The sequence below is a fragment of the Jatropha curcas genome, chromosome 9 (genome assembly GCF_041381405.1).
Source record: "Jatropha curcas cultivar XTBG-Jc1 chromosome 9, XTBG_Jcur_1.0, whole genome shotgun sequence".
NCBI classification, from domain to species: Eukaryota; Viridiplantae; Streptophyta; class Magnoliopsida; order Malpighiales; family Euphorbiaceae; genus Jatropha; species Jatropha curcas.
Genome location: NC_143159.1, coordinates 8,367,973 through 8,440,061, shown reverse-complemented (window position 1 = coordinate 8,440,061; position 72,089 = coordinate 8,367,973). Strand labels below are relative to the sequence as shown.

The following is a 72,089-nucleotide window of genomic DNA, read 5'->3' as shown; positions in this document are numbered from 1 at the left end:
CCCGCTTTCATCAATCACATGAGTTGTTGGTGGAAGGCCACTCAATTGACCAATTACCATTTTGATCCAGATCATGTGAATACAACCGGAATATTCCATCTGCATCAATTGTTTTGCGGTAGATTGTGTTACCAGATATGGTTCCCCTATCTTTCAAAATCTTAATATTATATCCTGAGTACTTGAACTCCAGTAAGCAAATTCTCGTTCAGTAGGATATTCTACTGGATATTGCACCAGGTTTCCATCTGTTTGCATAACTAGTCGAAATCTCCCGCTTGTATGATTTTGTTGGAGCTGCTAGACACGAGCTCCTTCCCTTTCAAAAGGCGTTGTCTGGTAAAATGGTGTTCATTGGAGAATCAAAAGTCTGCCATATAATTCTTGACTGAATCATAGAGTACGAAGTTACCCGAGTCGAGAATGGAGGCTGAGGAAGCAGCCCGAGGAAAATCTTGAAACGGTATCTGGCCTTGGTTTAGTTGGATGATAAGCTTACCATCACTACTCAAGGTCAAGGTGACAGCCCCTGGTAATGGTGGATCATCACCGTTTGCTGTCCATATCACAGTTTTCTGCCGGATTTTTGCAAACCAAATGCCTATAGCAAAGCCATCCTCTTTTGGGGAAAAACCAAAGGCGAAATGCCCGGAAACTGAGGACCAATATGAAGTGTTAGTAGGGGTGAGTGAAGAACCTAAACTAATGTTGCAAGTTCTTTGTTGTGCTGTTACTCTTGAAAATATGGAACTCAGAAAAAGAAGAAACAACAACATTGCTCCAATGTTTTTATGGTTGCATTTCTTAACCTTAATGTCTTATCCCTTTTAAAAAGAGTGTTCATTTATCGCACTTCAATTCCTCAAAAATATGAAATTGAACAAGCTATTAAATTTCAGAACTTCTGAAACAAAGTCAAATTTGGCTTTCTTTTTTTTTTCTTTTAATAAAGAGAAAGCAAGTTTTCTTTTAATTGAACAAACTATGTTTTTTTACAGGTGATTTAGATTACTCCCATTTTACACGCTGCAAGAATCATATGATATGATTTCCAAGATACAAGATCAAACATGTGTGCATATGCTTAGACTTGAATTGATTGGTTTTCATTTCGTATCTGGGCTGCACTTGGAACATGTCTCCAGTGTCTTATGTCAAAGTCAAATTCAAAAAAGAAAATAGAGACAAAAAACAAGAGACCAAAATGTTGTCTCAGATTATTTGTATTCTTATAGTTCGATCTCAAGTTTTTGGAATGCTTCAATTCCTAATCAAGTGGACGGCATCAGAAAATTAAAAATTGCAACTGTGAGTTATTTAAATGAATCAATGAAAGAAAAACCTAATTATGAGTTGCCTTACTTCACCAAAAAAAAAAAAAAAAAAAGTACATTTCTTAGTGTTTTCTTTCTAGAATTGGTTGCTTGTTTCCTCTTGTTTGATACATTTTGCTCTCTCATTTGATCAAATAAAAGGGGTCAATATCTTTTTAAACAACAAGAAGCACAAACAGAACACAACAACAAGAACAATAATCCAATGAATCTAATCAAATTAAACCATGGCCAGTCATATTCGTACATATTGTTTACTATACTGAAGAGGAAAACTTTTCCTATCATTCATCATACTAAGCTACCAGACAATATGCTGTTTACTGAAAACAAATAAAAGATGAAAGGAAAACTTTTCCCTGTAGTCAATAAACCACTTAAAACTTTCTGGTCGTTTCAAAATATCTCTAGATTAAATTAAAAGAACGAACTTTTTAACGGTATCCGAGCAACCAAACAGAAAATAATTGGACTCGAATCTAAATTGTAGTAAAAATTTTAGGGTTTCTTTGTTGAGTTCTGGCGCTTAAAAATGCAGAAAAGAAAAGAAATTGAATTACTTTTTGAGGGCAGTAGACTAATAAACAATCGCTAATCCATTTTCTATTTTTAACCATAAAAGGAGGAGACAACATCATAGAGATTGGCATTTGCTGGGTTACAAAGTTTAAAGTAATAATTTTGGTGGTAGAATCATTGCTTTTTTAAGTTGATTGTTAATATTAATGTACTTAAAAAGAAGAAGCTTTACTTTTATCCAATCCATCATTAAAATTGTTGATGATTAAGAGGGTGCAACCATAATAGCAATGTGAGATGTGTTAGCCTTAAAACTTCATGTTCCTTCAAAATGTGAAAGTCACATTCCAATCATAATGAACTCTATGTTTCTGTGAGAAATGATTGAGAGACAAAACAATTTCCTAAAAAAGAAAGGTGAATTGACATATTTTCTTTTAGGAATAGCTTAATTTTATTTGTAGTGGATTAATTTATCAATTATCAATAAAATGTCATTCAACCATTAATTTACTAGTTCAATGTTTTTCTTATATTGCATAATGTCAAGGGATCAAATCTTGATTGTCACACAATGAAAACATATAATTTTATTTTTATTTTTATTTTTTATACTCAGAAGCTCAATGGACTGAAATAATATTGTGAGCTACAACAGTAAGGGGACAGTCCTCCCCTTTGAATAATATTCGAGACCTCTCACTCCTATATCTTCCTTTTAAATAATATTCGAGACCTCTGACATTATCTTCTACGAGAAATAGGAAGATCAATCAGACCACACTTGATTGACAATTTAAATGTTTAGTTTTAATATCAAATTATTATAATTCTAGAGATTTAGCCAATTTGTTAATATGTCAATTGATGTTGCTTTTTTGTTTCTCAAAAATAATTTACTTTAGAAATTTTTTAATTTTTTTTATTTTTGGACCGCTCAAAAAAATCAATTAATGTGGTTAAAGAAAAGAACTACATCATTTTAAAAGAAAATAACTCTCTTTTTAAAACAAGAAAACATTTTTCTAACGTTAATAAATTTAAAATGACAAAAGAAAAAATTTTTAAATATACATCTAGTAATTCTTCAATTACTAGTAGTCACCTTTGATCACTGTTAACTTCTATAATTTATTCTTCTTATACAATTTTTACATATTTAGCTATAAATTTTATAACTATAATACTTCAAAATATTTTTATACTAGTACAAAGTAAAATTCGGATCAGTCAATTCAATTCAATTCTTTTCTTTAAATGATTAAAAAGAAAATAAAATTCGGATCAGTCAATTCAATTCAATTCTTTTCTTTAAATGATTAAAAAGAAAATAAAATTCGGATCAGTCAATTCAATTCAATTCTTTTCTTTAAATGATTAAAAAGAAATTTAAATCAATTTTAAAGTCGATTGTTTGGATTGACCCACCAGATTGAACCAGATTTAATAACTATGGAAGACAATATTAGGCTGCTAAGAGTTTAAATTCTCATGATGCTCTGTCTTTTTTCTTTTTTTTTTTTTTTTTTAAGAAATCTCTTATTCACCAAAAAAATAAAATAAAGAAAGAAATTAAACCTTCAAAAAATTTAAATAATATTTCCTCCAAAATGCTTATTAGACTAATTGAAGAGCAAATCACTCAAATCATCATCATCATCATAAGCAAAGCCCTTAATCGATAAAAACTTTTTACATAACATTTAACATTTTTATTAAGATTAAAAAATTTTTTATTAATTAATCATTCGGTAACATAATAAGTACAATAGTATTCATAGGTTGATGGAGCGTTTCACGAAAAGTTAATAAAATAGTTAATCGCTAATAGAATAGTTAATTTTAATAGTACCAAATATGGATTGAGTTGCATACCAAGCCATAATCTATTGGTAAGTGCAGTATGATCTGATTATAGATCTAGATTCGAATCTCCCCTCCCTAATACTCAAAAAAAAATATTGAGTTTTATATTATTTATTTCTCCTTTGACATGAAATGTAAAATCGTTTTGACTAATTTCGTATTTAGATAAAGTTAGGTGAACAGAATCATGGATTGGGCTGAATTTTATATATATATATATATATATATATATATATATATATATATATATATATATATATATATATATATATAACTATTATAAAGAAAATTTAATGAGGGTCACTGGGATTTTATTTTTAAATTCAATGGAAGGTTGAATTTTATTTTTAAAATTGATATCCACCTCATCTTTAAAATGGATTTTACCCACTCAATTCGGGTTAAATTTTATGGTTCCTCGGGCGGCTATAATGGCCATCACTATTCAGTACACTAGCCTGCTTAGCGATTCATTGAACGTGTCAAATGGCGGTTGGGTTTGGTGAATATATTATAAGATTTATTTATGGGTACAACGACAAGGTCAAATTCAAGCCCAAAAGGAAAAAGTCGAATACAAATCTGAAAAAATGGACTATTACTATAATAGAGTACTGAGGCCCATCTTCATGTCAGGCATTAGCCGCTTCACGGAATGTTTCATAGATGTTCTGTTACAACATTTATGATTTTCACATGAATGGAATTATCATTCACTTCAAAACAAGACCACCAAAAATAAAAAGAATAAAACATTAACCAGAAGTCGTTATTTTTTTTTTTTTTTTTGAGGAATACGTTAAAATTTATTTTTAATGTCCCTTCCTTCACAAAATATATTGTTTGAGGTTTTTACACTATCATTAAGAAAAAAAATTAAAATTTTAAAATTATAATTAAACGTTCACTTTTTTTTTTTTTTTGAATATTGAGACAGTGGTTCACTTTTTCTGCACTTATCTATAGGTTATATCTTAATATGCAAATGATTAAATTACATTTTATCTTACATCATTAATTAATTAGATTAAAGATGAATTTGAAAAATTGGAGAAATAGATTGTTTTTAATATAAATGAGGGTAAAATCTTTTTAAAAAAATGGTTAATTACTTCTTAAAATTATCAAAGCAACAAATATTTATGGATAAGAGAATTATTCTAAAACGACAGATATTTATGTATCGAGTCAAAACGTTGAATAACATTTTGAAGTTATTTTTTCTCAAACATCTAAAAATTGTATTTTTCTAGAAAGAAAAAACAATTTGAACCACAATATTAATCAAACAGATTTCTTAATAAGCTTCAAAATAATGCATTCTTAAATCTTCATTGATTATTATTGAGTTCCCTTTCAATTAACTAATTGCAACATTAGGATGGTTAGAGCATTTAAAAGAAAAGTGAGGAATTGCTTTTAATCATTTGTGGAAAACATAGAAATGATCATAAAATAATTGTACAAACTCATACACATATAATAGTGTACGTATCTTTTACCTTGATAGCAAGTCTTTCCTTTTGTCTTGTTTTACCTGTACAAACATCGGACATCTTTGCTTTATTGTCTCAAAAAGAAATTCAAATGCAGAAAACAACTTTTATAAATAATATTTCAAGTTTGAAGAAAAAAGAAATCTTTTAGGACCATCACCAATAATGTCGTATTATCAATAATTAAATACCGTTAATTACATTACTTGGAGAAAATATATATAAACATGACTTAGAAATTTAATTATTTCGATTTAGGTTATTTGGGAAATGTCATATAAATAAAGAAAGAAAGATATCGATTGTTTTTACGCATCATTATTTTTTTAATTTGCTTAAAAATGTGGATATATGTCTTTTTTTTTTTTTTCACAATTTGATAATTACCCTAATCAATAAAATGAAGAATAAACTTACTTTCTTTAAGTGTTTTAAACATTAAATCATATATTACATAAGTTAAAATCAATAAATTTTAAGATTTTGTTCGGTGTTTAGTTGTTTTAGTAGCGTTTAGCTGTTAATTATTATAGTATCTTTTCATACAATGCTAAACGTTATATGGGTTAATCTTTTATAACATTATCTTAACCGCTAAAAGCTAGTTCAAACGCTACGTGACTAAATACTATAAAAATAGTGATTTGACCGGTCAAAATACTAAAAAGTGCTTTGAAAAAACTATTGGTTAACACAATCTAAGTCAGTAATACTCGGTTTTCGAGTTTTAACTAGAAAAAAACTCAAAAAATTGAAAAAAAAAAAAAAGAAAAGAACTCCCTTCTTAATTTTGTTAAAATTAATGAATAGAAAACCCCAACTCAACATTTTCCACCTGTCTCTCCAAGTAAAGTGGAAAATCAAACAAAAGCTCTTGATCAAGCCCCACCCACCTCACTCTATATATATGTGAATATCATTGTCTTGCAATATATGTACTAGGCCAAAAGGGCCAAAAGACATGATTGGCTTATCTGCTAATTAGGTGAGGATTTTTTGTCTCTGAAATATATATATATATATATATATATATATATATATAGAGAGAGAGAGAGAGAGAGAGAGAGAGAGAGAGAGAGAGAGAGGTCACATTATAATGAATAAAGATGACAAATATATATAAATCCATAAATGTAAATGAATAGCACTTGCAGCTAACCCCCATCTTCCTCTTAAAATCCATGTCTATTATTATTCCTCACTAGTCACCCCCAAAAGCTATATCTCTATGTCTCATTTGATGCAGACATTACTAAATTTTGGGGCCTAATAAAGTGCATTAACGTGCATGGATTTATACACACACTACCTTTCTCTCTCTCAATTATTTTCAATTCACTTATTATTCTTTTTTTTACGTCCCAAAATATTTGCAATTTCTAAATTTATATAAATAATTATATTTTCCGTGATAGTCTTTGTAATTATACATTAAATGAAAACTTTTGTTAATATTTTAACGAGTTATGGATAAAAAAAGGTAAAATGATTTTTATTAACTGAATTTTTAATAAACGTGTTTTTTCAAATTGTATAAACAAAATAAATAGGAGAGAGCACGTAATAATTTCTTATCGATTGGCCTGATTGTGATATGTCCTTCACCTACTATGTTCTAATTTCAGAGAAAACCTAATTAAATTAATGGAAAAGATTAATGAATTAAGTTATCTTTAGTTAATTTTCTTTTCCAAAATTAGTGGTAAATTAATTAAGGTTTATATATATATATATATATATATATAACTTCCTGCAATGTGGCTTTAACGTACGTATGAAAAAGAAGAGAAAAGTGAAAGTAAAAGAAAAGAAAAGAAGAAAGCATGCGGGCAGGGTATTTTTGTCTGGGAGCTTTCAACACTAATGCATGTCCCAAATACTTTAATTTCTTTTTCTCTCTTTTTTTCATTGATAATTTTCTACTCTTTTGGGTTTTTTCTTTTAGAATTTTGAATCTCCGGATTTTATCTAAATATTACTTCTGATCTTAACATAAAAACACATGTTTGTAAAAGAAGAAGATAGAGAGAAGGTTAAAAGAACTATTAGTTAATTAATTCAATTATTTTAAAAGTCTCTCAAAATAAATTTGAAATTTGAGGTGAAACGAGCAATATAATTTTCTTTGTTTTAATGTACTTTTTCAGTTTATGCTTTTGAATAAATTATTTATATTTATGTTGTAAATGTGTTGGAGACATATAGGACCCCAATAAATAAAATTTGCTTCAATGAGGACAAGAGACCAAGATTTTGTTCTCTTGCCTCATCAAAGCTACACGAGCAAAATGCCAAAAATCAGAATACTAATATATTACGTGTAAGACAAGATGTTTTCTCTTCCAAGTTGCAGATTATTTAGATGGTTAAAAAATTGGAATCCAAACATATTTCAATTTCTGCAGTTCAACGAATTCAGAGATAATACTAATATATATATTCCATGCTATAATTAGAATTTAAAAAAAAAAAAAACATCACTTCTTTATGTCCTAAAGCTTTTTTATTTTAATGTCCAATAATTAAGAATATGTGATTTGTGTGTCAAATATTGCAGGTTTCTATTTGGAAAATTACTAAAATTCCAGTAAAAAAATCTTTTTAAATGAAAGGACGAGTGGAATAATAATAATGTCTCCATAAAACGGTTTAAACCGTGATCGGCAACAGCTTTTAAATAATTTTTAGTGTTTTGATAAGTTAAAATACTAAATACTACTTTTTATAGTGTTCCAAAATATAGTGTTTGAACTAACTTTTAAAGGTTAAAACAATCTTTCGTGAAAAGTTAACTAATGTGACGTTGAGCTTTTAGCGTTTCATGAAAAACTACCAAAACAGCTAACAGCTAACCGCTACTAAAATAATTAACAGTTACCAAAACAGCTAATTTTACTGGACAGACATTTACAGTTTTGAGAACTTCACATTTCGACTATAAAAGAGAACCATAAAATTTCACGAGTATAAATCGGGGAACAATGCAAAAATTTATCCTTTTATCATTTGATTATTTATTTTGTTTCCCTAAATTTGTCTGTGAATGAAAAATTCGAACATGAGTTATTTTGCTTGTAGAGACACTAAGGTATAAAAGTTACAAATAATTATTAAATACATAAACTTTAAAAGTGGACTTTATCACAAAAATAATATGATTTGCATAATTATTTTCCAAATTGATGCAAATTTGAAATATTTTCAAAATGTACGGTGAGTTTTTTCAGGAAAGCAAAATATTGCTCTGAACTGTCATTTAGTGCCCAAAAAAGAACTTTAAAGGTAAAAGTTGCCAACAATTCATGAAAAAATAATAATAAATAAGAATTTCCCTTAGAAAGACGGCCTAAATCGAATCTATGACCCACTTATGAACTAATCAAATGAAATTAAAGATTTTCTAAAAAATGTTTGGATTTTTTTTTCCAAATGTATGATAAAAAATACTCTCGTTTCAATTAAAATAATTTATTTCATTGATTTTGTCCATAAGTGGAGTTACGGATCCAGTCTAGGTAAATTTTTCTCTTTTCCTTTTACTCTGCAATAAAACTTTCCAAAGGTATAGTCAGAAATACCTTCATTTCAATATTCTATTTCATTGATTTGGTTCATAAGTAGAATTATGGATCTGGTCTAATTAATTTTTTCTCTTTTTCTTTTACTCTGCACTAAAACTATCAACTCACCAATTCAATTGACATTTTTTGTGTATATACTATAAAGTTACACCATTTGCAACTTAAAAAAATAAATAAATAAATCCCCAATCTTCCAAACGTTCAATTGAAGTGGTAGTTTTATTGCAAAGTTTAAAGAAAGTTTTTTTTTTTTCCCTCAATTATACACTGATAGCTTTTGTCTCTAAAATTTTTATGCATTAAGTTCAAAACTTAATTTCTCGAAACCACTCATGTCCTGTCTGAAAATTGTTTCAAATTTACATCACTTCCGGGAAACAGATATTCAAACCAAATTAGGATATTGGGATAAACCAGAAATTTTGAGTGATTCATTATCATTTTTGAAGGTTAAAGCAGAAATAAACAAGGAATAAGATAGCTAATAATTTTATTAATTGTGCACTTTCTTTGATTTGTTAAATATGTATGTTTAAGTCGCATTAATCTTTCATGATCGGCTAATATGTATTATTGCATAAATAGTCAAATAAATTTAGTGTTTATTCTGTGTAAGATTAATGATATAAAAATCAATAATCCTTTTTTAAGAGTTCAAAATCGAAAATTATTAATTTAAAAAGTTTTATCTAAATATTATTCTAATTTGAATGTAAAAATACACGCAGAAAAAGAAATTCATCAAGTATGTGTTAAATATTTTTTGGTCAAAAACCATCGGTATCCGAAACTTCACTGGATTTCGACTAAGTCCGGCTTAAGTACTGTAAAGCCTATACAGAAGGCGAATTTTTCAACATAACAATTTTTTTATTAAAAACTTGAACTCGAGACATTTCTAACCACTTCATTCCAACTAATGTCGATCAGATACGTGTATTAAATCTATAAACATGCTAAACCTACGTGGAATTTCCCACAATATATGAGTTCAAATTTTATCCCTAGCTGTTTCTTAGGAGCAGCACAGGACAACAAGAAATATAGAATATATGGACATTATTGCAATCAAATGGGCACAGAGGACTAAAAAAGAAGAAAAGAGACAAGCAAAAATACACCAACATCACAATAAATACACCAAACCCCACTATATACCTTTGATGTAGAAAATGGCCCCCATATGCAAAGCAAGAGGCAGACCAGAGCTTTATTTGTGCAATTTGTGTCAAATCAAAAGATAGGACCCTTACTCTCTCTCTCTCTCTCTCTCTCTCTCTCTCACAGACCCACTTTACAAAATTTGGCTTCCGCTGCACAAAGTTAGCCTTTGGAAGCAGCAGCAGCCTATATATTTCTCTTTCTCATCATCATTTTATGCTTTCATTTCTTCTTCACTTGCTTCAACACTTTCACTGTACTTACCTTTCCCTGTCAAAATCTTGTAATAATAGCTCTTAACTAACAAGGCGGCTTTCAAAGTGATTATTATGTTGTTCTTATAATAATTCTATCATTACTAGTTTACTGCTATTTGTATTTTATTTTATAAGTATGATGCAGGAGACATTTTACACTTTGGAGGGCTTTCGAGCTTGGAACGTGCATGGTGTCTTTTCCGCTGAATAAATATAATTTATTGAAGGATAAATCACTATTTAGTCTATTTATTTTTGAATTTTTATTAAATAATTGGATCGTTCTCAATTTTTAGATATATTAAATTATTTATTCCCGTTTAAAAATGTACTTTTAGTGTTAAATATTTTATAGTGAATTACTATTTGATCTTTCGATTTTATATAATGTTATTATTTAGCCTCTCACATTTAATATATTATTACTGTTTTATCACTCATTTAAGAATCAAAATTACACATTTTAAATGAAAGAATAACTAAATAGTTTAACATATTCAAGAATCATCCAATTATTTAATTAAAATACATAAACTAAATAGCAATTAAGATAAAATCTTGATTAAATAGTAATTTATCCTTTATTAGAAGTAAACATTAAGCTCTATAGATAATTCGGTTTAATTTGATTCGACTTTTTATATAAAAATTTGATTTATCTGCTTTGGATTAATTCTGTTTAAATTATCAAAACAATAATATAGTTTTGCTCGATCACAACATTAGTTAGTGTAGTAGGTCTATGAATTCCATCATTTTTGGCTGAATACATAAATTTATCCCTGAATTTTACAATTTTAACCTTGTAGCACCCTAAATTATGTGAATGACCTATTATTATATACTTGAACTTGCAAATTTTGATAACTTTACATACTTTTTCACATTAACATTAATAATTTTTAAGGATTTTTGCTTTTATATTTATTTAATATGTAGTTAGCATAGTTTTTGGAGCAATAATTTTCATGTTTTTCAACTTTTTGATAGTATTTAATGGATACAATGTTGCAAGTTGAAGTATTTAATAAAATAATTTTATAAATTGAAATATTTAATTGGTATAATTTTATAAGTTGAAGTGTTTGATAGATTAAAATAAAAATCGAGGGTGTCACAAGACTAAAATAACAAAATTCAGGGGTGAAATTACGTATTCAGCCCTTCATTTTTCTTCTTTTAATGAATTTATAAATATTCTCCTAATTAGTAATAACTATTGGTAGAAAAACACACGCAAAAAAAAAAAAAAAAAAAAAAAGTTAAAAAACGTTAAGAGAGGGAGGGAGAGAGAAGCGAGTTAAACTTAAATAAAAAGCTCGAAATGGGTTAAGAAGTTATTTCTCACAAGAGTGAAAGAGCAATATGCTACCTCCCATTTTTAAGTAGATAAGAATTGCCAATGTTGTTGCAATCAAATCGGATTGACCGGTCAGACCGGTTAAATTAGAAATCAGGTGGTTGTCTGGTTCGAATATAATATTGTTCCGGATTTTGAAAAAAAAAAAAGGGTTGGACTGTTGATGAAAATGGAAAAAAAAAAAACCTAGTTTTTTTTGATAAAACCGGAAAATCAGATTTTTTTTTTTTTGATAAAAACATGTTCATTTAAAAAAAAGTGTAGTTATTTTTATACATATATGGTATGGTTTGTGTGTTTGCGGGATTCAAATTTGAGTTTTCAATTTGATTAAACAATGTGATTTGAACATTTGAATGTTAAATTATTAATATTTGTTTAAGTTGGAAATTATTAGTTAAAATTTTTTTATTTATATATATTTTTTTATTATATTTTCTTTTGTTATGGGGTGATGTCCAACTCTTACGACTATTAGCGGACAAGGTAATTCTTGTTTTCCATTTCGAGTTCATGCAAATGCCGCCTCCACATGGATCAGCAAATTTTCAATACACATGGGGTTATGATCCATGAGCATTGGCAGGCTTAAGCCCAAACATAGATTAATTAACTGACTGGATGCCTCCAAAAATTGAATCAAAAATTGCCGAAAGTTTATCCAGCGTGAATATTATTTTGTTATATAGAATGAATATTTAATGAGAATGATATATATGTTAATTATTGTGAAAATAATTTTTGTTGTAAATATATACTTCTATAAAAAAAAATTGAAAATTAAAAAATTAAAAAAAGATCCGATTGGACGGTCCGATCTTGGCTCAATCATGTCGCGGGTATGGTTACCGGTCCGATTCTGACAATATTGAGAATTGTTAACATGCATACTTAAGTCGCATCGCCATATTGAGTGCAAGATGCGAGGAAAAGTAAAATTATAGGAGAATAAAGGTGTGTGGAAAGCAATATTGCAGATAAGTAAATTGCGAAAAATGTAAATTGCTGGGGATAAAAATATAGATACTTATATTGAAAGGTCCAATAAAGTAAATAATAGGAATTTAAACGACAAAATATTGAAATTTAACTTTGAGTGGATTTATGTACGTGTTAATTGATTGGAGATCTTCTTCTACAAATGTTTCTTAAATTTATAATCTTTCATGGAATGTTCTAGAGCACCAAGTTTCTTCATACTACGTCTTTTTTGAACATGAAGAACGGGACTTAATGCACCATTTTTTGTCGTAGCTGCACGCCTTTGAACATGGTGATCATGGTCATTAAGATGACTTGCTTCTTCCTCAATCCTCAATCTCTACCATTGTATCTTGTTGATTGTGGCAATCATGGTTATAGGCGCCTACTGTACATCTGATCATTAGTGATTGATCCATGTGTTACTTAAAATACTCTTAACAAATAACAATTATTTGTAATTATGTATTAAATTAGAGCCATGAATCCGGTCTAAATAAATATTTTTATTTATTTGATCTACAGATGGAGCCATAAATTCGGTTTAGACAAATATTTTAATTGATTTGATCCATAAGTAGAGTTATGTCCCGGTTTAGGTAAGTATTTTCCTTTTATTTTTGTTTCTATTACTTTTTTTTTTCTCTTTTATATATTTTGTTACTTTAACGAGATTCATTGATTTTTTATTTTATGGAAGTATTGTATTTTCTTAGATTCTTTAAAATCTCAGTTTAAAATCTCCTTCAAATTGTAAGTTTTAATATTCTATTAATAATATCGGAGAATATGGTGTTTTGAGATCCTAGGTTGCTTGTGGAGTGTGCCTCTATATAAGATATGGGATTCGTATCTCTACCTCAAGTGTACTGTTTTATTTTTTTTTTTAAAAAAAATAATAAGTTCAATAATCACATGGAGGTACGAGGTAGGACAATTATTTTGAAAAAATCAAATGAAATTTTTTCAAAGTTTGAAAGGTTAAATATAATTTTTTTATATTTTGAAAGATTAAAATGTAAATTTAAAAAAAAAAAAAAAAAAGAAATTTTGGGGGGCACGGCCCCCTGGCCCCGATGGAGCTTCTTCCAGATAGTGTAGTTCTTACTTTGATGCAGCGCATACAAACTAGTATTTCAAGATCTCACCTCATATATATATAAAATATATGAATTAGTATACTTCATCAAATTGTCATTTGCCAGGGACAAAAGATAGATTTTAATCATTTTATTTTCAAAAAGATACGGTTTAGAAACGGCTGATTTTTGCTTTCGTTAGATATTAATAGGTTTAATTATAAAATGAAAAATTTCTATTTTAATGTCTTAACGGAAAACGTTACAATCAAATTTTTGAACTGATAAATTTTTTTCAATTAGGTGTTTTCATCGTACATGGCTCGCCAAAAACTCGAATATGACTTGTGAAATCAATTTAATATTCAAAAATTTACTAAGTAATACGATTTGTGGCTTGACACATTGGATTTTACATATCAAACAGGTTTAGTATAAAAATATAAGGACAAAAAAGAAAAAAATGTCTTTTTACCATCTTCTTTTTCGCACTCATCGGATGTCTAATGACTAAAGAACAACAAGGTACTGCAACAACGGCACCTACGGTCCTCTATTTCTACTACATATTTACTTTACTCAATTCAAAACCTTCTAGTATGGTGTGTAGATGGACGAGGCTGCTCTTTTGCAATGTTACTGTCACGATCGCCGGAAGCTGTTAGAATTTCTCCGATCTTCTGATTTGATCAAAGAGCTCCAAATTCCATCTGGTTCCATCTCTCTCTCTTTAATATCGATTTTTTTATTCTGTTAACGCCAATTATATTTTCCATTGCCTAAAATCATGTGAGAAAAGGTTCCTTTTCCACTTCCATTTAGAAAAGTAGAAAACTAATAACTAGTCAAATCATTAGGTTTTTACCCTGAACCTGTTTATAGGTGGTTAAAACGGATTAGCGTGCTGAGTTCGACAAGTATTCGCTTAACACGCGGTACGATTAGGGTCAATATGAACACGATCCATTTAATAATCATATCAAATTTGTAGATACAAACACGATACGAAAATTAGGAAGGTGACGCAAACACGATAAATGTAACCCCCTAATATTATAAACAGGTTAAGTGGGTCGTGTTGACCTATATGCAATCCGTGTAACTCGTCTAAAATCATAAACAGATTAAATGGATCATGTTGACCTATATGACCCACTTAACATGCTTATACTATTTTTAAATTTAACATATTTAACTCAAATCATATTTAAAAATATTTTTTCATATATGAAATATATAGATTTTTCAAGATTCATGACTAAAATAAAAAATTAATACAAAAATAAATTTTAAATAGGTTTTAGTTGGAGTATTTATATTTGACACTAAAATTATTTTTTTACTCTTAAATAAACGGATCACTCGTCCAACCTGCCTGTCAACCAGTGACACGATATATTTATATTCATATCATTAACGGATAATCTATTTATGGCACGAACTCATTTAACCTCAACCTTTATATATTTATTTTGCGTGTTAGGCGAATCGTGTTCGCTGTATCAGACCCATTTTGACACCCCTATCTACTTGACATGTCAAGCCACAAATCGTCCCACTCAGCAAATTTTTTAATATTAAGTGGATCTCACAAGTCCTATTCATATTTTCTGCGAGCCACGTAGGATGGAAACACATAATTCAAAAATCTATCGGTACAGAAACTTGATTAAAAACGTTTTTCGTTGAGACACTAAAATAGAAATTTTTGAAGAATTCACTCACTCAATTTATAATTAGACGGACATTAATATGTCAGGCATCTTTTTTATAAGCTTCCACTGCTAATTCTTTTTTTTTTTTATAGCTGTTGTAATTATTATTTTCAATTAATTCTCATAAAATTATATGCCTTGAAAAAATAAATAATTATTTCTATCTCAATATTTTTTCGACATTGAAATAATATTGGTTGGTATCTATATAAATATATTTATCTATCTATTTATATTTATATAAATATATAATTTCTAAGATATAAATGCTTATATGGGAACATCAATAAATATATATATATATATATATATATATATATATATATATAAAAAGCAAACATTTTTTTCTCTAGAAAGTTGACATGTGGCATATATATTTGTCATTTTAATTTGACATTTGGTATATTTCTCCGATTAAACTTCCACATGACATAGTTTGATTTAATTATTTAATGTATTAATGTATTGATTTGGTTTGAATTTATTTATTTGGTTTGGTTTGATTTGATTTTTCAATGTATTGATGTATTGCTTTGGTTTAGATTTATTTTTGAGTTATTGTTTTTGATTTGGTTTGATTTAATTATTTATGGATTAATGTATTATTTTGATTTGGATTTATTTTGAATTAGTGCTTTTGGTTTGGTTTGATTTGATTATTTAATGTATTACCGACTTTAAGTAATTATTATTAATTATTAGTTTTTAAAAAATGATAAGTTTAATAACAATGAATTATTCAATTAATGTGTTGCTTTGTAACAAATGTTTACTCTCAAATACCAACCATTTCCTATCTTTAATGTATCTTTAACGTATGATTTGATTTGATTATTTCATGTATTAATGTATTGGTTTGATTTGGTTTTTTTTTAATTTATTTTGAATTAATATTTTTGATTTGGTTTGATTTGATTATCCAATGTATTAATGTTTTAATTTGGTTTGGATTTATTTTGAGTTAGCGTTTGTGATTTGATTTGATTTGATTATTTAATATATTAATGTATTAGTTTGATTTGAATTTATTTTGAATTAGTATTTTTGATTTGGTTTGGTTTGATTTGATTATTTAATGTATTAATGCTTTAAGTAATCAATATATATATAGTAGGCAGATTTTCTCCTAGTGTTGTCACGTAGGATTCCAATTTAATAACATGTGTAATGCCTTAATTATTTATTTTTATATTTATTTGAAAATAAATTAATTTATGATTGTTTATTGATTGAATTAAACCGTCTTAAATGTAATTGATTAATATAACGTTAGAAAATTAATAGCATATTAAATAACAATTTATATAAATTTTAATAACACATAACTTATGAATTTAATGATATGGACAGTTATTATTTTATATTAAAAATAAAAAATTATTTTTTATTAAATTAAATTATGTTAAATATAATTGATTAATTATAGTTTTAGAGAATTAATAACATGACGAATTGATGATTTATACAACTTTTACTTAAAAAATAAATTATTTTTTCATAGATTTTATAGCGAGTTAATTATTTTTTACATTAATTCTAAAATATATAAAATTAATGAATTTTACCACCTTTCATTTTACTTTTTTTTTTTATTATTTATCTCTATAAATTTTAACATTTTTAATCCATACTCCTAAACTTGTTTATCTACTAAGTTTTACTTTAATAATTAAAAATCATGACTATTATTTTTTACTATTGATATATCTGAATAATATTTTTTTAATAGTATAATAAAATAAATTTCATTCAATAATCTCTCCTCTCTCTCTCTATCTCTCTCTCTCTCTCTCTCTCTCTCTCTCTCTCTCTCTCTCTCTCTTCTCTCTCTCTCCTCTCCTCTCTCTCTCTCTCTCTCTCGCTCTCTCTCTCTTCTCCTTCTCTTCTCTCTCTCTTCTATATATATACTCTCTCTCTCTCTCTCTCTCTCTCTATATATATATTATAATATATATATCTATATATATTCTTTTAATTTTTTCCCTTTATTTTTTTCATCGTGCATAGCGGGGTATATTGATAATGTTAGAATATAGAAGTGATGATGTGATATGTTTTTCTTTATAATTAATTTTTTGATTTAATAAAATTTAATTTTTTTATTAAATAACGGAGTTACAAACTAATAAAGGATTTCATTACAGTTAATATATAATAAATATTAATTTTTTTATTAAATAGTTTTATTATAATAAAACTAGGAGTTATAATATAGTCATGGTTAATAAAAAGTAATTAAATAATATAGTTAGATTAACAAATAGAATTAAAATATTAATTTCAATTCACTAAATTTATTTTATTAAAATTAAATATTCTTATGTTTCATTTAATTTGAATATATAAGAAGTTCAAAGAGAAAAATAAACAGTTAACTAATATATCAAGTGAAATACAATAATTTGCTTATAATAATTAATTTTACTAACTAATATTTCAGTTCATTATTTGAGAATTTCAAAAAGAGCGTATAATTTTATCTTTCATCATTTAATAAAAAATGTATAAGAACATTATTTAAAGCAATACAAATATAAATTTTAATAATTTTATTTTTTAAAAAATTGCATTCAATTTAATTAAAAAAATATACAATCCGTACATTCCGCAGGTGCATGACTAGTTGGTTACTATAATTGTTGTTATCACTAAAATAAAAAAAATTTAATATCATAATTACATATTACAAAATATTTAAATATATTTATTAAATTAAATATGAATATTACAATATTTAAAATTATTTATCTACAAATCATTTTACAAACAAATTTTTAATTAAAAACTGATATATTAAAAAACTAAATTGAATATTAAAAAACTAATATTCATTAAATTTGAATGCAGTAGCTAGTACTACGTGTAGATTTGTTTGCGTATAGAAATAGTCGATCAATTTTTTTTGCAGAGAAGGAGAATGAAAAGTAAAATAATTAATAGTCAAAGTAAAAGGAGAGAAAGTCTAGAGAATTGACGGCTAAGATCGTTTTTGGTTGACCCATAGGCTTTTACTTTTCTTTTATAGATTTTTTCTGTTGTTTTCATTTCGCCTAGTTTTTTATAAAATCGGGTTAAAATCAGGTGATCTCCGATCCATATCTAAAGACGATCACACCCTGTAGAGTCAACTTCTCGACAATCAGAAACCCAAGTCAAATCACTAAGGCAAAGATTTTTAGTTGATGGGTAAAATATAATTGGTTCCACTTATATTCAAATTAACGTTTAAATCCCTTCATGTTTGAGAAATAGTTATGACATTAACTCGTATTTTCATCTCGCAATCTATTTTTCTATTCAAATGGTTAAACATTTTTTAGATACACTTTTAGATTGAAAGAGATTACTCTTTAAATAGAAAGACCCTATAGTGAGATAAAGCATAGGTTAAACATGTTATAATCATTTCTCAAATGTAAAAAGGTGTAAAGTGTTAATTTCAAAATATTATATTTGATCCTTAATTAATTAAAATTTCAAGGAAAAAAACTCAATTTGCCTCTGAAATTTGTGAATATACTCAACTTTTTGTACAATTTTCCTCTAAACTTAATAAATTGTCTTTTATTGGATTTAAAATTTAATTTGGATTATAATAGTAATTGCCAATTTGCAAAATTATACTCTTGTTATAGATAACTGTACCATACTATTTGCAAAAAAAATAAGAGAAAATTAACTTCTTAATTCAGTACATTTGACCAGTTAAAAGAAGCACAAACTTTTTGGTTCTAAAAAAAATTCAAATCTTTAATTGAGAAGAGATAGAATCCTCTTAAATGGTTCCCTCTCCTTTGCCAATTGATGTGTCTGTCCCGGTGGGGCAACCACCAGGTGTCACACCTCTTTCTTTTTGTGATTGTCTTCTTTCTCAATCTTCTCGGGCATTGAAGCAGCCTTCTATTCTAAAAAGTTCTAGTTTCAGTTACGAGATACCTATGTTGGTAGGATTTGTTTGGAATATGAAAAGGCAGACCCTTTGAAGCCAAAAGTTGTGGTTGATTGGGAGGTGATGCAAGAACTTAGTGAGCAATGGACTGATTCCTTGATTATGAAGGTCTATAGTAAATCGATTAGCTATACTTATTTAGTTAATCGCTTGAATTTATTATGGAAACCAGTTGCAGGTTTGGATGCGATTGACTTATGTTATGGTTTTTATTTAAATAAGTTTGAAGATAAAGAGGATATGTTACGTATTATTTCTGAAGGTCCTTATTTGGTTGGCGATCAGCCTCTTTTTATTCAAAAGTGGAAACCTGGATTTCAGCCTTCGACGACATCTATTTCTTTCATGGTTACATGGGTGAGGTTGAGTGAATTCCCTATAGAGTTTTATTGTTATAAAGTTCTTTTTACTGCCGCTAGTGCGATAGGGACCCCAGCTAAGATTGACAGGCAAACGGCTATGGCTACACGTGACAGATTTGCTAAAGTATCTTTGAATTAGATTTATCTCGTCTTTTGATTCCACGAGTTTTTGTTAGTGACGCTTAGAGGAGGGTTGAGTATGAAGGCATTGTTGGGTTGCTCCTGTGGTAGGGTCGATCATCGGCTGAAAGTTTGCTCGAGTCTGCTGGGTTGGAGGTTGAGGTTGTTAAGGAGTCTTCTTATCCTCCAAATATGGCTATGAGTGAATTTGTTTTGCATTCAAATGTGGATATTGAGAATTTCGAGCCTTGGATGGTGGCTAAGCGATAGAAATTTAAAATAAAGATTTAGGTGTGGATAAGCCTTCATCTCGTCGGTTGGGGTGAAAGCCAATCGCTTTGCTTCCTTAGCTAAAGAGAATCGCATGGTGAAATCTACTATGGGTCATTTGGGCTCTAATGGGCCTACAATAGTGAAGCATCGAACTAATGGGGGTATTAAAAAGGGGAAGGATGATGTTGTGGATTTGAGTGAAGGTTTGGGTAAGTTCCTGTGTGTTCTAGAAGATGAACCTTCAGTGCATCAGCGAAATATTGTTCCTTTAATAGGGTCTGTTCAGGGTGTGGCTCGATCTGTGACTTGTCTGCCTAGCTGGCCTTTAGGCATTTTGGTGGAGCTAGTTAATGGATCTCAGTTGCCAGTGGATAGGGGGGATCGGGCAAGTGATGTTATTGGACATGGGTCTGTTGTGGATGGGGCCTTCCATGCTTCACGTGATCTTACTTTGGGTTTTGACTTGGTAAAGTCCACTGCACCTCCTTCTGTGGGTGCAGGTTTGAATATGGTTAAGGATGGGTCTCATAGTCGGGTCCTATAGTGTTTTGACAAGTTGAAAGATCCTAACCCGCCTGACCCACTGGTTGCTGGGTTTTCTTTGATTTTACAAGCGTAGGTTGTTGGCATTAGTGGGGTTGGTGTTGACTATGTGGCATCAGGTTCTTCTTCTCGTGACGATAATGAAGAGCATTTTTCTAGTGGTGTTGCAGCTGGAGGTACTGTGTTGTCCCGCCGTCACTCTCATAGTCGCAGCCGTAGCCCTCGGCAGTCTCGTTGAAAGGTGTTGTTCTTGTGTTCTTTTTTTAATTCATTTAATATGGATTTAAAAGTTATTATGTGGAATTGTGGTGGTGTGGCTAAGAGGGGTTTTAGAATTTAGGTGAAGGACTTCCATAAATTGCATAGACATGATATTTTGATTGTTATGGAGCCTCATATCTCTAACGCTCATGTTGTTTCTGTAGCCCGTAAGCTTGATTTTTCGAATTTTATTCTTTCTCACCCTTTGGTTTTTGTTGGTGGTATGTGGATTTTGTGGCAAAATTATTTTTGTAGTATTCAGGAGCTATAAGTTATTTCTCAATTTGTGCACTGTTCTATATCTGTGCCTGGTTATGTTGTTTGGTTTTTAACTGCTGTCTAGACTAGTCTTGTCTATTCTCAGAAGGATTTATTTTGGTCTCGGATGTTCGATATTGTTGGTCAAATGGTTGCGCCTTGGTTGCTTTTTAGTGATTTTAATGATATTGCTAGCCTTGTAGAGAAGAGGGGTGTTGCTATTACTTCTGTTTTAAATTGTAGACACTTTATGGATACTGGGACCATTGTTCCTTGATGGATTTGGGTTGCTTAAGGTGTCAGTTTACATGGACTCATTCTATTGTTGGTGTTAAGGTCATTCAGGAGCGTCTAGATAGGGCTTTATGTAATTCAGATTGGTGGTTTGCTTTTCCTGAGGCGTCTGTTATGTCTTTGCCTCGTCTTGCTTCTGATCATTTTCCTTGTTGTTGGCTACTAAAGTTTTTCCTTATGTCCTTGTGTTTAAACCTTCTTGGTTTGAAGCTACTTGGGCTACTAGGGAAGATTTTCAAGCAGTGGTAGATTCGGCTTGGGCTTAACCACATTCTTCTATATTTGGTGCTCTTTCGAATGTTCAGGAGCAGACTTGTAGTAGGAATCGGGATGTGTTTGATAATATCCATTATAATAAGCGGGTCCTTCTTCATCGTATTAAGGGGGTTCAGGCAGCTTTGCAGCGTCGGGTCTCTACATTCTTTCTTAATCTAGAGAAGGATTGTTATCTTAGTATAATTTGATTTTGCAGCAGGAGGAGGTTTTTTGGTTTCACAAATCTCGCATTCTTGGCTTTGGGGTGGTGATCGGTGCATTAAATATTATCATGCTATTACCCGGGTTCGTCGGAAAAAAAATAAGATCGAATGTCTTAAAAATGATGCTGGTGATTGGATTTCGGATCCTACTACTCTGAAGGGTTTAGCCTGTGATTATTATGCTATTTTATTTTCTACTGATTCTTAATTTTCTCCGTCTGTGTTCTCTGGTATTGTTTTTTCTCATTTATCAGCAGATACTGTGGCGGATATGATGAGGCTGGTTTCTAGGGATGAGGTTTGGGCGGCAGTCTCTAGTATGGGTTCTTTTAAAGCTACGGGGCTTGATGGGTTCCAACCTTTATTTTTTAAGAAGTATTGGGATATTGTAGGTGATGAGGTGGTCTCTTTTGTTAATCACACGTTTTTTACTGGTGTGATGGATCCCCATTTGGCTAAAGGTTTTACTGTTCTCATTCCTAAGGTTGCTACTCTAAAATTTATCTTTCAGTTCAGGCCAAACACTCTTTGTAATGTCTCATATAAGGTGGTTATGAAGGTTTTGACTCTTCAGTTGCACCCTTTTTTATGGATAGGTTGATTAGTCATTTTTAGAGTAGCTTTATCCCGGAACGTACTACGGTTGATTTCCGGAGATCTAAGTCTAAAATGGGTTATTTTGTTTTGAAAGTTGATTTGGAAAAAGCTTCTGATAGAGTGAAGTGGGATTTTCTGGGGTTTGTTCTGGTTTCTTTTGGCTTTCCTGACTTGTGGGTTTCTTTGATTATGAGTGATCTTGTCCAGTCTTGTTTGGCAGTGCTTTGGAATGGGAATCATTTTGGTTATTTTGTGCCTTCTCGGGGTCTGCTTTAGAGTGACCATTTATCCCCTTATCTGTTTGTCCTTTTTATGGAGGGCTATCTTTATTGATTCAACGTCAGGTGGTTAGGAAAAAGTGGGTCCCGGCTCATGCTTCGAGGGGTTGTCCTCCTATTAGTCTTCTGCTATTTGCCGATGACTTAATTATTTTCGGGAAAGCTTTTGTGCAACAAGCTAAAGTAGTTCATAATGCTTTGGCGAACTTTTGCAAAGGAAGTGGGCAGAAGGCCAATCTGGCCAAATCTCGCATTTTCTTCTCCAAGACGGTCTCTCATCCTATACGACATAGGCTCCAGTAGTTACTGGGTGTGGCGATTACCTCAAATTTAGGCAAGTATCTGGGGGTTCTTTTACTTCATGGGCGGTCTCCTGTGGCACTTTATCAGGACATTATTCAGAAGGTGGAGGTTCGTTTGGCGAATTGGAGGTCCCGTTTGCTTAGTCCTGCTGGTAAGGAAGTTCTTATTAAATCTTTTGTACTTCTTTACCTGTTTATACTATACAAACTATGTGGTTACTTTCTTCTATTTGCAGGACTATTGATAAGTTATCTCGTAATTTTTATTGGGGGTCTACGGTGGAGCATCGTAAGATGCATTTGGTTGGGTGAAATTGGCTTAATAAGCCTATGAAGTTTAGGAGTTTGGGTTTCCGGAGTGCCTGTTGTTTAATGTTGCTGTGTTGGGTAAGTTGGATTGGAAGGCTTTTATGCATGACTCGGTTCTTTGGGCCTAGCTTTTGACTCATAAATATTGTCATGGTCGCTCTTTTCCTCCGGTCTTGCGGGGTTGTGATTCTTGTATTTGGAAGGGGTTTGTTTGTAGTTTCCAGCATCTTCAGTCTCATATTTCTGGGGGTGAGGAGCATCTTTAGGTGGTCGATCTTATTCATAACGATTATTGGGATCTTTCTGTGTTACGTATCTGTATTTCTGATGATATTAAGTGCTTAATTTATGCGGTTTCTCTTCCTTTGGTTGCTTCTGTTCAAGATTCCATTTTGTGGAATTTTTCTTCTAATGTTGAGTTTTCTATTAAAGCAGTCTATTTATCTTTATTATTGGAGGAGGTGCATGTAGGTATTGATTTTGTTTCTTTCTCATGGATCTGGTTTGTTGATGGTTTGCCTAAATTGAGATATTTTCTTTGGCTGATTCTGCATAGCTGTTTGCCTACTAATTCTTTTTTCAGTTTTAGAGAGGTATGACCCTTTCTAGTCTATGTAGTTTATGTTCTATGGAGGAGGAGTCTCTGTTGCATCTTTTTCGTGATTGTGTTGTGGTGCGAGCATGGTGGTAGCAATGGAGTTTGCCTCCTAATTTTTTTGGGCTGGATGATATTGTGTTGTGGTTGCGTTTAAATTTATCCTTGCACATGCCTGGTCCCTTTTGTATCTCCTAGCATCATTGGTTTTTAGCTGCTATTTGGTGGGTTTGGAAAGCGAGGAACTTGTATGTTTTTTGAAATGAACTTATTGTTATTTCTGCTTTTAAATCGTTGTGTCTTTAAAGTAGTCAGTTTTGTGTAGCTGGGTTTAAGCCTCAGGAGGGTTGGATGAAGTTAAATTGTGATGGCAGTAGTCTTACTAATTCAAGGTTGACTGGTGGTGATGTGTTCCGTGATTGTTGAGGGAGGTGGCTTGGAGGCTATTCTCTTAATATTGATCACTCTACTATTTTAGTTGGTGAATTATCCTTTATTAGGACAAGGATTATTCTTGCTTGGGACAATGATTTCTGTAAGGTTGTTGTCTGATTGGTTGGAAGCTGTTAGGTTGGTGAACTCAGGGTTATCTATTGCTCATCCTTTTGTTGTTTTATTTTGGATATTCAGAGCTTGAAGACTCGTGATTGGGACATGACATCCCTTCTTTTTTATTTATTTGGGAAGCTAGTCCTAATTTCTTGTCTTTGATTATTTAGGCCGATGCTTGTCTGGTTTTTTGAGATAGGTTTTTGCTTTTTGTTCTGCTCTTCTTTTGCCACCCAAAAAAAAAAAAAAAATTCAAATCTTTTGTATTTTAAACTTTAAATTTCAACAATAATTACAATCAATCACGAAAGGGTCATGTATATTCGGCTAGAACTTCAGGATTATTATATTCGGTTTGGTCAATTTATATATATATATATATGCTTATTTTAAATTTGCACTCATTAATTTGAGATATTTTAATGAACAAATAATAATATTTCAAAACTATTAATCAATGTAATGTTGAAAGTTATTAATATCTTTATAATTTTAATAATAATTGATGAATCAAATAACTTATAATTCAATACCCGAATTTATTATTACTACTGATTTTCTGATGTGTATGTTGTCAATTACTCATTATTTATATTTATTTATGATTTTTTATAATGTTGAATACTAGTTATGCTCTTTTTATTATATCATTAAATTTAGATGTTTTATAATATTAAAATATAATTTCATATTTATATTAATGTGGATATAATGGTTTATATATATATATATCCACACTTTAATTTAATTTATAATTACCATTTATCAAAATTTCATTATAGATATATATAACATATAATTCTATAATATTATCTAATAAACACGTTTCAATGTAGGTACATGTATATATAAAAGTTTCTGTTAAAAAATTTAAATTAACATTTAATAACAAATTTACTTCCTATCAGGTCAATAATTTTAAAAAGACGTGTATATATATAAAATGAATTTCAAACTTTGATGACAAAAAAAAAAAAGAGATATGAAAACATGATAAAAAAGAATATATATATATATATATATATATATTTTTTTTTTTTGAAATAAAAAATTTGAATTATTCCCCACTCCACTCCCCTTCCCCACCATGCACAGAGACAAATCCATATATATGTTCGTTTTATTTAAAAAAAAAAAAAAGAAAAAGCTTTAGAAAGCAAAAGGTTAATAATTTGGAAAGGCTTAATATGTATATTCTATTTGGAAAAATATAAATCATACACGTATAAAGGAAAAAAAAATCTTAAATTAAAAAAATATTTCTCACTTTTTTACGTCTCTCATAAATAAAATCTTTTTTAAGCATCATTATCATATATATTTGTTTAAAAAATAAATTTAAAAAGATAAAATTTAAAATTTTTGAGGTATTAATTATCTATATGTATTTATTCAAAAAAAATAATTTTAATAAATTATATCTAATAAATTAATAAAATATAATTTTTAATTGACCACATTTAAGGTATTTTAAAATATTTTAAATTTCACTACGAATATAACTGAAAACTCTATTATTTCCATCATTCACACATTTATTTAAATTCTAAATTATAAAGAAAATAATTCCACCTTTTCAATAACCAACATGAGTAAAAAAACAATCTATCATATTACAATAAAAAAATATCACAAGAAGTACTATAGTTCTTGATAGTGCATATAAAATTCATCAACCTTTAAAATAGTCTTCCAACCAATTGATGAAAAAAAATAAAAAAGAAAGAGAGAAGAAGAAGAGAGGAGAATGATAATTCTTTAATTCAATTCTATTAATCATTTTATATTGTAATAGCTTGTAATATTATAAGGCCAAATACATAAATTCAACTTGTAACTTTAATTTTTCAATATTATGATAAATTCTCGCATATTGTGTAAATTTGATTGCATATAAACTCTTATTTTTTATATTGAAAGAGCTAAATTGGACATAGGAAGTTTCCTCTATTAACAAATTTTGTGCTAGCTAATTCTGTTTCTTAGTTTATAAAAGTATTTCATTTGATTGGTAAAGAAAAAGATAAATAATACTACAACAAATTCATTAATTAGATATTCATATGAAATGTAATTAATCCAAATCTTGTTAAATTCATAATAAATTTTATTTTTGCATTTATCATCTCAAATTCATTTATAAATTAGAAAAAAAAAATAAATAGAGAAGTGGTTCAAACAACTAAAGGGGTAAATTCAATTGCTACATACAGAATAAACAATATCAGAAATTGAAAAAAAAAAAAAAAACAAAAAAATACACTCTTTTTTCTTTTAAGATCTATAAGATAATGGTGGACTTAAAATTGATTTGAAATTGATATGATCGAATTTAATCCTAATTTTGTTACAGTGAAAGAATTCAAATTTGATAATCTTATATTAAACGGTATTTATCAAGTTTATAAAAATGAAAAACTTTATTTTCTCGTGAATCTTCTTTAACATTGAAAATTAAGAAATGTATTAAGAATAATATTTCTGAATGTACTTTCAACGTTGCTCGAATAAGGATGAAAGACTTAAAGAAGAACAATATTTTGCTTGACTTATAAATAAAAAACAATTAATTAAAATAAGTCAAAAGTTATAAATGAGATAGATCATGTTTGCTTTAGCTATTTAATTTTTAATATCCACTTAAAAGGGTTTTTTTTTTTAATTTATAAGTCATTTTGAAAATATATTGTTTTGATCTACATAACAAATTACTCTACTTTTACGTATTTGTTAACTTAACATTAAACAATTCAAAAGTAAATTTTAAGTCATTTTATCAAACACTTAAATATTTATTTTTAAACAAAATATATTTTAAATTTAAAAGTAAAACTAAGAAACTCAATGTTCATGTGTATAAATAGACTCAAGGATATCTATTATTCGAAAATGAAAATCTAATTATTTTTTTACTAATGATATTATCTATAAACATGTCCAAATTCTTCTTTTAGCAATATAATATTCTAAAAAATAATTAAGAATACTACAAATTTATCAATTAGAAATTAACATGAAATGTGCTTAATCCAAATCTTACTTGAAATCATAACAACTACTCATTTATAAAGAACTAATACTAATATAGCAATCATGTGATCTAATAGAATTTAACCTCAAGGGCAAATAAGTCCTTCTGCTGCCACATACAGAATAAACAAAATGGGAAACTGAAAAAAAAAAAAAAATACACTTCTTTAATTTAATTTATTCTTATTATCTTTTTTTTTTTAAATTTAAATGAAAAAATAAGTATTAACTTTTTAATTGTGCTTTGGAAATGTCTTCTCATTTCTTTTCTGCACAATCTCTCAGTCAGGCGATTTCGTGCTCTCTCTCTCTCTCTTACTTTTATTATTTTCTTTTTGTTTTCCATCTTTGACTCTCTCTGTACTTTTTATTTTACAACGAAGACTCCTCTGTTTCTCCCTCTCTCTGCCGTTTCCTTGTTCTTTCTCCGTCCGTTTCCTCCGCCACCGTGACGTCCGTTAGCTCCTATTTCTTGTATTCCGTCGGTGCAAAGCGGTTTCCTTTCGCCGGGAAACCGCTATTATTCAGCTTGAAGAAACGGCTGTTTATTTCTTTTGCCTTGTTAGTGAACAGTGGCGATCACTAACTTTGACTTGGAAATTTTTTAGCTTCTGAGGAGAATTGTAGATCTGTTGAAGAGTTGATTTTTGGCTTAGACAGAGAAAGAGAGGAGAGGAAGAGGTGGAGGGTGATTTGATGTGACGACTTAGTAGATGGTATATGATGAACGGAGCTCCGGTGAGCGATCGGAGAGGGAGGTGGAGTTTTGGTAAATATCTTCACATGGAATGGCAGATCTTGTTAGCTACGGTAATGCCGAACGTGACATCGAGCAGGTTCTCCTCTTTCTGCCGCTTTTCCTTTTCCTTTCTCCCTTGATTTTCTCGCTGCTCTCTTGCCTTAAATTTTTGTCAAGTTGGGATTTTTTTTCTTAATTTCGGTCTAATTTTTGTCAAAATTTTACTCTTCTGTTTATTTATTTTTATGGTATTAAAATTAGTTCGAGGTGCGAAATGCCACCGAATTCCGCGGCCAAATTGTTGGTTTTTTTTTTTTTTAATTTATTTATTTGAAGCTTATTTAGAGACAAAAAAATGTCAAAACGTCTCTTTAATTTTTGGTTATGGTGTATCACATTAAATTTAAGTGAACAATTACAGTCTTATATTTTTCCGATGCAAAGGGAAAAAAATTTTACAACCTTATTGGGTCATGAATGCATAATTTTTTTTCATGACTTGTATTTTCTTTTTGCAACTTTTTAATCGCCTATTGTTAGCTATTTAAATGGGTGCTTGAAATTTTATTTAGAGGAAACATGACATTGTGATGGGAAGAAGTGAATATTTTGCCTGTCCAATTCTGAGACATTGGCTAATTGCACCAATTATATCAAAAATCAATGGTGACTATCTGTCTGGACTTGAAGAAATGAGTATTATGGGGGTATTATCAATAGGTCTCATAACATGTTATCTTGTTGCAAAAAACTTGGTTTATTCATAACTTTGCAAACTTGTATAGGTTGACATCCATTTGCAAGGGGTGGTGTAGAAAATTGTTCTATTTCAAGCAGGATTAGTAAGACGTTCAAAGTTAAAAAAAAAAAAAAAAATGATGCACCTTTATGACTTGTATCCTTGACAAGCCTGCAACCTGTTGATGCCATTCAGCTGGAAGTTTTAGAGTTTAATGGCTTTGATGAGCCAAAGTCCGTGCAACATATTTAACTGAATAACAAGACAACAAGACATCCGATTTTTTTATTTGCATGTGATAATGTGATGGCTGTGAACCAATGGAGTTTGTTATAAATTATGTTTCTATCTTTTGCAGGCATTAATTGCTTTGAAGAAGGGTGCTCAACTTCTGAAATATGGTCGCAAGGGAAAGCCTAAGTTTTGTCCATTCAGACTTTCTAATGTAAGTTTTTTTTCCCTTCACTTGTGAGCCTTTAATGGGGGGCACCCTCGAATATCAGTGCTAGTTTCTTGTTGAGGTGAAACTTCAAGATCACTGTTTGCTCCAATGTGATGGGATTCAAAATATACTTAGCTTTTGCGTTTCTCTTTTAAATAAAGCAACTTGTTGAACCCTCTCTACTTCAGTATCTTGGGGAGTTGAAAAGTATGTCCTTGATATTTTTTTATATTACTATCTTGTTTTTCAGATGATTGTTCCATTATGTTTGTATAACCATCCTGTGAGTTAGTGTTAATAATCACAGGCTTCTATGTGTTCCATATATATTTTTTTTGATACTTTTCTATTACTATGATTTGTTTATTCTTCTGATTGGTTCTGATATTCTCCACAATTTGACTTTTGATCCTGCAACTTCTGGCTTCTCTCGCCTGTTCTCTTCCATAATATCATATCGTTGTTGTTCTCTTTATAAAATTACAGGATGAAACAACTTTAATCTGGATTTCAAGTAGTGGCGAAAGAAGTTTGAAGCTAGCTTCTGTCTCTAAAATAATTCCTGGACAACGAACTGTACGTTTTTTATATCTCTTATGCATTAATTTGTTGCTTTCTATCATGGTATATAGAGTATTCCTGCTTATTAGTTTTGGTGGTTAAGTCCATGCATATTCAGAAAAATATTCTAAGGATCTCTCTTCAATGTGCTGCCAGGCTGTTTTCCAACGTTATCTCCGTCCTGAGAAGGACTATTTATCTTTCTCTCTTATATACAATAACGGAAAGCGATCCCTTGATCTGGTTAGTGATGATGTTGTGATATTGCTGTTAGTTCTTTTTAAATCTGCTTAAACTGTGAATCTTATATGTTGTTGCCTTTTAGATTTGCAAGGACAAAGTTGAGGCAGAGGTGTGGATTGCAGGCTTAAAAGCATTAATATCCTCTGGTCAAGGTGGACGGTCCAAAATTGATGGATGGAATGATGGAGGCCTTTACCTTGATGTAATTGCACCTATTTTGTACTTATGTACCATTTTATCATCATTGTTCCTTTATCCCTCCCCAAAATACTATCTTTAGTTCAGTCTTGTTTCATCTTTGAACGTCTAGTTCAGTTTGCAAACTTTTTTTCTTGGGACTCTGTTTCTTATTGTTATTGTTTTTTGTTTTTTAAAATTTTTTATAATAATAATAATAACAATAAGAAGAAGAAGAAGAAGAAACCCAAAAAGGAATATAATTGACATGAATATTTGGGTATGTTTTCGCCAATATATGTATATTGTTCAAGTAGATACTTTAAGCACCTTAATGTAATGCCAACGTTATAGAGGTGCAAAATATGGTGGTTATGATTTTTTTTTCCCCTTTCATACCATTGCTGATTGTTTCTGATGTGTAAAGTTTTGACAATTTGATTTCAGGACAGTAGAGACTTGACATCAAATAGTGCAAGTGACAGTTCCATTAGTGTTACTCGAGATATTAGCTCTCCAGACATTTCTGTTAGTTTTAATCCAAGTACTTCTCCAAGGAGTTTTCGGCCTGAGAATTCTCCAAATTCTGATCGATCACATGTAGCATCAGACAATACGAATATGCAAGTTAAAGGATCTGGTTCAGATGCTTTTCGGGTTAGTGTTTCTAGTGCCCCAAGCACTTCCAGTCATGGTTCTGCACCAGATGATTGTGATGCTTTAGGTGACGTATACATATGGGGTGAGGTAATATGTGATAATACTGTCAAGATTGGGGCCGATAAAAATGCTAATTATTTGAGCACAAGATCAGATGTACTTCTCCCTAGGCCATTAGAGTCTAATGTAGTTTTAGATGTGCATCATATAGCCTGTGGTGTAAGACATGCAGCATTGGTCACAAGGCAAGGTGAAGTTTTTACATGGGGTGAAGAATCTGGTGGACGGCTTGGCCATGGTGTTAGCAAGGATGTTGTTCTACCTCGTTTTGTTGAATCTTTGGCAGTTTCCACTGTTGACTTTGTAGCATGTGGAGAATTTCATACTTGTGCTGTCACAATGGCTGGAGAACTCTATACATGGGGGGACGGCACACATAATGCTGGGCTTCTTGGTCATGGTACTGATGTTAGTCACTGGATACCCAAGAGAATCTCAGGTCCACTTGAGGGACTTCAGGTTGCTTCAGTAACTTGTGGTCCATGGCATACAGCCTTGGTAACGTCAACAGGTCAACTTTTTACATTTGGTGATGGAACCTTTGGTGTCTTGGGCCATGGTGACAGAGAAAATGTTGCATATCCCAGAGAAGTAGAATCTCTCTCGGGTTTGAGGACAATTGCTGTTGCATGTGGGGTGTGGCATACTGCTGCCGTTGTTGAAGTTATTGTTACACAGTCTAGCGCTAGTATTTCGTCTGGAAAATTGTTTACTTGGGGTGACGGAGACAAAAATCGACTTGGACATGGAGACAAGGAACCTCGGCTTAAACCGACATGTGTTCCAGCATTAATTGATTACAATTTTCACAAAATTGCCTGTGGGCATAGTTTAACTGCTGGCTTGACCACATCAGGACATGTCTTTACAATGGGAAGTACTGTTTATGGTCAACTTGGGAATCCTTATGCTGATGGGAAGCTGCCTTGCTTGGTAGAGGATAAGCTTTCTGGAGAATCAGTTGAAGAAATTGCTTGTGGTGCTTATCACGTTGCAGTTTTAACATCAAGAAATGAAGTTTACACGTGGGGAAAAGGTGCCAATGGGAGATTGGGCCATGGAGATATTGAGGATCGTAAAACACCAACTCTCGTTGAAGCTTTGAAGGATAGACATGTAAAATATATTGCTTGTGGTGCTAACTACACAACAGCTATTTGTCTTCATAAATGGGTATCTGGTGCTGAGCAGTCACAGTGTTCATCCTGTAGACAGGCTTTTGGGTTTACTCGAAAGAGGCATAATTGCTATAATTGTGGGCTTGTGCACTGTCATTCGTGCAGCTCTAGAAAAGCAACAAGGGCAGCCTTAGCTCCTAATCCTGGCAAACCATATCGTGTTTGTGATTCTTGTTTTGCGAAACTAAACAAAGTATCGGAGGCTAGTAACCATAACCGGAGGAATTCTGTCCCTCGTCTTTCAGGTGAAAACAAAGACAGGTTGGACAAGTCTGAGATAAGGCTGTCAAAGTCTGCATTGTCTTCAAATATGGATTTGATTAAGCAGTTAGATAATAAAGCAGCCAAACAAGGGAAGAAATCTGATGCGTTCTCTCTTGTTCGCTCATCTCAAGCACCCTCTTTGTTACAGCTGAAAGATGTTGTATTGTCTGGTGCTGTTGATCTGCGAGCAAGGGTTCCAAAACCTGTCCTAACACCATCTGGGGTAAGTTCTAGGTCTGTGTCACCTTTCTCAAGGAGACCTAGCCCCCCACGTTCTGCAACACCTGTTCCAACAACATCAGGACTTTCCTTCTCAAAAAGTATAACTGATAGCTTGAAGAAGACAAATGAGCTTCTGAATCAAGAAGTGCTCAAGTTGCGTGCACAGGTAAATGGGCTTGTGAGTTTCTTATGTATTGGCTCAGGTTTCTATGTTATTATAATTCATAGATTAACTAGTTTACTTTTTGAAGTGATTGCCCGCTTGCTTGTTCCTTTTTCTCCCTTTTGCCTCCTGGATTGAATTTTTCCATTTCTTTTTGGGTGGGGGGATGGGTGCATTGTTTGCATGCATTTGATTTTTTAAGTCATGAGTCTCTATGATGTGCACAGGAGATGCTTAACTTTTACAGTTATGTATCTGGCTTAGGTTGAGAGCTTGAGACAGAGATGCGAATTGCAAGAGCTAGAGCTTCAGAAATCAGCAAAGAAAGTACAAGAAGCCATGGCAGTAGCAGCAGAAGAATCTTCCAAATCTAAAGCTGCAAAAGATGTCATAAAGTCACTTACTGCACAGGTACTCAGCTTTTGCATATTACAGTTATTATTCACATTTAGTTGCTGAAATATGTATCATTGGATTTTCCTAAGGATTGGAAAAACGCTTTTGTCATTCAGCAGGCATATTTGTAGTGATTGAGATGCTTATAGTTAATATCACTGTTTATTACCAATATTTCTGGTTATGCCTCTATTTATGAACTGTTGTAGTTTTTAATTATCAATTTCTCTACTATTACCTCAGCTGAAGGATATGGCTGAGAGGCTTCCACCTGGAGTCTATGACACTGAGAATATGAAGCCCACTTACCTATCAAATGGTTTGGAGCCAAACGGTGTTCATTATGCTGATACAAATGGAGACAAGCATTCAAGAGCTGATTCCATAAGTGGAGTTTCCTTGGCTTCCCCCATGGGAATTGACTCTATTTCGTCGAATGGAGCGCAGGGTACACCTCATCCCTTCCGGGATCCAACTCCAACCAATGGAGGGGATGACCATCCAGATGTAAGGCTGCCCAATGGTAGCGGAGGGGTTCAGTCAACCAGTACTGTGTCAGAGGCTGTTGATGGTAAGGAATGTAGGTCTCCTCATGATAGTGAGAATGGCATGAGATCAAGAGATTCATCAATAGTTGGTAGCAGTAATCAAGTTGAGGCTGAGTGGATTGAACAGTATGAACCTGGTGTATATATAACACTAGTGGCCCTCCGTGATGGAACTAGAGATCTTAAACGAGTGCGCTTCAGGTACTCTTTTACATCTTATATATCTTATTTTTAGATATTAATAGCCAACTTTATAATGCTTGGACATAGAAGGAAACCAAAACTTGGATATTATTTGGTGTTGATAATTTGAAATATATTCAAGATGATATTTTATTGTTTTCTGGAGTAATGCTGATTGTGATCAAATGCGCGTTTCCCTTTATGCGGGCCATTAATTTTATTTTGCTTGGGTGAAAAACAATAAAATGCCAAAGAAAATGTCTGGTGTTATCATATCTCTGCCTTCACATTTAAGTAGCAGTTAAAATATTCTAATTGGCTTTCATTTATGTAATAATATGATTCTGAAAATGCATCTGCAGCCGGAGAAGATTTGGGGAGCACCAAGCAGAAACTTGGTGGTCTGAGAATCGCGAAAGGGTGTATGAAAAGTACAATGTTCGTGGATCAGACAAATCATCAGTTTCTGGCCAGGCTGCTCGTAGATCAGAAGGAGCCATGTCAATCTGTTCCCAACCTTAGCAATAAAGGGAGGGAGGGAAGTTAGTGTCTCAACAGATTTTGTACCTTCAATAGCAAGGCGACTAAGCCTAAGCAAAGATGAAGTGAAATCACATCTGTTTTTTTGTCCTCTTCTCTCTTTCACTTTTTTAAACATTCTGATCCCCCCTTCCTCCATAATTTATTTTCTTCTTTCCATTTAATTTCTCGGGTATCGACCCTTTAGAAATCTGTTGTATTGTAGTGTATATAAAAGCATCAATGTTGAGATAATCTGGGCTAAGAAAGTTTTTGTTCTATGCTTTCCCACCGCCCCATACGTCCTTAATTTGCCCACTTCCCTTATATATGTTCTCTTATAATGCAAATTTTCTTATATGGTGGCACGTCCTGGGATGGACATTTCTCCCTTGTACATGATATAATCCAGACTCGATGAGCCCTATATTTCATTGCTTATCTCCAGGCATGCTAGAGTATTCTGGCATGCAAAATTGGATAAGAAATTGGCCAGGAATATCCAGCATTTGATATTTGAAATTCATGAATTTTTCTTCTCTCACGTGCACAAGTTTTATCCAGTTAGAACTTCTCTCTCGTAAGAGCTGTTTACTTTCTCTCTCTCTCTCTCTCTCTATATATATATATATGGATTTGCATTAGCAACTTATTTTTTGTTCAAGGACGAGAATAGTTGTGGAGGTATGTTTTGTTTGTTTGGTTGGGAAAGGGATCAGTTTATTCTTGGGGACATTGTTAGCAGTGAATCACCATCTGTCGCTACTTTTGCTAGCTAGGCTCTCATAACCACTGCGACCTTGAAGGTTTATATTGTCGGTTCGGTTTAAAAGGAAGAAATTTTCTATATAGAAAATCAAGCTGCTTGGTTTGGTTCTGCTCAATTTTTTGGTTCACTTGATTTTTAGAGATTTTAGGGTTTTAAATAATAAAAAATAAATCAAATTGCAATTCTTTTTATATAAATATCGAAAGTAACTAATCTGGTTGGTTTGACTTTGTTTTACGTTTTACCCGAAAAGTGTGAAGTTTTTTATTTTTTGTTAGGCTTAATGTATCAAAATCGTTCCACCTTTGCAGGCTTTTCCTAGTTCTCTTTATTTTGATATTGCTGTTAAATTTACCTCATTTTTGACCTTTTATAGCAATGACATCCCCTCAATTACAATGAATGATAGAATTGCAAATAAAAAAGTTTCTTTCTTTTTTAAAATATTAATTATAGAAAATTTTAAATATCCTTCTTAATATCGAATTATATTCAAATCTGATGGGAGACTCATTTATATATTGAGAAACATGATATTTGAGATATTTGCAATTAAAATAATTAAGAAATTATTTATTTAATTTTTTTAATACCAATCTAAAAAATTATAATAAATATAATTTTTCATTCTATAAATATAGAAAATATGAGAACAACATTTGTAATCAAAAAATAATATCTTATTAATTTAATTTTTATGCCATGCTACGAAATTGTTCTGGTAACTAATAGAAATTTATGCTATTAAATTATTAATTAAACATTTATTTCAAAAATTAAAATTTAATCTATGCAACATTATAAATATATCATAATGTAAGACAAAATTATAAACATCATCTATGGAAGAAAAGAACATCGTTAGATACTGGATATTTATATATTCTTTTATAATATAACTAGCTTTTAATCATATGTGTTGCAAGTTGTTGGTACTTGTTATCTATATTCATTATTCTTTATAATATAATGATAGTTTAAATTTTTATAATGTTAAGAGTATAATTCAATATTATTTTAGATAACAATAAACAGAATAGTTAATTTATATTAGCTTATATAATAATAATTGCAATGTATACTTATCTTTTTAAATTTTCGTTACACATTATAAAATTTAACAACCAAATAAAAAAATAAAAAAGGCAAAATATATCATAAATAATATAAATATTTAACATATGCCTTTTGTCACGACCCATTTCCATGCACCGGACCGGCACTAGGACCTGAGTGGGCTTAAGGCCCCTGAAGCCCATAGTAAGCCTGTATCACTTAAAACTCGCATTCTATTAACAATTGTGGATTCAGGCCCAATAACTTATTTCACAAATATATCCAAAGTACAGTCCATATAAATAATATCGGTACTCTTATTATTCACTTACAACCCATTTGGAATACAATTGCAGAACTCTAAATATCGGTACAATTGCAGAACTCTACTCCATAATTCACTATCCTTTGCATTTGCATATTCAATACAATGATTATTAATTTTATCGATCCGTATCTCTTTCGATTGGACTCACCGGACTCTTCTTCCATCTATTACCCTGAAATAACCCGAATTTTTATTTTCAAAGATTTTCCAATTAAAGTTAATAAATCGACGGCCTGGAAATGTGTTCAATTAATTAAATGCAAATTAATAATTCGTACAGTGATAAACCGAATCAAAAACCAACTGAAAAATCAAAAAATCAAATAAAAATCGAGATTTGGGCTGAATCGAACCGGAATCGAATCAAATCAGCCCAACCCACTTCTAGAAGCCTCTCCCCTCTATATCCAGCGCATGCCTCACTCTCCCCTTACCATTTCTAGGCCTCCGGTCCACCACCGGTACTGTCACCACCGCGCCACCACCTCCTCTTCTCTTCTTTTCTTCTTGCTTCTTTCTCTTCTTTCCTTTCTTTCCTTCTCCTTCTCTTCTGTGTTTCTGCGTTCCTGGCGAGAGACAGCTGCAGCAGAGGCGCGCCACCACCAGTTCGAGCGGAGCCATCGCACGCCACCAGTACTCCTCTCCGCAGCTTGCCGCCGCAGTACCTCCGCCAGCACCGCTCCTCTCAGTTTTCGTCCAGGCGAGTACTCGATCTGTCGCGCCTCAACGGATCTGTCGCTGCCACTGCCACTGCCGTCGCTCCAGCGCGCCTCCGACAAGTCCGATCTGTCGTCTCCGCCTCTCTGTGCCACTGCCAGTCGGATCCGGCCGCCAGCGTTCACTGCTCTTCAATCCGGCACGCGTGAAAATCCTCGATCTAGTGAAATTCGACAAAAAAAAAAAAAAATTATATTTGGGGTATAAATTAATTTTATTAATTTTAGTTAATTAATTTAATTTAATGAATTGTGGTTAATTGAATTTAGTAATTTTAGTTAGTTTAATTTTAGTAATTGGGAGTAGTTAAATTAATTTGAATTAATGTTGATTTATTGATTAATTAAAATATTTGACTAGTTAAATTTAATTCTAGTATTACATAAATTTGTTAGGAAAGTTTGATAATAATAAATTTATGGAATTTAAATGTGGACTTAAAGTAGATGAATTGGCAGGTAATTTGAATTTATAAATTATGGATATAAGGTAGTGTGGATATTGTGATTCGGATGGAGGAAGGGAAAAATTAAATTGATTGATTAATCGATGGATGGGCTGTGAGAACTTGATAAAATGATTGATCGAGTTAATTGGTGGATAGTTGAATTTTAGGGGAAGTGACGTCGAAATTTCGGTAGAAAATAAAATTAATTATAGAAATCAAATTATTTATAGAGATTAAATTATTTATAGAAATTAAAAATATAGAATAAGATTATTGGAGTGATAAATAAATAAGGAAACCCATGTATATATGCATATTAACAAGTGAATTAAATGATCGTTAACCAAAATAAATAAACGAATGTGAAATATAATTTTTTATTAAAAAAAATTCTTATTTAAGATTTTCTTGTTTATTTTAGAGGTTTATAAAATTTCGAAATGCGAGGACAAAGGCTGGAAGCATGTGGCTAGAAAGGCAGTCTCCTTAAAGGACAATAAAAAACTGTGAGTAGTGTTAGATAACTAGTATCATCCGTCTGCATTTATGCATTCACGGCTAAATGTTACCATGCATTATTTTGTTGAATTGCCATATTATGATGCACTATTTGTTGATATTAAAAATTGTTTGATTACTTGTGTTATAAACATACTATGCCTTGTTTGTGTGGAATTGAGATGAAGTAGACCACCATGGGTTTGTGAGGACGGTCTATATGATATGGATCCTGAATATGATATGATATGGAATTTGACCGTCAGCTGGGTAAATGGGAGATCGGCGCCCCCGTGTGCACCTGATGATATGAATTATATGGAAAACCACAGGATGGCTTCTTGTTGTTGCGCACCTGATAATCTAGATCTGATTGTAGCCCGCAGGGTAGCCTCCTGTTGTGAGCACTTGATGATCTAGATTGGATGGAGATTACCGGGTTGCCTCCTGTCGGTACTAAAAAAAAAAAAAAAGAGAGAGAGAATGGAAAAACAATGAGAGGACTGGTCAGTGAGGATTAGACCAGTTGGCCGTATGGGGGTCGGCTCCCTGGTGCACATGTATGAGAGGGTGAGCCTGTGTGAGGACGGCTCGTTGGGGTTTCAGGTGGTGCCACTGACTAATTTCCACGTGATGTGACTATATGAAGGTGATAATAATTGTGATTGCTGTTGTATTGCCGTTTATATGACAAACTGCATGATCATAAAATTAATCAGTGACCAGATAAAAATATTTTTAGCATCTGTGTGATTGTGTGGGGTGAGAGGGTTATCTAACCCTACTCATTGAGTTTGGCGCTCACCCCTGCCTACCTATTTTTTTTTAGGTAATAGAAGAAAGAAGAGTCCTATGGAGTTGAAACATTAATTATAGAAGACTGTTAATGAATGAAATAATGAAGTAAATGTAAAGGTAGAGTTCCACAATTGTATTCTAGTTGGGTTGTAAGTATATGAACTGTATTAGTCATACAGAATTGAAATAAATTATTGGGCCTGTATCCACAATTATAAATAGGAAATGAGGTTTGCATAATCTAGGCTTACTACGGGCTTTGGGAGCCTTAAGCCCACCCGGGTCCTAGTGCCGGTCCGGCCCGTGGAAATGGGTCGTGACATAGCTGAAAAGGGTAGGGGGGATGAGCGCTAAACTCAGTGAGTAGGATTAGATAACCCTCTCACCCTACACAATCATACAAATGCTAAAATATTTTAATCTGATCACTCGTTTAGTTATATGATCATGTAGTTTGTCATACAAATGGCAATACAACAGCAATCACAATTATTATCACCCTCATATAATCATATCACGTGTAAATTAGTCAATGGAGTCACCGAAACCCGATGAGTCATCCTCCCACATGGCCCATCCACTCATATGTGCACCAGGGAGCTAATCCCCCATTCTGGCTGACCGGTTAAATCCTCACACGACCAGTCCTCTCATTGTTTTTTCAGTCTCTCTTTTTTTTTTTTTTTTTTTTTTTTTTTTTTTTTTTTTATACCAACAGGAGGCAACCCGGTCGCCTCCATCAAATCTAGATCATCAGGCGCTCACAACAGGAGGCCACCTTGCGGGCTGCGATCAAATCTAGATTATCAGGTGCGCAACAACAAGAGGCCATCCTGTGGTTTTCCATATCATACAGATCATAACGGTAGGTGCACACGGGGGCGTCGATCTCCTGTTTATACGGCTAACAGAAATCAGAATCAGGATCCATACAATAGAAACAGTATATAACGATAACAGTAATCAGAATCAGGATCCATATAACAGAAACAGTCTCACAAACCCATGGTGACCCACTTCATCCCTATTCCACACAAACAAGGCACAATATATACACAACACAAGTAATCAAATAATTTGTTTAATATCAACAAATAGTGCATCACACTATGGCAATTCAATAAAATAATGTATGATAACATTTAGCCGTGAATGCATGAATGCAGGCGGATGATGCGAATTATCTAACACTACTCATAGTTCTTTATTGTCCTTTAAGAAGGACTATCTTTATTATTGCATGCTTCTAGCTTTTGTCTTCACCTGTCGGGACTTTATAAACATCTAGAGCCGGAAAGGAGGTATTAATTAAGTCGATTGCGCAAGCTATTACTACTTATTGTATGAGTGTGGATGAATAGGGCCCACCTCCTTACCATTCAATAACACAGAGTACTTCACATCAGTTACACATAACATCATCCACTTCACCCACTTCTCACAAAAACCCATTCTCAGCATCATACCCCTCAAAAACTCCCAATTAACCCTGTCGTATGCTTTCGAAATATCAATTTTTGAAGCACATGCACCCCCTTGATTCTTCTTACTTTTAATATTATGAATTAATTCAAAAGCCACCGCCACATTATCAGAAATTAACCTCCCAGGAACGAAAGCAGATTGACATTCATCAATAATTAAAGGAAGAATATTTTTCAACCTATTTGCTAAGATTTTGCTACAATTTTATACAAAACATTGCAAAGCGAAATAGGTCTATACTCTTTTAACGACATAGGGTTATCACATTTAGGAAGCAACACAATATGGGTATCTGTCAAAGTTTTTGGGAAGGTACCTGTGGCAAGCCATTGTTTGCAGTCCCTCCAAATATCATCTCCAATCACATGCCAAAATTTTTGAAGGAACGTCGGATTTAGGCCATTCGGTCCAGGTGATTTGTCAGGTTGCATATCAAATGCAGCTTCTCTGATCTCATCCAATGTAAGTGGAGCCGTAAGAATATTGTTCTGGATAGCTGTCATCTTTGGTTGAACACGATTAAAAATTGCAATGCAAACTGATTCTTCTGCACTATAAACAGTAGAAAAATAATTCAATGTAAGTTGTTCCAAACTGTCATCATATGTAACTATCTCGCCATCCTCATTTTCCAACTTCATAATTTTAGCTCTCCTTTTTCTAGTCTTTATTGAAGCATGGAAATATTTGGAGTTTTGTTCCCCACAAGAAAGCCACAAGAAAGCCATCTCTGTTTCCCTATTTGTCTCATTCGACATTTTTCTTTCAATAGAATAGTATTCCATTCATTTTTTAGTCTTTGAACATTGACATCATCAAACCCATCTCTTGCCTCTTCTATACGTTGCTTTAATATCCTTTTTTGCTTCCACAATTTTTTATTAAATTGCCGACCCCACCTTTCCATTTCCTTAACACAAACATCTCTTTTATGTAACAATGGTCCACTATCATTATTACACCAAACATCTTTGACAAGGTGAGCCAATTCCCTCTCCCCCAACCAACTATTATCAAATCGAAACCTTCTATAATTATTGTCCACCTGTCTATAATTTAGTTAAAACTTTTTTCCTCTGCTCTATGCATGTACCTTTGCTTTATGCAATATCTCACCTAATGGTGTAAATCCACATTTCTCCTTTAGGAGGGATAGACATAAGTGAGATTGGTGGGAAGAGATATCTTTTTAGATGTTTCAATGGAATCGATACAGAGAGTATCGGAGGGATCCCCATGGCTATTTAACAATCATCTGCTGGTTTGGAAGGAGATCAATGAGGGAGATAATCCTTTGCTTATACCATTAACGCACTCTCCTGTTTGGGTCCAAATTCATGACTTAAAACATGGGTTTATGTCCCAAGAAATGGGAAAGCAGTTAGGGGATTTTATAGGGACCTTTATCGAATACGACCCAAAAGTATGTGTTGATTCTGATAATGAAAAGTTTATGAGAATGAAGGTTGTGTTGGACATTCGAAAGCCATTGAAGAGAAGGAAAAGATTGGTTGATGATAGCAACTTGATGTTTTATGTTCGATTCATATATGAAAAGGTGAAAACATTTTGTTATCTCTGTTGAATCATTGGACACACAGATAATTTTTGTGAATTGAGATTGAAGAAGAGACCGGATGAACTAATTATGGCCTGGGATGAGAGTTTGAGGGCCAGACCTCGCCGGAGATCACAGCCGGTGAGCAGCTGGATACGAAATATGGAAGGTGGAATTTTCGGTGCGAATCGAGGAAATTTAAATGAGGAAAATCTGGATAGGGATCCAATTATATCACGTGACTATAGAATCATCTTATTTCTGGTCAACTATATTAGGATATGGGCAATTTACAAGGAAAGATGGACTGTGATTTAGAGGGTGATGAAGTTGGGCCAGATACATCTCAGCCCATTGACTTAAATGAAGACATGCCTATGCAAAAGCCGAAGGAAATTAAGAAACGGCAGCGTGCCTTCAAACAAACAACAGATGGTGTTTATTTACACAATCAGGATTCATCATCAAGCTCAAACCCAGTTCAAAATATGGCTAGTATTCAGGAATCGACTGATCCTGCGTTGCAGGATAGCCGAAGGCAATGAGTCTCTTGAGTTGGAATTGCCAGGGCTTGGGCAATCCCAGCGCAATAAGGGCACTAAAGGATATCGGTACTTGTAGGCCTAAGGTGATTTTCCTTATGGAAACTTTAGTGCAATGTCACCGAATGGAGAGTGTGAATCGTTCTTTGGGGGTTGATAATTGTTTTACGGTTGATTGTGTGGGTAGGAGTGGAGGTCTTTGTCTGCTTTGGATGAATGATTTTGAAATAAATGTGACTAGTTTTTCTAGCAATTTTATTAATGCTTCGGTTAAAATTCAAGAAAAAGAGTGGAGGATGACCGACTTTTATGGCTTTCCGAAAGGCTCAAGGCGACGAGCTTCATGGAACTTGCTTCGTAGTTTAGCTAGCATTGATGACAAACTGTGGTTGTGTTTGGGAGATTTCAATCACCTTTTAACGACGAATGATAAATTGGGAGGAACAGCTGTCCAACGTCATTTGCTGAATGGTTTTTCTGATGCAATTTCGGACTGCGAATTAGTGGATATTCCTTGGGAAGGTTTTTGGTTTACATGGGAGAAGAAGAGAGATGGGGTTGTGTATTGCAGGGAGAAGCTGGATACAGTAATGGCAAATATGGGTGGTCTTCTATGTATGTGAATGCTTTAGCTAAAATTATTGCAGCTGCTGTTTCTGACCATGCCCCATTATTTATTCAACTAAATTATAGATAGGTGGACAATAATTATAGAAGGTTTCAATTTGATAATAGTTTGTTAGGGGAGAGGGAATTGGCTCACCTTGTCAAAGATGTTTGGTGTAATAATGATAGTGGGCCATTGTTACATAAAAGAGATGTTTGTGTTAAGGAAATGGAAAGGTGGGGTCGACAATTTAATAAAAAATTTTGGAAGCAAAAAAGGATATTAAAGACTAAATCCGTTCAAAGACTGGGGTCGGCAATGTATAGAAGAGGCAAGAGATGGGTTTGATGATGTCAACGTTCAAAGACTAAAAAATGAATAGAATACTATTCTATTCAAAGAAGAGTGCCGAATGAGACAAATAGGGAAACAGAGATGGCTTTCTTATAGGGACCAAAACTCCAAATATTTCCATGCTTCAATAAAGACTAGAAAAAGGAGAGCTAAAATTATGAAGTTGGAAAATGAGGATGGCGAGATATTACAGATGATGACAATTTGGAACAACTTACATTGAATTATTTTTCTACTGTTTATAGTGCAGAAGAATCAGTTTGCATTGCAATTTTTAATCTTGTTCAACCAAACGTGACATCTATCCAGAACAATATTCTTATGGCTCCATTTACGTTGGATGAGATCGGAGAAGCTGCATTTGATATGCAGCCTGACAAATCACCTGGACTGGATGGCCTAAATCCGGCGTTCCTTCAAAAATTTTGGCATGTGATTGGAGATGATATTTGGAGGGACTACAAACGATGGCTTGACACAGGTACCTTCCTAAAAACTTTGACAGATACCCATATTGTGTTGCTTCCTGTGATAATCCTATGTCGTTAAAAGAATATAGACCTATTTCGCTTTGTAATGTTTTGTATAAAATTTTAGCAAAATCTTTAGCGAATAGGTTGAAAAATATTCTTCCTTTAATTATTGATGAATGTCAATCTGCTTTCATTCCTGGGAGGTTAATTTCTGATAACGTGGCTGTGGATTTTGAATTAATTCATAACATTAAAAGTAGAAAGAATCAAGGGGGTGCTTGTGATTTAAAAATTGATGTTTCGAAAGCATACGACAGGGTTAATTGGGAGTTTTTGAGGGGTATGATGCTGAGCATGGGTTTTTGTGAGAAGTGGGTGAAGTGGATGATGTTATGTGTAACTGATGTGAAGTACTATGTGTTATTGAATGGTAAGGAGGTGGGCCCTATTCGTCCTAGTAGAGGTTTGAGACAGGGCAATCCTTTGTCACCTTACTTGTTTTTATTTTGTGCGGAGGGTTTGTCTTTATTATTTCAGGATGCTAAAAGGAGAGGTACATTACAAGGTGTGAAGGTGGGAAGGAATTGTCCGAGCATTACACACTTGCTATTTGCGGATGATTCTTTTTTCTTTTTTGAGGGTTCTTTACAGGAAGCAGAGGAGGTCAATGATATTTTGAAGCAATATGAGAGAGCATCGTGTCAGGCCATTAATTTGAACAAATCGGGTATCTTTTTTAGCCCGAATATGAGTAGAGAATTGATGACTAATATCTCTACTATTTTGCATGTTGCTAGTTCAATTGGTGGGGTACTTATCTTGGTCTTCCATCTCTCATTGGCAAATCGAAAAAACAGGTGTTTGGCTTCCTTCAGGACAGACTTAAAAAAAGGATTGGTAATTGGTCTAACAGATTCCTCTCTAGAGCCGGAAAGGAGGTATTAATTAAGTTGATTGCGCAAGCTATTCCTACTTACTGTATGAGTGTGTTTAAAATACCTCTTTCTACATGTGAAGCGATGCAAAAAAGGATGAACAAGTATTGGTGGGGGGAGAAGGAAGGAGGGCATAGAGGGATTCATTGGTTAGCGTGGGAGAGGATGTGTTGTAGCAAAAGGGAAGGTGGTATGAGTTTCAGGGATCTTCATTGTTTTAATATGGCCATGTTAGCGAAGCAAGGGTGGTGTTGTAACATCCCTTTTCGGTCCACCCGTTAACCCGAATGAACCGAACCGAGACGCTACAAACTGGTTGACTTTATGTCTTGTCATGCTGATATCATAATGTATATTGAATATAATATCATGCTGATGTTGTTTACAATAATAATGTAATTTATATTTACAAGACATGATACTAGTGTCAAAATGAAATGGGTCCAACTGTGTGCCCTGTACATGCCATAAAAAGGGTAGACAAAAGATACACATCCAAATGAGTAGCTACCCTGAAGACTGAGTCTTCTACAGATGAACTGCAGCAGTTGCAAGCTGACTCTCTACGGTCCAATCTCAAAACCTCCGAGTTAAACAGGTAACTCGCTGAGCAAATAAAGCTCAGTGGATATCTCAACATATAAAGAAACAATTAAGCACATACATAGATAGAAATAAGCATGTAAATGCATATGGATAATTAAACATATAAGCACATATAGCATGATCCTTTCCTTATACCTTGATTATCTTTCGTACTGTTTATAATACTGTATGATTCATGAAATGTTATGTCAAGATATTTGTATGGCTCCATAAGGTTATAGTGAAACCGAAGTGATAAGAAAACTGTATGAAACTGGATGAATACTATATGCTTGGCTGCTATGGCCCATATATAATCATATCCACTCAACGGCCTGTAGCCGGAGTATCAAACTGTATGGGGTGCAGATCTGCTATCCTATGTCGCGACATAGCCTTATCTAAGTGGTTTCTACCTAACCTCAATGGAGCCTAATGTTGGTATGTCAATAATATAACACAACATCATATTCATAGTTCATAACTTCATAAATCATAATGTTTATTTGATTTCACATCATTTGTATGCTTGCATGTTGTTTTGATACATGTTCTAATGTTGTATTTTTTGTTGTAAAATGATTGGAGGCATACAAGTTGAGCAAAGGAATACAATTGCATAGAAAATAAAGTCCAAAAGTGCATGAAAACACAAGTCGCGAGCGCGCCTTGCAAGGTCGCGAGCGCGAGATGCAAAAATGAGAGTCAGTGAGTTATCGGGCACAAGTCGCGAGCGCGCAGTGCAAAGTCGCGAGCGCGTAAAGCACCAAATGAGAGTCAGAGAGTTTCAGGTGAAAGTTGCGAGCGCACAAATGAAAGTCGCGAGCGCGTAAAGTGCAAAATGAGAGTCAGTGAGTTTCAGGCACAAGTCGCGAGCTCGTCATGCAATTCGCGCGCGCGTCGCGTTTTCCAGCCTGCATAGTCTGTACTCTTTTGGTCATATCTCTCAATATACAATTCCGATTTGGATGATTCAAAAACCCATGTAAAGCTAACACATAGAGGAACAAATAACTCTTCTATAACACTTCCTAATTCCATCATTAAATGGGGTCAAAATCAAGATGAAGTTACTAGTAAAATTTCCAGCAAAACCTGTTTCAGCATAAACTCACTATTTACTTCATTTATTCAATTCCTCCCCTGTTTTCTCACCATTACCAGTCCTCCCACTCAACATGAAGCAATATTGTCTCATTAGGAACACACCACACAAATTCTCATGCAAAGAAAATGGTAAATGAAAAGAGATATCAAACCTTTACTCCAAAAAGCTTGAGCTCTTCTTTAACTTCCTTTTTCTACTACCTTTGAACTCACTTCACCTATAAAAATAGCACCAAATGATTCAATTATGAACTTCAAGAAGGTTTACTTACTTGGATAGAAGAGAAGTTGAAGTTAAGGCTTAACTACCATGAAAATGGATGGAGAAAGGAAGGAGATGAAGAAGATGAAGATAAAGATGAAAATGGGAAAGTGAAATGGTTATTATGGGTAGGCCATCAAAATATCAATGAATTTTTATGTGAAACTTCCTAAATGGTACCTCAATTGTCAACAGGTTACTACTTAAGACCCAAGCTTGGTCTTTTAATGCAAATAAATCCTCACCCATATGCTTTGATCTTTTTCTCTCAATCAAGTAAGTCCACTTATAATCCCATTCTACCCCAACCGGGTTTGGTTTGGCCCGACTCAACTCGACTCTATGAAATGACTCGACTCAGTGCTAAGACTCGACTCGGTAGGATGTCACAGGTGTCTTATGACGGAGCCCGATACTCTTTTTTCTAAACTTTTCAAAGCCAAATATTTCCATAATAGGGATTTTTTGGATGCTCCTCTTGGTAGGCGTCCTAGTTATGTGTGGAGGAGTATTCATGCTGCTATTGGGTATTAAAATAGGGGGTACGATGGAGAGTAGGGAATGGGAAATTATCAGTGTATTATCACATCCGTGGATGCCTATGGATCATAGTTTTTGGGTGGAGGATCATAGGGACTTTGTTGATCCTAATATGAAAGTGAGGGAGCTTTTTGTGGAGGGGGAAGGGAGATGGGATGTGGGGAAGGTGATGATTCTTTTTAGCTTGAGAGAGTTTAGAGCTATATTAGGGATTCCTATTAGTATTAACGCTAATAGGGACCAAATTATATGGCATTGGGATAAAAAAGGCATTTATAGCGTTAGGTCTGGGCACTACGTGGCAAGGAGGTTGTTGAGGGGGAGGATGAATGACATAGAAGGTGGATGGTGGGGTACAATGTGGGGTTTAGATGCTTCCCCTAAATACAAGGATTTTTAATGTGGAGGGCTATAAGGAATGTGTTGCCTACGAAGGAGAGATTGAGAAGGAGAGGGGTGGAGATTAATATTGGGTGTCCTTGGTGTGGGGAGGAAGAGGATATTAATCATGCAATAGTATTATGTAGTAAGGCTAAGGGAGTTTGGATGCAAGGGAGGTATGAAGTAGGTGATATAAATATTTCTTTTACTAACTTCTTTTTCCAAGTACTTGTTAATGGTGATAAACTAAAATCCCAAAAGTTTTTGGTGTATGTTAGATATATTTGGATGGCAAGAAATAATGCTCTTTGGAACAATATAAAAGACATGTGCTACACTACATTCTTGAAGGCAAAAGAATACATGATTAGTTGGGAACATGCAAAGTTGGCGCAAAGGAGCATGGCTAGTGCATCCTCAAATACAAGTCGGTAGAGCCTTGCAATATTTCCACCCGGACATCTTAGCAACAGTGGAGACCAATCATGGCAAGCTTTTGTGGATGGTTCTATTTTTGAGCAAGAAGGCATGCAAGGCTTTGGAGCGGTGATGGAGACAGAGGAAGGCATTTTTATTCGAGCAGTTTCAAGTCACTTTACTGGTGGTACGGACCCTTTTATTGCGGAGGCTCTAGCTCTTTGTAGTTTTTTATTATTTCTCAAGCAAAATTATGTTAAGCGTGGAGGTACTATTTTCATAGACTCGCAGGTTTTATTTTTTGCTTTGAGCTCCTTTATTTTATTCAAAACGGATGTGGAGAGTATTATTTATGATTGTAAGGACTTATTTTAAGAACTCCCTTTGGTTTCGTGCAGATGGATTCGTGGGCAAGCGAACTTAAAGGGTCATACCCTAGCTCAAGCTTCTATTCGCTTTGCGCATCTATGCATCTGGAATTATATTCCTCATTGTTTGTCCGAGATTTATGATAATGAATGAAAGGCTATGAGTTTTACACTTTCAAAAAAAAAAATCAAAAATAATAAGAAATTTCTAAATAAGATGTCTAATTCGAGAAATGTATCTTACCTTAATTATTAGTTTTGGTTACTAGTTGTTTTACTCACATTTCAAACTAAACTGTATATTTATAATGTTTTCTTATTTATTTATTTATTCCAATTTATAACCTTTAGATAAAATTTCTAGTTATTCGGTGAGGAATATTTTAGATTAATAATAATAATAATGATATTATAATATTTTATAATACCTAAAGTTTTAGTCGTCACTACTTATTAATAATATAACTAATTTAATTCTTCATTAAGTGCTTTACTGAAAATTCGGCAGCATTTTCCCTATAAACTGGACTATCCAAATTTTACATAATCCACATGTCAACACATAGCCCATCCATCGGGCAATTCACATTAACGGATCCTGTCCGCCATAACCATCATTCAGCCGTTCATTCAATTCACACAATCCATTATAATTAATTGTTCTATAACTATTTATTTGTTAATAAAATTCCTAAAATCTATTATTAGCTAGGAATTTATATTTCAGTACCAACCTTATAGTTATAATTAATATTCATGAAATATATTTAACAATATCTAATTTCATTGATTTAAATATTTAATTAAATTCATTAATTAATTAATTCGGAATTTATTCAAAAATTGCGAACTGAGTCTTAGAGTGTACTGATCGAAAATCAGATGACGAATCCACCGTCTACACGAGAAGAGGACGATTCTGCCTTGTGGTGCCTCGCCTGAGTGTCGCCGGCCGGTTACCATACCGTCGCCCCCGTGCCCTGTAGGTGGCCGGAGAAGCGACTTTTGCCCAGAATTTTACAACATATATACCAAAATACTCGAAATCTCATGGGGACTCCGGATCCGTGATCAATTTGGACTGGTTAAGCCTTGTTTCGCCGGAAATGGCCCTGACAGTGGCTTCGCCGCCGCCGTTCATGGCGTTTTCCTCAAGCAAGCTTTGTCGTCGAAACTGATGGAAGAAAGAGACTCGTTGGGAAGAGAGGAGTCGATCAAAGCATGTCCCTCGCCTTGAAGCTGCTGGAAATGGCGTGGATCGCCGGAATTTGGTGAGCACGACCTGTCAAGGAGAACAACTCCGTTTCGCTCCCATTAAAGCTCTTTTCGCGCGAGAGGAGGCTGGAGACATGACCACCAGCACCATACGAGCCGACCACCACCTAGCTTTCGTTGAGCGGTGGCCGAAAACGAGGAGAGGGAGGAGGAGCGGCGCTGCTCCTTGCGTGCGTGAAGAAGAAGAGAGGAAGAGAGAAAAAGAGAGGAGAGGATGGGTCTAGAGAGTTCTGGGCCATTCTGGTTCGATTCAAGCCGGTTTGGTCCAACTCAACGATTTAGCTCAATTTTTGTTAGGTTTACGGGATTTTTATCTGGTTTACAGATCCGGTTTGATTTATTTTTACTAATTTAATTAGGTTTTATAACATTTCTTAAATTTACTCAATATTAATATTAATAATCATGATATTCGATTTTTAAGATAATTAAGTCACGTAGTAACCACATTCACATTTACATATTTAAAATACATTAATAGTTAAGGCTCCATATCCATTTTTGAAAATATCTAAAGGTTCTCAATCTGGTAATTCCGATAATGTGTTTTGGGCTTGAGCCCAACTCACAATTTAGGCCCAGATTGAAATTGCTCGGTATTAAAAATTCAAAAGTTTTGAAAATAAAAATTCAGGGTATTACACCTTTGTATAAAAGTAGGAAAGGAATAATATACACTAACCTGAACTAGATGGCTCCCCTAGCCCTTTTCCTCTAGTAATCACCCTCTCCTCAACTCCCTTTCTCTCAGCAGCTGTAGCATGATATTAATACTCACATTAAGATCATACTACACAATGTACACACATGCACTTCTATAAGAATGTAAATTAAGCATTAGAATGTAGTCTCATGCTTTTTCTTTCATTTTCACTATACTTGTCCAAGTGTTATATGATCTGAGTTTAAGCATGAAACACTTCATATCCAACACTTAACCACATCCTAGACACAAAATACTAACAATGAAAACAATAGAAGTGAATAGCATGCTAAATTCGTTCAAGGTTTATGAAATGCAGAATTTCAGCATTTGAGTAGCTGGCATTGCGTTGACTATATCTTGAATTCCCCATATTCAATTGCCCTGAAATTTTGACAGCATGTTCCAAACATCTTAGGGTACTGTTCTGGAAAATTTCATAATTTTTAAAGCTCATTTGCATTTTTAAATGACATAATTATAGAATCTGAAGTTCAGTTTTTCTCATGCTGAGCAGCCTGCAGTGATTTACTTATAACTCCATTTCCTTTTATCCAATGGCCTTTAAATTTTAACACGACCTACCCAACATCTCAGCCTATCTCCATATCAAATTTCATAAATTTTGGAGTTCATTTGCTTAGTCAAACAGGTCAATTACAGAAGCTGAATGTCAGGCAGCATAACTGTAACATGTCCAACAATGATAAGTTTATTTAAGCATTCTCAACTCACTTCCAGCACAAATTCATGCAATCCAACTCTTCTATTACTGAAATAACATCATAATATAAGATATAGCAGAGTCCATAGTTCATAGAATATCAAAACCAAACTCAAAATCATCCATCTTGGTGACTTATGCAACTTAGACTTTGAATTCATGCATAACTACTTTCAATCATCTTAAATCACCTTAAATCACTTCTCATCACTTCATCTTCACCAAATCAGATTACACAAACAAGCACCTCACTTCAAAGTTCATGGAATTCAAAAAGTAATCCATAGAAATGAAGGAGGAAGTGAAAATAACTAACCTTTTCTTAAGAATTACTTGAAAATTCTTTGATTTTCACCTTCTTTTTGCTTGGTTTTGACTCAAAACCCTCCTCCTCTCTTCTTGAACGGTTTGGCCTGCAACAATGAGTGAAGTGTCGTGGTTCTTTCCTCTTCTTCAATAAAATTATATAATAAACTTTATTAAAAATTCCTTCCATGTCCTTTAAATGCAAATTGCACTATAATCCTCCCTTTTGTTTTCCCTTCATCCTTTGGCACTCTAATCTTTTTAATCATTTTACTTTAGTCCTATTAGGTATAAACCAAGTGTATTTAATATTCTAAACTCCACTTGGTAAAAATCGTACGGAAATTACCGTTTTTCAGGCTTTTCAGGTAAAATCGTGCTTTACCGAGAAGTCATTCATCTTTCAACTCATTTTTGATTTCCTTTAAGCTTTCACATGGATTTGTAAAGATCAATTAATGTTTCATTTAATTAATATTAATATCCTCAATCTATAGTGTTTCCCATTATTTTAAGTTTTCCTTTTATTCGGATAACCGAATTCATCGAAAAAGCTAAAATAGAAAGAACTACAAAATTGAGGATATTACATTTGTATCTTGATTTTAGTCCCACATATAAAGACAATTAAATACCATGATTAAGAAAATAAATTATAAAAAAATTGATAACAAGATATAATATTTACCTTGAGATTAACTAATATTTTCTTTCATAAATATTTACTCTTTTCTTGGTTTTAAATGGCTTCATAAAGACAATCAAATATAATTATTTTCACATTGAAAATTGTATATTGTACATAAAATTGAAATTGAGAGTTTAAATTAATTGAAAGACACACACAATGAATTTAATTACTAATATGAATTAATTAATAAAACATAAATTTAGTAGAATTATATCACAATCAAATCAAATGAACTATAATTTTAATAAAAGAATATACAAACTATTGTATAGCGTGTTGGAATAATTTTCCAATTTTATCCTTATTTATACAATCAAATGAACTATTTTATGAGAGTCTTGTTTTATTTTCTTTGAATTCCGAATATGGGATAAAAAATTCTTTCCATAAAATATTAGACTAAGCAACCCTTGTTTGCATTCAAACAAACTCAACTTAGTTTAAATGGTGATTCAAAAAAATTGCTTATCTTCCCAAAATGAAGAATATATTATTTTCTCTCACTTTATTCATCAGTTTTGTGTTCATAATTTTTTTTCAAAGAGCATTTTCTAGCTATCATGTAAAGAAATCCGACATGTTCTTTGTTCCTGCGCTTTTAACCCAACAGAAAATGAATCTTCATGTTCTATCAATTACTATATTGAAAAACTTTTACTTTTACCTTTTGGAGGAATTCTCACTTCCATTTTTATTTTTTTATAGTGTTAATCTCCTTGATGAAGTATATACCACAAGTATATTCCAGAAACATATTTCCATATAAATGTGTTATTGCATGCTTAGATTCCAGAGAGATAAAAGTATGGAGAAAATGCAGTATGAAGGTTATGTTTCCAATCCTAATGTAGAAGAGAAAAATAAACAACCTGTATCTCTTCATGTTCCTTCTACCTCTCATACCATGAAATAAGCTTTTTAATTTGATTTCAGATTTAAGAACTTACTATGAAATTTTAGGTTAAATATTTGAAGTCAATTACAATTCTTGCACAACAATAATTTGAGACTACCTAAAACATTATCTTCACTTGCTACTCTTCAAAACTTGTTGTCTTAACTTTGTTTTTATTTGGAAAAGAGATGTATAATGTATCCTATATTAAATTTCAATGGATATTTAATTATTTATTTGATATTTTATTGCATACTTTTAGTTAATAAGAAATATGTATTTATGATTCAATTTTAGTTCAGTTAAGAAATGGTACAGTTTTGATTCAATTCCAATTCGATTCATAGTAAAAATAGAAATCAGAATCAATACGTGTATTTTTTCAGCTTCGGTTCTAATTTCGGTTATTATAAAATGATTTTTTTTTTTAATTTCGATTCGATTGGATTCGGTTCCTCCAAAAATCACGTAAAACCCCATAAAACACAGAGACAAAATAATAATTAATTATTGCTATAATCAATAAAAGCAAATAAGCAAAAAAATAATGTCAAGGTATAAGGCTCAAAACGTTAAAAACTCAAATACAAGCGTACACAGCTTAAAACTTTGAAACTCAAGATATTTATGCCTGTGATTGGTGGGTGCAGATGCGGACGCACATGGTAATTAATTACAAGGGCTGTGACCCCCCAAATTAAAAAAAAAAATTAAAATTTTAGTATAAATTTAAAAAAATATATATATTTGTTTTAACTTCTCTAATTAAGTAAAATTACATTTTGACCACCTAATTTTTTGGACTCAGTCCGCCACTAAATGGGTGGATATTAAAAGAAGAGAAAAGTAAAATTTTGAATTTAAAAATTTAATTTCCTCTACATATAAGAAAAAGGGTGTCTAATATAATTTAAATATTAAAATCATCCATTTAACATTTACCCTTAACTTGTAGAAATACAGTATTTTGTAATATGATTGAATGATGGTATGTATGCGACAAAATACGAAAATGATTTCTAGATACGGTTGGTACGTGTCCCATTCAGGCATACAATTGAATAAAATAATATATTATATTTATTAGTATGGAAAGTGCCATATACTTAACACAGGAATTATCAAGTCAATCATTTATACAATACAAACATGATTTGGTGGAAACTTAACTTTCTCAAGGCTGTATTACTGTCACTTAAACATGTTAAACTTCCCATAGTTTTGAAGAAGGTTGCATTATGTATCTGTCTTATGCTGTGTTAAGTGTTCTCTTGAAGAAAAAAAAATGTCCAATGAGGCTTTATGTACGGTGTGGTTCTTCTTCCAGCGTTGCGACTTGAGCGACTGGTCCTTTGAGATCCACGTGTGTCTGAGATATTTGGTTAACATACTTCCAACGCGTTGACAAAATTAACTATTTTAGTTGATGTTAATTGTTTTAGTGGTATTTAACTGTTTATTATTTGAATGGTTTTTTATGAAATGCTAAAAGTTAAACATTACATGATTAATTTTTCACAAAACGCTATATTAACCTCTAAAAACTAATTCAAATGTTATGTTACTAAACATTATAAAAAGTAGCGTTTAACGCTAAAAGCTACTTAAAAGTTATCACCGAATATGACTTTTGTCAAAATTATTATGATTTTAATAAAAATCTTTACGCTCCAATAAATAATTTTTTATCCATCTCTCTATGTATATAAAAATTTATATTAACTAATTAAAAAAAAAGTATTTGTGCCTCGGGTTTAACATCTTAGATTTGATAAGTTTTTCCTAATTTTTTAATTTAATAAAATGAAATATAAGTTTTTGATAAAAAAAATTTAAAAGTAGTTAATTAAATAATAATTTTTTGGATCCTAAAATTACTGAATTAAATTTAGGTTCTGTTTGACTAAAATTAGCTGTCTTGGTAGCTGTTAATCGTTTGAGTAACTTTTCATAAAATGGTAAAAGTTAAATATTATATGAGTTAACATTTTATAAAATACTATCTTAACCTTTATAAGCTAATTCAAATGCTATGTTACTGAATGCTATAAAAAAATAGTATTTAGCTTTTTGACTGGTTAAATCACTAAAAGCTATTTGAAAAGCTGTTGTGGAATATTGTCTTAGGGCATGTTCAGCAAATTTAACTATTTTAATAATTATTAGCTGTTTTAGTAACTTTTATTGGTTAGATGTTAGATATTATCTGTTAGCGTTTAAGTAGCGGTTGAAAGCGAAAGCGTTCGGTAAAAATAGCAACTTGATTGACAATTAAATTTAAAATAATAAAAAAGAATATTATAATATTTACTTGTAGCCATATAATTAAACTCATTGTAAAAAAAAAAAAAAAAAAAAAAACAGATAATTTCAGTAAACCTAAATTTTCAAAATTTAAAGAAGCAAAAATTGAAAAGTTCATTATTTTTTAAATAAAATTGAAATTTTTTAATATTTTAGGGAATCAATATTTTTAATTTTTAATATTTTCTTGAATTCAAATACAAATATATAAATAAATATTTTTTTTACTATCAATTATAAACAAGCAAAGCAGAAAAAATAATAAAAAGATATAATGTGATAAAGAAGGATTTTAAATTAATAAAGAATAGAGTTGTAAAAAAATTTCTACAAAAAAACTTAAATCGCTAAACGTTAGATAGGTTAACCTTTTAGAAAACGCTTCTTCATCCGCTAAGAAGCTACTTCTTATATCAGGGGTTTTAACCAATTCAAAAAGCTATTGCCGAACACAACTTTAGGGTATATTCGGCAAATTAGTTGTTTTGATAGTTGTTAACTATTTAGTAGTTAGCTATCTGAATAGCTTTTCATGAAACGCTAAAAGTTAAACGTTACATGAGTTAACTTTTCACAAAACGTTACCGTAATTTCTAAAAGTTAGTTAAATGTTATGTTACTGAATAACCTTTTAAGTAGCGTAAAGCTAAAAGTTAAACGTTACATGAGTTAACTTTTCACAAAACGTTACCGTAATTTCTAAAAGTTAGTTAAAATGTTATGTTACTGAATAACCTTTTAAGTAGCGTTTAGCATTTCAACCAATCAAAATATTAAAAGCTACTTAAAAAGCTATTACCGAACAAAATCTTAAAATCAATCCTAAACCTCCAATTTCAATTCCGATTCAGCTAGCTTTTAGAGAATAAGAACCGAAAAACAATTTCTTTTAATTATGTAATCGGATTTAAAATCAAAATTTTTAATCTGATTTTTATTCCAGCTTTTCCCCAAATTAATGCCAGTTCGATTCAATGATAGGAAAACTACTTTCATAATATGATATTGATGTAATATTATATTCAAAAATTTGTCGAATCGACGCTGACATGGAGTTAATAATCGTCAGATGATTATTATAAAAGCATAGCACAATGTCATTGGTAGAGTAAGATTTAGTGTAAAAAAAAGTTTAACTATTAGATGGGACATTTTGGTTTCTTCTGTAACACCTAGAGCTAGTGACACATTGTTTAATCTGGTAAGAGAAAGTTCATTAATTAAATACCTAATTAAGATGTGACTATGTGTATCATTCTGTCATTAACTTTATAATTAAATTTATGTGGCTATCTTCTTATAGCAAGGAATATAAAAACGACTAATGTCAACTAAGAGCACTTATTATATATCTACCAAGGAAATTTTTAAATACTAGAAGAAATTTTGCATGGGTCGTCTCTCTTTTACCGAACCCAACTGAAATTTTCCTCTAATCAAAGTCCAACATTTAATTTAATCTTTTTTGTGATTATTATTATTGGAATAGCCATTGACTTTATTTTGTCCTTAAATGCAACCGTTTCTTCTAACTTGGCTAACTCTTATTTGTAAGTAATTTGAATTTTAATGATATGATATGGTGATAAATGACACTTTGTTTCAACTTTTTCTTTACCAATGAATGAAATGATTCTTTATTCAATTTTATGACATATATTAGATCATACATAGTAAAGTAGTTTGGACATAATGCATATACATACAAATTTTATAACCAATCCTTTTTCAGGTTTCTTTCTTCATGTGAATCAAGATGTTGCATTAGCTAATAGCTACTCTTGAAATTTCCTTCTATCATATATTTATATACTGGTTATTTGAGCTCTGACTAGAATTAATAATTACAATCTTATAGGTAGGCATAACCATGGTTTTAGGATTGTCAATTTGATTTCCAAATCACTGAACTTTGTTCCAAAAAAGAGTGAAACATGAATCAAACTGCTTTTGGATGGTCCTAAGGTGGTTTCAATTTAGAATTAGAATGGGAATTAGATATTTTTTTGAAGTTCTTTTTTAGATTTTTTTTTTTTTTTCAATTCTTTTGATGTTATAGCATGATAAATAACAAAAAAGCGAATAAAAGTAGTAATAGTGTTAAGAAAGACTAAAGGAATTAGATAAAGTCTTAAATTTTATTTTAAAAAAATTATAACAAAACAAAAAATAGTTAGGAGTATCTTTCATAATTTTGATTTCACAAATTTGTTTTTTTGCTTTTTATAGTTGAAAGTAGTAAAATCCATGGTCGATTTCAATGTCAAAAAAAAAAAAAAATTTAAACCGAATCGTTGACAAAGTTTTAATTATGATTTAAAATACAAAAACTCTTAATCACGATTTAATTATAATTTTAATCAATTTGGTTTTAAACAGATTTCAATTTAAAAATTGAATCGTAGTCATGCTACTATATCAAAGGATCATTGATTGATAACAACATATCTATTCTTAACATCTAGTGAGCATGTATTTTTAAATTTTCAACCATGATATTTATACACCAAGTGTTAGTCAATTATTGATGGCATCAAGGTTTTCATTGGAATTATAATATTATACCCTGAAAATTCAATATTAAATATCACGAACCAAAACTTAAGAGTAAAACTCTTTCAGCTTTGAATATGTATTTAGTAGAAGTAGGACAAGGGCTACTATTCTTGCTTCTTTTCTATGAATTTAGCAACTCTTTCTCTCTCTCTCTATATATATATATGCATGATATACATACCCTTTTCTGGCATGGCATTCTTTATTCTTTGTTGCATTAAAGATAGACATGTATATTTAATTCATCAAGTAAAGTTTATTGTTTAATGTTACTTTGTTCTCTCATAGGAAAAGAGTATATACAGTAGTTATTATAAATATGTGTGTGTATGTATATATATATATATATATATATATATATAGAGAGAGAGAGAGAGAGAGAGAGAGAGCCATAGAATAGGCGACAGCAAAAAGAAACTAGTAGTTCATTAATTATTATATCAAATCAAAGCAAACATGATATCACGTCATCTTCACAAAATTTATGGGAGGAAGAGAGGTATGTATGGTCATTCCATCAACTACTGTTTGTTATCTTGCACGCATTAACATTTCAGACCACTACTATAGCTTATAATAGCTTATAGCTTTAGCTTCAGGTTCTATATTATATGATCATTAGAATCAGAGAATTATGATCAGTTTACTTCATCAAAAGCACCGCCATTATCAACTTTGATTGGGTTAAAAGGCTCTGAACTTGATGTCTACAATTCCATGATTATCAACTTAACCCATCGAAGGTCAATATTTTACTGTGCCACTTTTGTTTTAATACTGAAATAGTCTCCTGAATTATTAAAGTAATTAATGTAAAACTTGGTTAATAAAAATAGATAAAGCAGAAAGCTTTTACATGTCTGCTACTGATTTTTGTTCATTTGTGTAAAAAGAATAGTTCATTTTCTATCACTACCTAAATATAGCAAAAGAGAAAATTCTTTCAAATCCCACATTAATTAAACTCATGATCAAGCTTAGCCATTAATCTTAATTAATTAATTTTCTTTCTCAAGACAGAGCTAACAAAAAGAGCAAACCCACAAAAAAAGGACCTTACCAGTCCCATATACATATACCCATCAAGATGTTAATAATTTCTATGATGAGAAGTTGAAAAAAGGAAAGAAGAAAAAAAGAAAAAGAAAAGGAAAGAGAAGAAGACTTTATCATTTCTTGTGTTCTTGGGGTAGTTGTTTCTTAATTCGACCTTCAAGGAAATGGCTTTGTGCTTTGTAGACCAATGTCATTGTGCTTCTTCGAAGGACCAGATGGTGGTATTGGCATTGCTTTTGGCAAGAAACCAAAGAAAGTACGTGGAGAGTTATGATTCTTGGCCTTGAACTTGAAGATTTGGGTACTAGCAGTTTGTCTTGAGCAATGAGAGTCAGCGACAAAAGAAATAAGCAAGAGTAGCCATAACACCAAAGCTAAATGACTCTTACCCATCTCTCCAATCCCAACACAAATTAAGAGTGCAAGCAGAGAGAAAAAGAAAAGAACTTCAAGAAAATATGGGAGAGAAAGGAAGAGATTTGGTGAGCTAAAAGTTTAAAGATGATAGATATGTGATGTCCAGACACTAACTCCAAAAGATTATGCAATATAATATAGGTTATAAATAGGGAATTTGGTATGTTGGTATTGAGGTGAGGTGGCTTGTTTAAGACGGAAAATTATAATTGGAAAGGTATTAGAAAAGAGACTAAGAGAGTGGTTATAATTTATAAACAAAGAGGAATTGCGGAAACATGGGAAAGTGAATGTTGGGGAGTCATGTGCTACGGATTTGGCTTGTTGGTTATTTTTTGTTTCTTGTGTTTAGGCAATTAGATTAATCCAACTGATAAGATAAGAATTGATGATTTAAAATTTTAATATTTATAGTGATTATAAAACATTTCTCTTCTTAAATGTGGAAAGAAAGATAATAATACTTTTTTATTTATTAGAAGGCCAGTGATCCGAAATAATCCTAGGAGCTCACAATAAGAATAAACTTCTAATTAATTAATTAATTTAGTAAAAGCTCTTGTAATTAAGAGAACTCGAACTCAATATCTTTCACTCTCCATTTAATTCAACTAGGTTTTTTCACTTAGTATAATAGAACCCATGTCAGATGTAAGCGGAGAGCCTGACAATGAGGTTTAGTTGGCTTTACTATACTAAGTTTTTTCTTGATATTTTATTAATAATATTATGATTTTCAAAAAAAAAATTTAAATTCAAAATTTTTCACTTTTCATATTAGTCGTAATAGTGAGAAGATCAATCACATTTATAATCAAAATAACTCAAATTTGAAATCTTTCACTTTCCGTATTAATAAGAAAACAAACTACATGACATAGGATTGACATTATTTTAAAAAAGATTTAGAGCATCCAGAAAAGGAATTTAAAATATAAATTATTTTCCAAATAAAAAATGTATTTACACCAAAGAAATTAAGCATGTGCACATGTAACAATAGTCCTTGAAATAAATTTATAAGGGACTTAAGAGGGCCTAGTTAGAACGGGTCTCTAGGAGGCATGTCTTTGAGTGAAAAACTGTAATATAAAATTGGATAAGGCCAATAATTTCTTTTTCCAAATAGAAAAAAAAGAAAAGGGATTTGTGTGTGGAGAAAAAAGAGGGAGCTGTGTAGGATGGTTAGGTGATATTGTGGGTCCAAGGAGAAGTTAATGGCCGACGAGGGAACTCCAACTATACTGTTTTAAATACCAGAACAAAACAACATGGGATTTTGTCCCTTTGCCAAAGTGGAATAGACCCTTTAAAGGGCTTTTTGAGTAGCACGAGATGGTGTCCTTTCTCCTTTAACAACGTACTATCCCATTCCCTAATTTAAAGGAGTGTCCTGCTCCTCTCCCCAATCCCAACTCCCGGTAGTATTCTCTTTAGATAGTAATAAATCAAAACAATAGATTTGAGACATTAGTACTCTGTCAATCACTTCTGTTAGACCGTGTTTCGTAACAGATTTTTATGCAATTTTTAGTGTTCGGTGCAATATGTTAAACAGCTATTTTTACGGTGTTCGCTAATGTAATATTTTAATTAATTTTTTTAAAAATTAAGATATTATTTTATAAAAAATTAATTATATAATATTTAATTTTTAATATTTTATGAAAAATTACTTAAATAATTAAAAGTTAAATATTATTAAAATAACTAACAGTACTACTAAAATAATTAATTTTATCTAATAATACGTGCCACTGCCACTATCCCTTCTTCCTCCGCCTCCCTTCCATTTTTCTTCTATTTAAAGGAAGATTTCTTTATACATTATTAACTTTTTATAATCAATTCTTTGAAAAGAAAAAGAGAGGCTTGCAATATTTCAATGTGATATTGCAGTATTTTATTGCATAAATAGGTGTGTTTATGACTGATCAAATCCAGTGACCATGTTCATAAGTCTGAATTTGAAAAACAATTGAACTTTATAAAGATTAGTCTATTGAAGTTTGACCAATCCAATGAGCGTCTTTTATAAAGCATGTATTCAATTATTAAATTATTAATCTTAAATTTAAAAATATAAAAATGAATATTCAGTCATATTTATCAAATTGAAATTCTAATTCTAAATTTTTTAAAACCAATAATCTCTTTGTCCCATAATAATAATTAGAATAAGCAAACAGTCAATTCAATTTAATCAAAATTTCAGAAAGGAAAACCAAATTGAAGTTAATATTAGAACTAAACCATTTTTTGCCAAATTAGTTAATTTATAGATAAAAAGAAGATTTATATTAGTGGAGAGATAGACTATTATTTTGGAGTAGAAAGGAAGATTAATTTGTATATCCATTTGGACCACTTGTAATTAGTCTTCATTCAATTGAACTTGTAATTAGTTCCAGCATTTCAGCAACTGTTGCTGTGAATCTGTGATCATTATTATATCCTATTGCAAAAGCCCTTTTCTTGCAATGGATGAAGAAGAAGTGTACGGCTGATGGCACAGTAATAGGATAGACAGAGAGGACAAAATAGGGCTAATAAATATGTGGGCTCAAGTTGGGCGGCTACGGTTGATACGGAAACGCATTGATGATGGTTTGGTTTTGCAGTTAAAAACTAAAAAATGAAAGGCTGAAGCAGAAGAGGTCCCACGTGCCGTTTGAAGAGTTGGCAGAGAACAAAACTGAGAGACAAAGTATTTTTTTTTAGGGACAAACTGACGGAAAGTTATTGTGCAAATCTTATTTAGGCTTTAGCTTTATCAATCTCAGCTTTCACAGTAACCAAACATACACACTGTTTATATTATATGTGACCATTTCCTGGACAGCAGTTTCTCAATAATCCATAATTCCATATCTATATTTTACCTTTTGGATTTTAAATCCTTATTTGTTAGCAATTGTTTAGTAACAATGAAGTTTGAATATTATACTCTAAACTGTGAAATTGACATCTTAAATTGAATTGACATTTGATTAATTGAAATAAAAATTATTTTTTTATTATTATTATTATTATTTTTTAAGTCCGACATGAATATTCTTGAATTTGTGCTTGAAAATAATTTTTTAAATGCATAAATAGGAGTGAGCAAAATGACCACCATACCGAATTGAAAACAGAACCAAATATTGCTGAGTTCAATTTGGTTTATTTGCTCACAAGAAGATTGATTTTCATTTTAATTCCATTCAAACTGAAGTTCTTCTGATCTGGTTTGATTTTATAAAAATCAATCTGTCAGATCTAAAATCAAATTGACCCAAATAAATATTGTAAAAGGTCAATCAAACCGAGTAGGTTTGGTTCAGTTTAGTTCTTACCAACTTTAATTTGCGTCAATTTTGCTTTTGGAGGTTGAACATGCCTTTCTCTCTTTTGGTTCATTTCCATATTGAATTGTACTGACCGTCTGCTTATTTCAATGCATAAAAGATATTAAATATGAAAAATGCTATTGAACTCATTCGAAAATGTTTCTGTAGCATTACAAAGTATAATTTAGTAGCAAGTAGGGGTGGCCAAAATTTGATTTTTGGAACTAGAACCGTCGGTTCCGAACTGGTGGGAACTGGAACCAGTCCGAACTAAAATTGGAATCGGTCCGAACCGATTCGGTTTTGGTTCCACTAATTTTGAAACAGTGAACCGACAGTTCCAGCTCCAATAGGATCCGACGGTTCTAGTTCCGTCTGAAATCGGTCGGAACTGTCTGAAACCAGCCGAAACCATTGGAAAATCGGCCGGTTGGAACTGTTAAGGAACCGAAATCAGAACCGGAACCGTTCGATTCCAAATCATATCCAAAACCGTTAATTTTCGGTTCGGTTCCGGAATCGAAATCGGCGATTCTGGAACCGTGGCCACCCCTTGTAGTAAGTGCATATATGACCTGACTATATATCCAGATTCGAATTCTCTCCTCCAATACCCAAAAAGAGAAAATTTTTTTATAGATTTGAATATTATAGGCTTTAAGTTATTGAAGAACGAGCCTTAAGACATTACATTTAAAATTTTAAGTTGTAATCATCTCAATATAATTTTAAATTTAATGACTAACATACTTACTTGCTTGCCCGCTCCCATATAAGTTCAAATTTTTATCACCTTTTTACCCAAAATTTTTTTTATATCTTAAATGTATACTTAGTTTTTATGCGCTCCATTCACAATTTTTATCATACTTTTTTTTATTGTCCAATATTATTGTTATGTTTTCTTTTTAGAAGTGAATAATAATTGAAATTTATTATTTTGACTTTATATCATATATTTCTTTATTAATAAATATATTACTCAAATTACTATATTATCATTAATTAAATTTTGATATAAACAAAATTAAAATATCTTAATCCTCCACTTATATATTAATCATTGCATGAACCAAATAATTATAGTTTGATTAAGTTTAATAATAATTTAATATATATCATTTAATTTTAATGGAATACTAATATAAAGATATATTAAGAAAAAATAAAGAAAAAAAAAATTTTTTTTTTGAGCAAGCAAAAAATATAGTTTGACTATAATAACTAAATCTTATTAATACATATGTAAATCAAATTAGGACAAAAATTATGTGACAGAGAGTATTATTTTCTGAGAATAAGAATATCAATGTATTAATGTCTAATTAAGACCTGAATAAATTTAGAATCAAGCCATGTGCATCTCTAGTTCATGTAAAAGGTTGAACTTATGGCATCATTGACTTAAAAATTTTCTAGTATCTTAAACGCGTTTTCTTTTATTTATTTTCCCCAAACAAGGTCTAGAATTTTTAAGCCACGTGCATTTAATTCATATAAGTTGGCACTAATTTTCAATAATAATAATTTCATTGTGTTAACGTCTCGAGATACACTACCTCTAGTCCACATTTGAGAAAAAATAATTTATTTCAAAATATTTATTACATTTATGGTTTAAATGAGTAATAAATGTATTTTTCCATATTTACTCTTTGTATATGACCAATAATTATTATTTTAATTTTTAATTTTTTTTTGGAGAATTAATATTAAATTAAGGGTAATATAATTAATTTATTCGATAATTTATTGTAATTTAGATATATTTTGTGATTTTCTTAAAGAATGTGAAATTCCAAATGTGACAAGTATCATGAAATACAGCTATTATTTTCTTAAGCCATGTGCATTAATAATGTGTAACTTTGTTTTTTCATAAAAGGCGTAACATTCTTTAGGTTATGAAATGCCTAAAAGTTGTTTTCACAAATTATCCTTGGTTTTGACGTGAAGAATAATTTGATTAAATTATTTTCTATTTCAAAACTAAAAGTAGCCTATGATAGCTATTTTAGTTAATATAAATAAGGATAAAATTGGAAAAAAAATCACCTATTACTTCTTAAAATATTTTAAAAAATGACTTATATTTTGTAATAAAATAATCATATTATAATGACTTATATTCTGAGAGGAAATGAATATTTTAAAAGCAATTACTGAACATTCAAGTAAAAAGACGTACTTTCATACAAATTTTGGGATATTGTAATAAATTAATAAATTTCATATTTTGATATTTTATTTTAAAAAATGTCAGTTTGATGTTAAATATTAAAATAATATAATTTTCATTATTTGTTTACTAATTTACATTTTACTGTAGCATTTGTTGCCATCACCGTCGTTACTGTTGTCGTCATCATCGCTGTTGCTGTTGATGTTGTCGCTTTTATCCCCTTTGTCCTTGTTTGTCATTCAAAATCGATCGTCGAAAATCTATTGTAGTAATTGAATTACAAAAACCTTTATTTTTTAAGGTTATTTTTGGTATTATTACATTTTTTTTTTATCAAATTGAAATTATGTTAATTTCTAAATCTTTTTGACATTTTGTTTAACTTACCGACACTTTTTTTTTTTTTTTTTTTTTTTTGACATTTGTTAAGTTGCCCCAACCATTTTCATTTATTATTGACGACAAAGACTTTCAGCCATCAAGCTCGTGGCATTGGGTAGAGAAAGTGGGCCGATATGGGCCTTTTCAATTTAAGTAAGACTCAAACTTTCTTATTGGGCCTGTTAAATAATACATTATGCAGTTGCTAATACAGGAATAAAATGGAAAACACAACTTGAAACCTTGAACTTTACAAGTTTTAGTTATTGAGTCTTTGAAAATTTATTTGTCCACATAGACCATTTGAAATATTATTTTCAATGATATTGAGAGTATTAATTTATATATCAATTTGGACCACTTGTAATTATTCTTTATTTAGTTTAATTTCATTTCAGCAACTATTATTTTAGTGTTGTTTTATCCTATTACGATAAAAAGCCATTTCTTGCAATACATGGAGAAATGTATTCTCATTCTTGCAAAAACAATTTAGACATTCTACTATATATTTTTAGAAAATTAATGTATTATAATTATTTTTTAAATTTTTATAAAAAATTAAATATTGCTATTAAAGTGGGACAGAGAGAATAATTAGCACTACTATACCCTATTATTTTAGAAAATTATAAATATATAATATAAATATCATACTATTGACTATGGAGAGTAAAACATGTGCTAATGTTTTCTAAAAGCTGATAATTAGGTAATAAGAAAAAGATTGAACAATATTTATCAAACGAGGGTTGAATGAGACTTTAAGCTACCAAGCCTGTAGCACTGGGCCGACTAACTGGGCCCGATGATATGGGTTCTTTCAAAAAAGTAATGATAATACTTTCTTGTTCTGGAAGAAAATGGAAAAACATATTCTTAAGCTCCTAAATTTTATAAGTTTTGATTATTGAGCTTTGAAGATTTCTTTGAACATATTAATCTCCAGTCCCCAGATTTATTATTTCCAATGATATTCAGAATTGATTTAATATTTTTGAAAATGGCTCAATTTGTCACATCAGAATATATAATTTTGTTTTGACTATTGAATCTCAGCAAATTATTTTATTTACATTCACCATTCAAACTATTATTTTCAATAACATTAAAGAAATTTGCATTAAGATTTTGCCACATCATATTATAAAACTATTGCTGCCTCCTTTTCGTTATTTTGATATATTTTTATTTTTTTAGAAAAATTAAAAAAAAAAATAATTGAACCACCTCAATTTTATTCAAAAGATAGTGCAACTTTATCTAAATAAAAAAAAATAAATATTGCAAAAGATTATCAATTGTTGATACCTAAATCTTACCAAATAGTTATCAATTGACAAATTTTAATTCTAAACCAAATCAATTTTGAACCTTACATGTTACTTCTTCTGATTGCTAGACTGAAAAAAAAAATTTCGAAGAGTATTTTTTCGAATAAATTCCTAATTTTCACACTTCTTTTATTTACAAACTCAAATTTTATTATTATATTAGTAAAAAATATGAAAATATAAAGAAAATTCATTTTGAACTTCTAGTTCATTGAATTTGCCATTTGTATGTAAGCTCCGTTTATTTCCGCAAAATAACTTGCAGAAAAATATTTTCATGGAAAAGTTTTTTCTTGAAAAATATTTTTCAAATGACTTATTTTCTGTTATTTGGTTGTAATACTGAAAATTAGTTTAAAATATTAAAATTTTTATCTCATAAGACCATAAAAAATATTAATAATAATATAAATTTTATAATTTAAAAATGTTATTGTTAAATATGAAAAGAATGCAAAAAAAATATAAATTATGAAAGCCGTCGGTGGCCGGTGGTGGTGGCCACCGATGGTCGGTGGTAAATGGTGACCGGTGGTAGTGACTATGATGATTAATAAATTAAAAAATATGGATTTATAAGATTTGCCAATGTCCGGAAAATGTTTTATTCTCTCGAAAATGAGAAGTTGTTTTTCTTAAAAAAATGATTTAATTTTACTTTGACCAGAAAAATATTTTCCGTTCGACTTATTTTATTTAATGCTCCAAATAACTAAAAATTATGAAAAATATTTTCCGCACGAAACAAACGAAGCCATACAATACAAAATGATTTTGGCATCGAAAAAGAGCACCAAAAGCCGAAGAGTATATACATATACATATATATATAGGAAGGCTGAGTCAATAGTCAGTAGTCATTAGTCTAAGTCTTAGACGTGTGTGTATGCATTTTCTTGTTTCTTGATCAAATTATCTAACTTATATTCAAAGTTTCACACATATCTAGTCTTTGATCTATATCTACTAATCTTACCACCTATATGAAAAACACCAAGTTAATTACTTATTTCTCAAACCCACCTTCTAAACTTCATTTAATTATAATTTTGTCATTTCATGAACCAATCGTTACAAGTCTCGCTGACTCAAAACTGGGACCAATTGGAACTTCGAAATAAGCGGGATCCATGCTTTAAAATAAACCTCACTTCCTCTAAAATAAATGGTTTTAAGAGTTATGATCCTTTTTCTGCATTGTTCAAAACATCGGAACAATTTGATGATCCAAAAGATGTAGTAAAAAGATTAATAAAATTAATATGTCATTATCCTAGATATTTCATCCTCCTGATAATATAATCTACCCTCCTATTATTATTATTTTTATTTTTTTTCTGAAATTAGCCTTCGAGTGAAATGATGTGTTTCTATCACCCTCTTTAAGCCATTGGAATCGGATTCAAGATCTTTGAGCCTGCATGTAATCTTCTCTAAGTGACAACTCTGTGATTTGATATTTCAATAGCCCTTTGTGTTGAAATAGAAAAAAAAAATTCCTCCATTGCCATCCAATCCAACTATGGTTCAAATTAAGAATTATGGAGAAGAAAAAAGCTAAAAAATTCAAAGCAAAAACCTGCCTTCATTCTTCTGTTTCAGATATAATTTTCACAAGTATTATGACTTGTGAAACAGTAAAGGAGATATGAGACTCATTAAAAAATGAGTATCAAGGCAACGAGCAGATGAAATTAGTGCAAGTTTTGAATCTTAAAAGAGAATTTGAGATGCAAAAAATGAAAACATTTGGAGGTGTCAAAGAATATGTTAACAATCTGATGTCCATTGTTAACAAAATTAGATTAGTTGATGAGGAATTTCCTGAAAGAAGGGTGGTTGAAAAAATTCTAATAAGTCTACCCAAAAAATTTGAGTTCAAAATTTCTTCTCTTGAAGACACAAAAAATCTTTTTGAAATTTCCGTTGGTGAACTAACTAATGCACTACAAGCTGTGGAGCAACGAAGAGCATTCAGAGAAAATAATACTATAGAGGCTGCTTTAGTTGCCAAGACAACGAACAAATTTTTATCAAAAAGAAGAAAATTTCCACCATGTGGCATATGCAAGAAAGATAATCATGATGAAAATGATTATTGGCATAAAGGTAAACCTCAGTGTTTTAATTGTAAGAAATTTGGTCATATTCAAAAAGATTGCAGGTATAAAAATTAATCAAATTTTGTGCAAGAGGAAGGAACTCTTTTTTGAGTATTGGAGAGATGTGCTCTAAGAGAATATTGGAGAGAAGTGCTCCAAAATAAAAAAAAAGTGATGAGAAGTGCATCAATCTTTGAAGAGAAGTGCTTCATAAAAAAAAATTGTTAGTTTGATGAGAAGTGCATCAATATTTGGTGAGAAGTGCATCAAAATGATGAGTTGGAGAGAGGTGCTTCAACAAAGTTAATTGAAGAGATGTGCTTCAAATGCTAGATTAAAAATTTTAATTGTTAATTATTGTAACAAAAATATTATGTTTGAATTAAGAGAGAATGTTAGGATTAATTCAAAATAATATTATGAAAAATCTGTTGAGATTTCAATTTTATTTAGTGAAGATTTTCTGCATAGAATTTGATATTTTTGTTATTAGGATTAATGATTTTTAGGAGTATTTTTAGGTCTTATTTGATTCACTTGTAAGCCTATAAATAGGCACATTCGTTTGTTAATTGAATGAAGTACAAAACATTATTAATCATCTTGTGCATTTCCATTTTTTTTCCCTAAAAATCTCAACACTCTGGTCATTGATATTTTTCTTCAGATTGAGCTCTATCCTACAACTTCTTTAGCTTCTCCCTCAATTTTTCAGCAAGATTGATGTAGCATGATTAAAATTTGTTTAAGATTTTCAAATCCTTTCCAACCTAAGGAAATTTTATTATTAAGATACCCAAAGCTAGATCACGGCTCTTAAATAATAGACTTACACGATTCATTTCTAAGCCACATTTGTTAAACCAAAACAATTTCTTTTCCTACTTCTATTCCTTCTGAGGCCTTGTTTGGCAATTTTAACAGTTCTTTTGTTCAAATTGGAACAATTTTCTTTTCCTTTTTCTATTCCTTATCAGGCCCTATTTGGCAATTTTTCTTTTACTTCTGAGGTCCTGTTGGGCAATTTTTCTTTTCCTTCTTCTATTCCTTGTATTTGGCAATTTTAGCATTTCTAGTAGCTGTTAGCTATTGTGATAACTCTCAACTATTTCACTAGCTGTTAGCAGTTAGATATTTAACTGTTAGTGGTTAATTATTTATATAGCGTGGTTTAGAATATATGTAATATTACTGAACCCGATAATTAATCAAAATACTAAACATAACTCCAAACTCTATTACCGAATAGAACCTGATTTACAAGTAAGACTTTGGAATGCAATGAATAAAAAGAGAAATAATATATTTATGCAATGTTACTTGAATTCTCAAAAATAATAATAAATTGCAAATTTAGCAGAAGGCAGGGATGTAAGGATTTAAGACTAGTTAAAATTGAAAATCATAATTAATAATTGTTATATTAACTTCCGTCCATTTCATAAATTTATCTTCAAATATTTCTAAAATATAAAAGGTGAATATCGTTCTATGAATTAATAAATTAGAGAAATTTTTTTTTTTAAATACAACAAAAGATTAGTTAATCTTCAAAAATTTCACATGAATGTAATCTAAATGCAAAATACTGACGTTAATTTTACGTAAAATAATCTTTATGATAATTTAATTTAATTTTTTTAATAGAAGCTTCAATAGCAGTTGGTCCAACTCGTATATATATATTAGTTGAATTTTGTTTCCATAAACACATTCAAACATGGAATCAGAATTAATTGCTTACTTCTATCGATAATGCCAATATAAAATGGGGATGAGAATATATACCTGCTCAGACTTAATTCACTAATTAATATTTTAATGGGTACGTTTCAGAAAAATGATAATACAAAGACAAGCCTCCAAGTCTCCCTATCATGATCAAGAAATATTTATATATATGGTCTGATTTGGACTATTTAGCCTTCTTTGACCTCGTTTAGTTTATGGCACTTGTCATTATTGTTTTACTAAAAAAATGAAAAAGTTGAATTAGGAAAGCTATTGAAGTATTTATTATCAAAATTACTTGCAATATAAGGTCTGAAACGATATGGATTAGAATGAATTTAAGAAAAAATAATATATTTTCAATTACGTATATGACCCTGTGTTCCCTTCCTTTCTCTTCTCTTCTTTTCTTTTTTTTTTTTTTTTTCTTTTTTCCCCTACACAAGAAGCGTCTCTCAAGTTAAGGATGGTATTCAAGTAAAACCTTTTTAACAGTGAATTGCGCGTTATTTTAAACCCCTTATCTGTTGCCAGAATTCTCTTGAATATGTTTCTTTTCCCTTAATCCAACCACATGTTCATAATCTTTTTTTTTAATCCGTGTAATTCTTTATTTTTTATTTTATACATATGTTTTCATACTCGCTTAAGTGATATTAAAAAAAACTCTTATATAACATGTTTGATTAACATTAATCAATTGTTTCTTTTAGTTTTAGAATAAATAAAAAAAAGACACATTCTTTGTCAATTACTTTCAGTGCAAACATGTTTTCCTTCCCTCCTGAGGGGAAAAAAAAAAATTTAGGTGATTACCATTGAAATTCAGTAAGTTAAAATTTCCTTGGGGAAATAAAAATCAATAAGTTACTTTAATTCATCTATATTATAGCTTAGGTAGAAATACCTAATGGACTGAAAACTACAAGTTGATTTCATTTCATACCACTTTTCATCCTTTTAGCTTGAGTGAATTTTAAAAACATGGCAAGACAGTCAAATAATATAGTCAAGCTTTATTATCAATATGTTTGTCCAAATACATAATTTAACACTTCAATATTATTATAAGATAAGTTTATTGGTACGCCTTATTGTAGAATTGACATATTAAATTTTTTAATTTATAAAATTATATTTTGTTAAATAATTTAATTTATAAAATTTTACTATGTATTTATTTGTGTTTGATCCATGGATCTCATCATTAATATTCATAGTGTATAAAAT

General features: G+C 31.3%; 1 protein-coding gene and 1 pseudogene across 1 annotated transcript; one reads left to right on the top strand and one right to left on the bottom strand.

The window, feature by feature from the left end:
• Positions 1-776, bottom strand: part of LOC105629197 (G-type lectin S-receptor-like serine/threonine-protein kinase LECRK1) — a 3,805-nt pseudogene extending 3,029 nt beyond the window's left edge.
• Positions 777-27,804: 27,028 nt separating this feature from the next.
• LOC105629132 (PH, RCC1 and FYVE domains-containing protein 1) lies at positions 27,805-34,921 on the top strand. The gene is made up of 9 exons (XM_012210662.4): positions 27,805-28,384; positions 29,385-29,471; positions 29,955-30,044; positions 30,186-30,272; positions 30,355-30,474; positions 30,897-32,999; positions 33,261-33,407; positions 33,636-34,141; positions 34,486-34,921. Exons 1-9 carry the CDS (start codon positions 28,337-28,339, stop codon positions 34,643-34,645), a joined length of 3,348 nt encoding a protein of 1,115 aa, XP_012066052.1. The 5' UTR covers positions 27,805-28,336; the 3' UTR covers positions 34,646-34,921.
• The last annotated feature ends 37,168 nt before the right edge of the window (positions 34,922-72,089 follow it).

Coding starts and splice junctions, on each gene's coding strand:
- LOC105629132 (XM_012210662.4), top strand. CDS start 28,337: ATGGCAGATCTTGTTAGCTACGGTAATGCCGAACGTGACATCGAGCAG. Junction 28,385..29,384: donor CCGAACGTGACATCGAGCAG/GTTCTCCTCTTT, acceptor TATCTTTTGCAG/GCATTAATTGCTTTGAAGAA. Junction 33,000..33,260: donor TGCTCAAGTTGCGTGCACAG/GTAAATGGGCTT, acceptor TATCTGGCTTAG/GTTGAGAGCTTGAGACAGAG.